We start from the raw sequence: 72,089 nt of genomic DNA, 5'->3' as shown, positions 1-72,089 counted from the left end.
CTGTCACCTGTATGATATTTTCTGCAAGGTAAGATAATCAACACATCATAGGCTTTTGTACCAGCACTGTTCTTTATAGTTTCTTGTAGTTTTATTCTCCATTTTGTCCTGATGTCTTGTTAAGCTATGAGGACTTATTCTAAGCTGGAAGATCTAGGCCAAAATTGGTCTGACATGCTATAAATCATAGTAACCATGGCACAATTAGTTTCTCATATTTTCTCACTGCCCTGAAGCAACCTATATCAGTGGTCAACAATTTCAGTCAAGAATCTAGGATTACTTCATATTGTTTCTTCTTCAGGGAGGTTTACAAATGGGAAGTGAGATTTGCTTGTTTTTTTTTTTTCTTTGTTCTGGTACACACAAGTATTTTTTTTTTCTCAGAAACTCATCTTGTCTCTTCACTTAGGTTCAACATTCATTTGAAACCCCAATGGAGAAGGTGCAAATGCCCACCATTGAAAGAGCAACATTAACAAAATATTTCTATCTTTTCCCGGGAAATTAAAGCTAATATACAGCAATAACAGCAGCTGCTGGCTGTTCAGGTAAATTATACTAATGTGGTAGGGGTTAATATTCCCCATCTCCAGGTAAAATTTGGATAATGGAGAAAAGTGTGGAATGGCAACTGTTTGGGTGAATAATGCAGGACCCATGGCTTGTTTTGAATAGGTAGAAGTATGAATCTTCTCATATATTTTTCAAATCTTTGATGTCCCTGCCATGATTTTATAAATGTAGAAAGTGATGATCAGACTAATCTATTTTTCTTGTTTTTAATAGTGGTTTAGAGGTAGTCTCTTGTTTTGATCTTAGATGTACCCACACTGATGAGATTGAAGAGACAAGGCAACTTTTAGAATTAAACATTGGTTGGCATAGCACTCTCACTAAGTAGTCAATTAGATCTCTTAATAGAGCAAATACCAGTCATATCTCTACTCCTAAATTGGACCCCATAGCACTTCAGTGCAAGGATATTCCTCTGTCAGAGTAACCTGTGGTAGATCTTGGTGTTATTGATAGGTCTCAAATTCAGATTATTCTGGGTCTTTCTTCCCATAACTCTAATTGGTAAATATTGGGACATCATAATTTTGTGGCTGTGTCTTTCATTTCTTGGGTTGGCCTTGGACTAAGAATTAGCTATATCATTACAATTTCTTATGTTATACTTCCCTTTTATTTTTCTTCTAGGAAGTCACATGTAATTCAGTACTTATATAAAACCATCTCCTCTGGAAGGATGTTTTAATTACAGGGATTTTTTTTATGTTTTCTCATTATCAGATTTTTTCAATAAACAGTACAATAAATACAGAATGAAATAATTTGTCATCTTTTGGGGTTTTTTACCAGTTAAGTGAGACATTTAGAAGATTGCCCAGTAGTTATGTGAACAGGACAGAGCAGTACAGAAAATCCTAGTTTTCCTAATATAGTACTAAAGAATTTCATTCAATGTCTATCAAGAAGCTGCTTCCTATTCAGAAGTAAATTAATGTCTGTGGATTATACAAGAAAAGTGGAAAACTCAGTCCCTGCCTTTTAGGAGCTTACACTTTTATTGAAAAGATGAGACATATACACAAGAGCCAAATAGAGAAGATTAAAAAATCCTTCCTCTGCTCTTCACCACTTCTGAGTCTATCTAATTTAAATTCTCTCTCTTTACAGAAAATGAAATAGAGGCTTAGAGAGGATAAATGATTGCTTAAAGTCATGTAATAACAACCTTTCTGTTTCTTTTCCCCTTCATTTATAACCAGAGGGTTGGAAGCAAGTAAGTAGGAGGAGGGAGGGTGGTACAGTTAAATGGAATAGTGGATAGAGGCTAGGATGATTCATTCATCTTCTTGATTTAAAATATGGGAACTTGAACAATTATGTAATCCTGTTTGCCTCAGTTTCCTCATCTGTAAAATGAACCAGAGAAAGAAATAATGAATCACTTCAGTATCTTTTCCAACAAAACCCCAAAATGAATCACAAATAATCAGACATATGCAAAGATAACTGAAAAATGACATAAAAGAATTCAGTTTGTTTATATTAAAATACCTTTCAATTCTGCTTTATGCTCAGAAATACTTATGTGTACAGTATTATAAAGCCTTATTTCAGAACAAGTAGTACTGAGTGGCTGGTGTATGGTAAGTCCTTAAAAATAATTGTTATTACTGAGTGAATAATTCCTTAAAACAATCCTATATAGCAGGTTCTTTTCTCATTTTACAAATGAGAAAATTAAGATTCGTTCTCTTCTACACCTGAAATAACATTCTAAGAGGGACTTTAGTGATTAATTTTTGTAGTTACTATAAGGAAATAGCAATATTTTAAATAATCTAGTAAAAAAAAAAGAAAAATCCCAAGATGCTTTGAAAATAAGCCTTCATTTTTAATGAATAAGTGATGGAGTATAGACTGACTTTTCTTATCACCACTCTTACATCCTGTGGCTTACATTATAATTCTTGTTCCTCAAGTAAGCTTTATTTGATCTCTGGGTTGAAGTCTAGAACAAAATCCCTGACTCATAAATAGGCTGAAAAATATGATTTAGGAAGGTTACTAGAATGTGGCAATTTGGAGATAATGGCAACAGAAGTAGATTAATTGTCCAAGGATGTGGTTTCAAAAATGTGTGGATTCTTTCTTAATACCTGAGAGATTTTTGTCAAAGTATTTTTATCTTTTTGAAATTTTGTTTCCTCATTTGTAAAATTACGTGGCTTCACTAGACCTTTTCTTGATTTTTTTTCCCACCAGCTCTAAAACTTGTGATAGAATTGTTAGGTTTTTATCAAGCCCACTTCTTAGTTTTCTGACCTGGTGATCTGAATACCCCTGAAAAAAAAAAGAAATTTTTTTAAAGCAGCACCTCCAAGTTTTGGTTTTATATGATTATTTACTTCCAAACATGAACAATATGGAGATGTGTTTTGTATGATAATACATGAATAACCCAGATCAAATCACTTGCCAGTTATGGGAGAAGGAAAGGAAGGCAGGGATGGAGATAAGTTCAATCATAAAACTTCTGAAAACTTATGTGGAAATGTGTTCTTATATTGGTAAAAGTAATTGATAAAAAAAATAAAATTTTTAAACTTAAAAAAATTAAAAAAATAAAATCCAAGGCTCCAAACCCTGGATATCAAATTATTTTGAAAATCATGTCTTTGACATCACATTCTTTGCCTTTGCTGGTATTTTCCATGTCTCCAGGCACATGATGATATTTTCCTCTTCTGGCTTCCTGGATATAAATGATATTTCTCTAGAATGACAGACTGGTTGCCATCATGTAAGAAGAGGAAGGCTAAATTTTAAAGGGAGATAAATTTGGTGCCAAATAAGAATACAATAGTGTTTTGTTTTTTTTAAATCTTGTCCTATCTATTTCAGTTACATGTGTGCAGCAGGAAAATGAAAGCTTTTTTAAGACTGAAGATAAAAGTATGTGAAGGCATGAAAATCAATAAACATAAGGCAGAACTATTCAAACCTGCTTTTTGTTTTGTTTTCAATTTTCTCTGTCATGAAGAATGATTTTCTGGATGGAAAAAAATAACACAAACATGGCCAAAATGTATTTAAAATCCAAGATAAGTGAAAAGATAAGACTATTTGCTGCCTTTAATGAATTCATCGAAACAACTTCAGAAGAACTACTGACATATAAGGGCAATAAAATAATAGGTGGGTGTGATTCTTAAGGTGGTATCAAATAGTGATATTTGAAAAATCTCTGAGAACAAGAAAGGTGCTGTAGGACTGGAGAAGGGCAATTATTTGGATTTTTTAAAAAAGAGAAAGTCTTTGAAATAGAGGCTGGTGACTTGGATTTTAATCACTGCTAATATTATTGAATTCATTATAAGGAAGATGTGTGAAAATGTGAAAGACAAACATTCATCAATTTATGAAGCCAATAAAAAACAGATAATGCCGGATTGCTAATTTCCTTTCCATCATTAATAGGGTTACTAGACTAACATGTCTAGTAGATTTGTATATTGAAAGAGTATATCTGTTAGCAAAACTCTTAATAAGTTTTCATTGTAGACAACATGGAGACAAGTGGCATGGTGAATCAAAAAGTTAGATACATTTAAATTGATGGAATGACTCTATCCAAATTGTTACAAAGAAGAAGGAAACAACTACTGAATTTTCATTAGTCAAACTATGAAATTCAAATGGTTGTAGTTCAAAGGAAAGTATCTCAACATTTAAGAAAAAAAAGGACTACAATGAACTCTACCTAACACAAATGTATCTACTTAGGAAAGAAAACTTTTCAAATGTGGAATTCCTGGTCAAATTCAACATACAACAAATAATAAGCAATTACATTTGCACATGAAGACCCCGTTTATCCTTTAATCTTACTTTTTATAGACCAAAAAGTCACACATATTCAAAGTAGAAGATTTGGGACTAAATCTACTTTTTCTGACTTTATACTCAGGGTTCTTTCTATTCTACTACACTTTCATACCTCCACTATCATCCTTAAATAAGGAGGAATTTCCCTCTTGCTCACATGTCACAAAAGTAGGCAGAAAAGATCTATTTCATTTGGGGTGAGAAGGAAGTACAGCAAAATCTCATCAAGGAGCCTTGGTGGAAGGTAATAGCAAGCCTCACTCATCTCCCCCCTCCTACCACTCTGGTCAAGTTTTTGAACCTAGGCTCAAGCCAGCAATAAAATTTAAAGTTCTTACCTAAGCCATCAGCAAAGAGTCCCACACCCACCTCCCAACAAACACACACACAAAAATAATAATAAATAGGCTGGGAAAATTAGAAAACAAAATCCAAACAAGCAAAAGAACAAATCACAGAAAATTATTATGGGACAAGGAAGAACAACACACAAAATCAGAAAGGGATAATGAGATCAAAGCAGTGATATGCAAACCTTCAAAGAAAAATGAGATTTGGTGTCAGGCAAGGGAGAGATTGATGTGTACTGAAAGGTCACACAAACCCTGCCAAGAGGCTGTACTCAATCAAAAGAGCATAGAAATAATAACAAGTTGATTAGAAAGGGGCTTCCTTTCATATGACATATAAAAAATAAAACCTTAAAAAGGAGAATTGGCCAAATGAAAAAAAAAAGAACTTAATAATTATTTGGCCAGTTAGAAAGAGTACATATAGATAGTGAAGGAGAATGATGGCATGATATCCATCCCCCCAAAAAAAATCAAGTAGTGAAAAAATGGACTACACTGAAAGAAGAGGGAAAGGAGAGGTAGAATGGGACAAATTATCTCATCTAAAGCAATTTGAAAAAGTTATTGAAGTGGAGGTGAGGATGAGTATGGTAATGGGCTTAATATGGGTTTATAATACAGAGTAATACTTAAACTTCACTTTCATCAAAATTTGGTCAGAGAGGGAATAACATCCATACTTAGTTGGGTGTAGAAATCAATCTTCCCTTATAGGGAAGTAGTAATGTTATAATTGAAATTAATCTTGAAGACATATTAAATTTATAATTATTTATTTGTAAAAGAGAGAGAGAGAGAAAAATAATGAGCAATCTATCTAGAACCATAGTTGCAAACCTATGGCATGTGTGCCAGAAAGTGCATGCAAAGTCCTCTCTATGGGCATGTACACCATTGCCCTCCAGAGTCTTTACTAGGAAAACAGTGGAACTTGGGCCAAGCTGAAACCTTCCCCTTCTCCACTGGACCTCAGGACATTTCTCACTTCACCTCCCCCTTTGCCCAGCAGCCCATTCGGAAAACTTCCTCTCTCTCCTGAGCAGAGTGTTTGGGCCATTCGGCTCCCTACTCTCCATGAGCCTAAGGATATTCCTCATTTCAAGGACTTCCTTTCTCCCCTGTCTGGGGTAAGGTGTGGAGGGGACTCAGTCTTTTGTGGGGTGGGGCACAGCACATGGTCTCTTGGGCTGCAGGGCACTGTATGAGATCTCTAAAAAGTTCATCATCACTGACTTAAAAGGTCTCCAAGCTTAGCCTTGGACACAAAGTCCCCTCAAGATGAGCATAGGCTGCCACTGCTTCAAGAGGCAGCTTCTCGAAGACTATGTTTCTTAGAGATTTATTCCCTAGATAAGCCATAGCTTGAGCCACTTCAGACTTGTCTTGGCCCAGCTCCCAGTTCAAGTGGCTACAGGGCCAAGTACAAGCCAGGTAACCAGGCAAAATAAGAGAAAGACTGTTCAGCAAAGAGAGAGAGGGATGATGGTACCCCAAGAAAAAAGAAAATGAGAAAAAGGAATCTGCTTTTCCAGTGGCCTTTTAAACCTCATTTTAATCTCACCTCCTCAGATTTTCTAATTGTGCAAGGTTTGACTTTAGAGCCCACCGTAACAAATAACACATCACATACATTGACTTCACTGGTCAGGAATCATGCTGCCAAACTGACTTCTCAAGATCTATTTATCATCTCCAGATATTCTTATAAAGATGGCTTAGTTGATAAGAAGTAAGGACATGAAGATCTTTTAGCTCATGCTTCCAGCTCTGAATCCAGGACCATGGAGTTTATTATATATATTTTAAGACTCATTTCACACAAAAGAACTCCCCTAAAACTTTACAGATGTGCAGAAGTTACAAATTATGTGATATCAAAACACAAAAAATTTCATTTGACTTCAGAAAAGAACAAGGCCAAGGCATGTCTTTTCTCAGAGTTGAATCTTCCCTGCTAAGGTTTTGGACTTGGCTGTACCAGGCAGCTGCATTCCGGGCCAAAGGGGAAAAGTGTTAACCTCTTAAATGTAGGTTTGCTGGGAACTTAAAGCTTTTAAATAAGACCACAATACTTTTCAACAAGAAATCACAAGGATCACAAAAAGGGTCAAAAGAGAAGTCTCAGATTTTTATTTATTCTCTTATTGGCTTCCCACATATTTCTCCCTTTTCTTTAAACTAAAATGATTTATTACACAGGAAGACTTTTAATAATGAAAGGAGTCAACAATTAGTTATAAACATCAGCTATAGATGGATCTGATGGGATTTACAGATTGAACTGTTTATTTACGGCTCTCTACAATGACTCATTAATTAAAGAACTAATTAATTAATATTATTGACCATTGCTACATCAATTATTTATTTATTTTGGGGTATTTCTGTAATAATACAATTAATTAATTATATTATTACACATAATTATGAATATAATTAGTTACCAATACATTAACAATCAATAATATTAATTTGTGTTTATATGTATAGTTTTCTGTTTATATTACTAATATATTAATGATTGATATTATTATGAAATAAATTAATTAAAAACAAACTAGGAATCTTGAAAATCAAAGGAGAAATTAATAAAATTGAAAGAAGGAAATAATTGAACTAATAAATTAGATAAGGAGTTGGTTTTATAAAAAAAAATAAAATAGAGCATTATTAATTTGATTTGAAAAAAGAAAGAAAAAAATCAAATTATTTGTGTCAAAAAATGAAGAAGAATAAATTCACCACCAATGAAGAGGAAAGTAATTTTGCTGAATTATATGCAAAAAATCTGGCAATCTAAGGGAAATCGATTAATATTTACAAAAAATATAAGTCGTCCAGATTAATAGAAGGAGAAATAGAATATTTAACTAACCCTTTTTTGGAAAAAAAATATGAATAAACCATTAATTCCCTAAGAAAAACTCCCCACAACAAGATGCATTCTCAAGTGTATTCTACCAAACATTTGAAGGATAATTAATTCTAATACTATATAAACTATTTTGAAAAAATAGGCAAAGAAAGAATCCTACCAAATTCCTTGTATGACAAAAATTATGGTAATGATACCTAAGCAGGGCAGAACAAAAACAGAAAAAGAAAATTATGTCAATTTCCTTAATGTATATAGATGTCAAACATTTTAATACAAAACTAGCAGGGAGACTTCAGCAATATAATACAAGAATCATTCAGTATGACCAGGTGATACTTATACTAGAAATTCATAGCTGATTCAGTTTTAGGAAAAGTATCAGCATAATTGACCATATGAGTAACAAAACCAACAGAAATCACATGGTTATCTCAAAAGATGCAGAAAAGGCTTTTGACAAAATATAATACTCATTCTTATTAAAAACATTAGAAAGCATTGGAATAAATAGAACTTTCTTTCAAAATAAGTAATATCCATTTATTTATTTATTTTAATTTCACCTGTTAATATGTATCTAGAGAAATGTGTTTGCAATCAGATTTAACCATACTAGATGAGACTAGAATTGTAATTGAACCATCAAAGCACCAACTCAATGTGCAAGTGGAATTCTCTATTCTCTACCATCTCCAGGACTCTGCTTCAGGCCTCCAACATTTCTGTGTCCTTTTCTTTTATTTTTTAGAAAAATTTTCCATGGTTACATGATTCATGTTCTTACTTTCTTCTTCAACCCCCCCAAACGAACCCCCCCGATAGCTGACGCACATTTCCACTGGTTTTAACATGTGTCATCAATCAAGACCTATTTCCATATTATTAATAGTTGCATTGGTGTGGTTGTTTTGAGTCTACATCCCCAATCATATCCACATCAACCCAATGTGTTCAAGCAGTTGTTTTTCTTCTGTGTTTCCACTCCTGTAGTTCTTCCTCTGAATGTGGGTAGCATTCTTTACCATAAATCCCTCAGAATTGTCCTGGGTCATTGTATTGCTTCTAGTACAGAAGTCCATTACATTCGATTTTACCACAGTGTATCAGTTTCTGTGTACAATATTTTTCTGGTTCTGTTCCTTTCGCTCTGCATCAATTCCTGGAGGTCATTCCAGTTCACATGGATTTCCTCCAGTTTATTATTCCTTTGAGCCCAGTAGTATTCCATCACCAGCATATACCACAATTTGTCCAGACATTCCCCAACTAAAGGCATACCCTTTTTTCCCAGTTTTTTTGCCACCATAAAAAGTGCGGCTATAAATATTTTTGTCCATTTAAAAAGGTTAGTAAGCATTATCTATAATGGAGACAAGCAGGACAATGGAACCCAAGAACTTCTCATTAAGTAAAATAAAGTTTCTACTTTCTCTAAAAAAATCATTCTCAATAAGATCAAGGGCGAAGCAAGGATGCTAATAATCACCACTATTATTCAATATTGCACTAGATATTTTAGCTATAAGAATAAGGGAGGAATAAGAGCTTGAAGGAATTAAAGTGGCTAAGGAGGAAACTAAATTATCACTCTTCACAGATGGTATGATGCTAAAATTAGAAAATCCTAGAGAATCAACTAAAAACTAAGTGAAATAATTAATAACTTTAGCAAAGTTACAGGATACAAACAAACCCACATAAATTATCAGCATTTTATATATTACCATCAAAGTCCAGCAGCAAGAGATAGAAAGAGAAATTCCATTAAAAAAATAACTAGATAGTATAAAATATCTTGAAGTCTACATGCCAATATAAATACAGGAATCATATGAACTCAGTTACAAAACTGTTCACACTAATCAAGCCAGATTTAAACAATTGGGAAAATATTAATTACTTAGGACTATATCAAGCCAGTAAAATAAAATTGACTATTCTACTTAAATTAATTTACTTATTCAGGGCACATCAATCAAATAATTTAAAAAAAATAGAGAGCTAGAAAAAAGTAAAAACAAAATTCATTTAGAAGAAGAAAAGGTCTAAAATATAAAGTGAGTTAATTAAAAAATGGATAGGTGACCTAGTCATACCTTACCTAATGCAGTAATATAAAGCAGAAATCATCTAGTCTCTTACTGGCTAAGAAATAGAAGAATGGGTCAAAGTTGAAGTATATAATATATAATTCCAAATCAATCTAGTACTTGATAAAACCAGAGATCCCAGACTTTTGGATGAGAACTCACTGTCTGACAAAAACTGTCAGGGAAAATGGAAAACAGTATGGCAGAAACAAAGTATAGACCAATATCTCACACAGTGTACCAAAATAAGGTCAAAATGGGTATATGATTTAGATATAAAGAGTGATATATTCAAATTCAGGGGGAATGAAATACTTTACCTCTCAGCTCTATGGATAAGAGAACATTCATAACCAAATAAGAGATAGATAACATTGTAAGATGTAAAATTAATGATTTTGATTATATTAAATTAAAAAGGTATATACAAATAAATAAAAAAGAAACTAACATTAGAAGGGAAACAACAAACTAGGGGATCATTGCAGATGTTTCTCTGATAAAGGTCTAAAATCTCAAATACATAGAAAACTGAAAAATTTATAAAAATTAAAGTCATTCCCAAATTGACAAATGGTCAAAGGACATGACCACATGGTTTTCAGATTTAGAAATAAAAGCTATCTATAGTCTTATGAAAAATATTCTAAATCATATTTAATTAGAGAAATGCAAATTAAAACAACCATGAGATACCACCTTATCCCTGTCAGATTTGCTAATATGACAGGAAAGAAAGTGATATATATCAGAGGAGATGTGGGAAAATAAGGGCACTAATGCTTTCTTGGTGTACTTGTATACTGATCTAATTATTCTGTAGGGCAATTTGGAACTATGACCACAGGGCTAAAAAATCTATGCAAACCACCATCTATGTCCCAAAGAAACAAATAAAGGGAAAAAAAGACTCATTTGTACTAAAATATTTATTGTTTGTGTTGGCAAAATATTGGAGGGGATGTACACCAATGGGGGAATGACTAAAGAAATTATAGCACACAATTTTGATGAATTGCTATTGCATTATAAGAAAAGATGAGCATGATGATTTCAAAAAATGTTGAAAAATACCTACATGAACCAATGCAGAGTAAAGTGAATAAAACCAGGAGAATTAAGTATACAATAATAACAATACTATATGATGATCAAATATGAAAAACCAAGCTATTCTTAGCTATACAGTGATCCAAGACAATTCTAAAGGTCTTGTGATGGAAAATGTCATCCACTTCCAGCAAAGAAACTGATAAAGTTTGATTGCAAATTTTAGTATTTTTCACTTTAATTTCGTGTAATTTTTTTTGTTTTATATATGTATTCTCTCACAACATAAGAAACATGGAAATATGTTTTGCATGATCATACATGTACAGCCCTAATCAAATTGCTTACCATCTCAAGGATAGGAGAAAGGAGGGAAGAAGCCAATTAGAATCTCAAAACTTTGAAAAACACATGACAAAATTGTTATTACATGCATATCTAGCAAAAAATAAAATATTAAATAAATAAAATATAATAATGCAAACACTTTCTCATATTTTATGTAGCGTTTTCCTTTCCTCTAATTCATGAGATGTGTAAAAGGAACCCCCTTCCCCCCGCTCATCTAACCATGCTGCATGGCTGGATGTCATGTGAACACTCCAAACAGAAGTCACAGGTGAAGAGTCCTAGGAATATGATGTATTATTAAAGGTAACAGGTCTGGGTCAAAAGAGAGGGAAAAATAAAGGGGGTGCAAGGGGTACCTGTACCTTCTATTCCCTTGGACATGGTGGTGGAGGACCATGGATGAGAGAGATAGCCATGTGGAGAAACATGTGGTCAGAGTTAGGCTAGATTAGGAATATACATACATACATATATATATATAATTTTCTATTTCAAGTGATTATTAATAAACTATGGAAAATAAGAACCTGGAGTTTGCAATTTAAGTTTAACAGAGATAACTGGTTTGATTAAAAAAAATAATGACTGAATTTACACATAGCAATTCTCAGGAAACAAAAGACCCAAGTATCAATTGGAAAATTTTCTTTCTTTTGAATCATATCACCTACTAAAGAAGCTTGAGAAAAAGTACATGATCCTATACAATTTATTGAGCTGCAATCTCCACTTGTAGACATACGTTTCACAATGTCATTGCTTTTTTGTGAGGGGAAGAAAAATCTGGGTAAGCAAAAGTGGGACTCAGACTAATCATTTCTTCAAAATGGGAAATTCTTTTTTTATGATAACTACAGAAAGGAAAGAGCACTGGTAGAACATTTTTAAGTCCAAAGAAATAAATAAAACAAAATTCAGAATGGACTCAAAAATAGATACATTTTGTCATCATTTTCTTAAATCTAATATGATCTTTAAAAAACTCTATAAGAGTAATACGTAATTTACCTACCTGTGCTGGACTATCACTGGAACAGAAGTGAACTCAAGTTGTGACACATCCATTCACCTTCCAGACTTTTAGGCTAATCCAGGCAGCCTGGGTTAGAATAGTATAGATCCTGACCCATTTTCCATTCCCTGAGTTTTGTCCTTAGATACCTAGTTTTAGTGTGACCTTTCCCGACATCTTTTACTCTTAAATTAGTTATTAAACTGTGTTTTTATAATTTCCTCCTCTTTCATTCCACAACCCAAAGGGCTCACTGTCATTTAACAAGAAAACCCTAGCTGAGATGGTCTGAAGTGACAATTGCTTCTCAACTGTCACCATCTATTCCCAAGTCCTGTATTTATGTGTTTGGTGAGATTTCTAGTGTTTAACTGTGTGTCAAGCAATCACTCTTCACTCCTCCTTCATCCTTTACCCCCTAGAAACCCCTGTGCGTTTATTTAACCATAAAAAATATGAAGTAGCTAAGTCTGAAGCTTCCTTTGGATGAAACTCTCATGGGAACAAGGACAAACTTGGGGTCCCCAGCTTTCAAGCTCACTGAACTTGGGGGTCTTCAGATCTCATGTTGCCACAACTTGGGATTCTCAAGATATCAAGATTGGGGTTTCTGGATTCCAAGTTGACAGTACATTTATATGAACATAAATTATTGGAAGTCTTTAGATAATTCTGGAGTCTCTACTGAATTTTTTCAAGTTCAGTGTGACTGATTAAAGCAAGCATTTTGTAAATCACAGCCTGAGATGATGCAATATAACAGATTTTATTTTCAGTCCAGATGAAAGAGATTAATTGAGTAGCAAACTTTTAACTGAGTATGCAAATAATCAGGAAGAGAATAAAATAATAATCCTCTGACTTTCTTGAAAAAAGAGAAGTTCAGATGGGGGAAAGGAAGAGTAGGAGACTGAGATGAAGTTCTATACAAAAAGAAAGAAGCAAAATATTAGAGAGGAAGGGAAGGCAAAAAGGAACAAAGTAAAAAACAGGGAAGGAGAAAAGGAGGGAGAAGGAGGGAAGAAGATGAGAGAGAGAAAAGCTGAAAGGGATGAAGACTGGCAATATTTATATTAAAGAAAATCTTTGACCTGAGGGAATTTCCCAGCATAGTCTTGGACAAACGGATATGACCAGTTTCATAATTTGTGATTTTTGCTTCCTCCTTTTAAAGGAAATGTCCCTTTACTTTCAATATCACTTGTCTCTAAGTTGCTTTCAGACTTGGAGTCAAGTAAAGCGAGAGAAACAGACTTCAGGAGGCATGGCTGGTGAGTAAGGGGACTTTAACTTTAAGTTCAGATACGTTCAGATACTGGAGCAAGGCCCCTCTGAATCTTATATCCCATTTGATTCTTCCTTGATCTCATTTTCTAGGAGGACCGAAACAAGGGTTAGCTTGGAATTCTCTAAAACCGAAAGTATCTGCACTCCCTTTTCATTTCAGTGATCTTAGCAGGCTGCTGTTCTTAGACACAGGAGGTTAGCCAATTACTATTGAAAACTAGAAGGAGGATAATTCCCATCACACAGCTCCTATGAAAGAAAATAGAGGGGAGTGGAGAGAAGGACTGGTTATCACTGCCTTGATGATATTCCTAGCCTGTCCATTCAAATTTTCAAATGCTTCTTTGCTTTCATCATATTAAATCCATATTCAAAGGTCTGGCCAAACTCTCTGTTACTAATCATATAACCTTAATTTATCTTATCTTCGGAAACACTACTCTCTGCTACTAATCTGCTAAACTTAAAAGTTATCTGTCCTTGCTCTCACAGGAGTATAACATACTATTATAGTTTTCTCTTATGACCAAATGCTCACTCCCCAAATAGAGTGCCTCTGTTTTATTCAAACTGCTATCTTGACAGACCAATTCTCAAACTCACTCTCATATGCCTTTATTTCTACTGCAGTCATATTTGTGGTGCCTGATTCTTTCTGATTGGAAAATGTTCAGATTCTTCAAGGCTGAATAAGATCATTTCTCACAAGCTCCATATACTGTTTCCTAACCACACCTACCAAAACACCCCCCCCCACACACACACACGAAACACATTTTTTATTTTGATCTTACTATCCTTAAAAAAGGGATTTCCATTGATAAAGAACACAGAGAATGTATATGAAACTATCTCTCTGTGTCTCTCTTCTCTCCCTGTCTCTGTCTCTGTACTCTATCTCCGTTTCCCTGCTGCTGCTGTTACATCTCCTATCCTTCAACCAACACTAGAATACAAAAAAGAAGTTATAGTTAGAGTGTATTACCTTATAAGAGAATATTAAAATGCTCATAGTGGGTTCTCTGGAGACCACGTTGGTCATCATATAGATCAGAGTATTTAGGTCTTTCCAAGTTTTGGGCTTTATTTATTTATTTATTTAGCATTGTTGTCCTCCTGTTGAATCGTTCTTATTCTGCTCAATTAACATCAGTTCATACTATCCAGGATTTTTAGAACTTATTTCTTTTGACAACTTTCACAGTGGTAAATCAAGAAGTTTGTTTTGTTTGCTATTTCTTCACCAGCATTTTCTTCCTCCTAAACTCACTTCTCGATTTTCTTGTTACATTTGGTGTATTTCAATGAAAGTTTTTATGTTTTCAACCTTCCTATGTCCATTTTAGATAAGAGTATGATTTATTTGATGCTTCCTGTCCCATCAATTTCTCCATGTTGATCTATTCCACTTATGTAGATTAATTACAAGAACGAGAAGCTACACTTCCTTCGTCCTTCTTCCTTCTTTCTATCTCACTGTATTCCTTTTAGTTGAACATCTCTTTCTCCTCTTCAAACCATCACATCAGAACCAATTGACTCCAAGGGAGTGCATCAGATTTCCCTACTTAACTCCCTCGTGACCAACAGCCTTTGAATATATTAGGTTTCTGAATGGCCAAGTTTTTCTTTTCCCCTGCATTATATTGCATTAGCATGTAAGCCCATTTAGTTGTCAAATAACTTTACCATTTTAGGTTTCCCTTGACACTTCTGTTTACATTTCAAAGTTCCCATGAGTCTAAACTTTTTCTTTTTATCAGAAGTCATTAAAAATACTCCATTCCTCTTAGGGTTCATACTATTTGTCTGTAAGATTGTACTTAGTTTTTTTTTTTTAATTTTTTTTTAAACCCTTGTACTTTGGTGTATTGTCTCATAGGTGGAAGAGTGGTAAGGGTGGGCAATGGGGGTCAAGTGACTTGCCCAGGGTCACACAGCTGGGAAGTGGCTGAGGCCGGGTTTGTACTTAGTTTTGAAAGACAATTTATTCTTATGTCGACTTAGAATCTAGAGACCCCAAACTTGTGGCTTAGTGAGATCTGATGAACCCCAAGTTTTAGGAATAGCTTGTAGGTTGGAGACCCCCAAAGCTTGTGCTTGTTCCCTGTTCCCTGTTCCCATGAGAATCCACCCTAAAAGGAATCTCAGGCTAGCAGTTGCAGATTGAATAATGGACCCTATGTTAAAAACCAAGTCATTCTTTAGCCTTAGAAGCTTCTCCCATTGTACCACAACCCCCTTTCTGGGGATCGAACTCAGGACCTTTAGCTTATGAGACTGATGGGCTGCCTACTGTGCTAAAGAGTCTAGTTTGTGGAAAATCTATTTTTAGGATAAATTTTCTCCCCTTCTCTTCTAAGGTGCTTATTTTCCTAACAACCTTTTCCCTCAATTTCTTTTATTTCATTTTCTACCTTTGGCATCATTTCTTTCAGTGATTCACATTATCTCTGAGGAAAATATTTTTTGCTTTGATTTGCTGCTTGATTATGTTGTGGATATGAAGGAGCTCACTCCTTTTTTGGGGGAAACCTTAGATATTCAAAAAATTATGGTTTTTGACATTTTCTTCAATTTATTCTAAATTTGCTTTTCTCTCTGGTTCCTAAATTAATACTCTTTTTTCTTCAGTTAACAAAAATTTATTTCCTCCCTTTTTCCTCCATTGAATAAGAAGAAAAATACCCAAACCCTCAAAACAAATATGCATTGTTAAAAAAGAAATTCTAATATTCACTGATTATCACTGTTTGATTTTCTGTGTCCATAGTCTACCACCTCTGAGTCAAGAGGTAGGTAATATTCTTCACCTCTCTTCTGGAATTATTATTAGTCATTGCATTAATCAAAGCTATTAAGTCTTTCAAAATTTTAAAGCTTTTATTTCCCATGTTTAAAGCTTTGTTCCCATGTTTATCTGAAATAATCCTTTCTATTTTTGTTGTATTACATTCTTATAACATAATTTCTTTAGCTATTCCCCCCACTGATGGATACCTCTTTAATTGCCAGTCCAAAAAGAATTGCTATAACACATATACCCTTTATCTTCTTCTTTGATCTCTTTCATGTAAAGGCCTAGCAGTATTTTTGTGTCAAGATATGCTAAAGTTATAGTTTAAAAGCTTTGGGGGCATAATTTTAAATTACTTTCTTGAAGCATTTCCAGTGTCTAACATTGGTACATTAATGTGGTTCTTTTCCAGTATCCTCTCCAATATTTGTCATTTTTCTTTTTTTTTTAAATGAATTTTGCCTATCTGAAGGGTATGAGGTAGTGTCACAGAATTGTTTTAATTTGTATTTTATTATTAGAGACAAAGCATTTTTATTTGGTTATTCCTTATTCATATTTCTTCCTTTAAAAATGTCCTATTCACCTTATTTGCATACCATTCTTATCATATCTTATTAAAGGGATTATTATTATTATTTTGCCTTCTCATTTTTAATTTTGCTAACTGTACTTCATGACTTTGGATTTTTGGTATTTCCTTAATCTTATTTTTCTACTTTCTTCAGGGTCCTGAGTGTTGTATTTTTCTAGGATCTCAGAGATAGCCCAGCTCTGAGACTTATAGGCTTTTGTGTACCCAGAGTCATCTAAGCCTGGGAACATCTAAATGTGCATTCCTACTATGAGCTGTACAAGATCGTAACCTATATATGGATCTGAGCAATAAAACTGTAGGCTTGCCTTGATAGAATTGCAGTTCAGGCTCCAAGTGAAATATTTTCAGGTTTCTCATTTGTCAGATTTTCTTTATTCCAGACATTCTACTTCAACTTCAGATTGAGATAAGGCCTATATCTGAGACTTACTCCATTCACCAGGGTTAGAGTCACGCAGTTGCTGATACCTTCATATTTTTTCTCCTTGCTCCTTATTTGACTTAGGGGCTTTTATAATTCCTTGCCCTAGTCTAACACTTTTAGCAATAGGCCCCTTTTTTAGTTACTAGAAGAGAAGGCCTTCCTTTAATTGAGTTCAATAGGTAATGCACTATAGGCATATGGGACAGCTAAGCTAAAGGCCCAGAGATGGAAGAATGTGGTGTTATAAGTGAGGAATACAGAGAAGGTCACTTAAAACTTGAAAGATGAATGGAAACCAAGTAATAAAGGACTTTAAAAAACTAAAAAAAGAAGAAAAGTTATTTATATTTATCATAGAGTCAATAGGGAATCTATCTAGTTTTATAGAGTAAGAGAGCAACATGGACACTACACCTCAGGAAAATTACTTTGACAGCTAAGTGCAGAAGTGAGTTATTTAATGCAGGAAGCCTGTTAGAAGGCCATTGCAATAGGCTAGGTCAGAGGACCTAAACTAAGGTGATAACTACATGAGTAAAGAGAAAGGGACTGATTTTGGGATGTATTGTAGCAGTAGAAATAGTAAAATATGACAAATGATAATGTAAGTGACATTAAGGAGAGTAAAGAGTTGAGGATATTAGAGAAGCTATGAATATTGGTGTTCTGAAAATCCTGGAAAGATAGTGGTATCTTTGACAGAAATAAAGGAGTTTGGAAGAGAGGAAGATCAAGAGAAGTAGATTTATAATTAGTTCAACTTCAGACATGGTGGTTTTGAGGTTTCTTCTGTGAATTCCTTAGAGTACTTTTTAATATCATATAGTTTATTAAGGATTTATAAAGAATTATAAAGGATTATAGATTTAGATATGGAAAAGAACATCATAATTCATCTAGTCAAACACTTCCCCATTCCTCATTTTACAGATTAGAACAAAGGGGTCTAAAGAACTTATTCCTTGTCCATGTTCATACAGTTCCTAAATAGCAGTCCTAGGATTTGAATCCTGGTAGGGATTATTTTTTACATTCTTTATAGTCTTGCTAGTCTTTGATTCAGAACCACTATGATATATATAAGAAAAATAAGTTAAAAAGGTGTATGGGTGGTGGGGAAAACCCTGACTATGTTAAGAGTTCAAACATCTGATTTCTATTCCCAAATCTGCCAATAAAATGCTGAACTTAGGTAAATCATTAACATTCTCACTTTGGTTTACTCATCTTTAAATTTGCTGTAGTCATTAGAGTAGTTGACAAAGGTCAGAAAAACTGGATTTTAATTGTATCATTTATCCTTTCTAGATTTGTGATATTTTGGGTAAGCCATTTACTCTTTAAATCTCAATTACTACACCTGTAAATTGAAGATTATATTCTTATTCTACCTATTTCATAGGGTGGTTGTGAGAGTAAACTTTGTAAGTCTTAAAGTGCCTTATAAAAGTTACTGATTATTCTCATAGAGTTGTTTATAAAAATAAAAGAGATGTTTGATATCAAAATATTTGAACAAAAGTAAAATATCTAGAAAATTATCAAGATAATGTTATAGTGTTTCCATAATATTATTGTAGCAGCATGGTAAAATGGAAAGAGTGATGAATTTAAGGTTTGAGGACTTCAGTTCAAATCTTGACTATACTGTCAATAGCTATATGACTTTGAGTAAGTTATTTGGGTATCCATTTCACCATTTGTTAAATGAAGTTCTTAGACCTCTAAGGTATTTTCCAGTTCTATATCTTTGATTCTGTAGTTTTAACTGATGGTCTCATTGAGGTCTTGTTTTTGGCATCAACTAGACAAATCCATGATATTTGATTGTTGTGATTTGTCCTCAGTATTTTCCTTTATTGTCAAATAACAGTTCCTGAAATGTATATATGACTTTCCTTACAGCAAATGTCAAGGTATTTACCTCATAGACCCTGACAGCCTGGTAAGACAATTCATTAGAAGCTCAGAAAGGCTTACTAGATTTACTTGTAATAATTTCCAAACACCTTGGTTGGGGGGGAGAGGCATATAGGTAAGTGTGATAGTAGAGTGGGGTAGGAGAAAGAAAAGTTTTAAAAGAGCATTCCATTAGACAGTGCTTAGCACATAATTGATTAATAAACACTGTAATTAATAGGTGGGTCAGGGGCCTTATGCTGGTATTAGGCTGGACAGGAGGAAAAGCTGCTCGCCTAGGAGGGAATGAGCTGTACTTGGGCTGGGTTTGAAACTTGTTTATAAATGTAACAAAGATCTAATCCAGGTAACTGAGTATCCAGAGAAAATCTCACTGCTTGACACCAGGCCCCTTTAAGCTAATGGATTATCAGCCCCTTCCTATTGAGGAAGCAGTTTCCTATTGGTGAAACCAAGGCTGACAGGAAGTGGATGTTGAACTTCCTGCCCCTCAGCAATGGAGTATGTTCCAGCCCAAACTGCTCAGAACCCTTATTGCTACCTGTTCCTCCTTGGCCTTAGATGGTGGCAAATAATCACAGAATTCTATGGTTAAGGCTAAGGGGTTTGTTGATAACAGAGTATGGAAACAAGGCAGTGGAATGAGGGATAATAAATAAAGTTGTTCTTGGACTAAATTTTGCCAGTGATGATAATAATATTATTGAAATGTTCTAGAAGGTAGGTCTTAAATCTTACTCTATTCTAGGCCTAGCTACCCATGTTCTCACTCCCACCAACCCAGGGCCCAAGGGGGGGAGGGTAAGGTGTAAGTGAATAATCAGGGCAAAGTCAGGTAAGAACAGAACACAGCCCTGGGTCTCCAAGGCTTTATATACTCTTGGCTCAACTGGCAGTTGGTGTTTTGCCCTATGTCTCATGCCACTGTCAACATTCCATCCAGGGCAACTGACAGGTTTCCCCTAACCCAACATGGCAAGGTTAAAAATCCTATATTACAATACCTCTTGATTGATTGAAAGTGTTATCAAGAAGTAAATAAGGTAATCTGAGTGGGTCAATGAGGCAATTTGGGTGTGAGGAAGGATAAAGGGGATATTAGGTGATTATAAGGTGATTGGATGAGGAATGAAGGTAAGGGAAGGTATATAAGAGATAAAGGAAATGGGGTATGTAAGAGAGGGCAGCTCATACAGGTTTATTCCCAGAGGCTTGAGACAGAGAATTCAGGGAAGAAACCTAGGGCTAGTAAGAAATGTTTAGGTTTTGGCTGGAGTGTTTTTCCTTTTAGTTTCTAAAGTCTCTTGAGGAAGGAGTTGAGAGGGCCCCTCCCTGCCAGTTAAACTGATGGCTGGAGGAAGTCTCAGGTAGGTACTTCCTGCCTAGATGGATGCCCCCAGTTCTATCAAGAAATAAAAAGAAAATGATTCCTTCCCTCTTTAGCCCTTGTCACAATTTTTTATACAATGATTCACCAGAGGCTTTGAGTAGGTAACAAGGGGATTTATTAATCTTAGGTTAGTCAGAGGGAAAGAAGTTCAGGATTTTCTAACTGCTGCTAGGAAGAGGGGTGATGGTGGGGGATGGGTCGCGGAGAGGTTTAGACTGAGAGAGCCTGCTCTCCCATTCAGGAGATTTGACTGCCTTTTAAGTAAAGTCCTCATTAAACCACTAAAACTAGGGGTAACTTATTTGAGGATATTCTACTTGTCTATAGAAACCAAAACCCACAATGTTCAATCACCAAGCCCTCCCTTCCACCCAGGGCCCAAAGGAAAGGGGAAGGGAAGTGAATGTAGATGGAGAGATCAGGGAGAGGTCCAGAGAAATGAGATAGGTTTAAATTTCCCCAAGACAAATAAGCACAGGCCAAGGCTGAAGCAATTAGGCCAGAGCCAAGCAGAAAGGCTGCAGCTAACGGGGTAAGCCAAAGCAAAAGCCTCCAGCCACAGCAAAAGCCAGAAGGCACAAGTCCCATCAGTTGGAACTTCACCTCTATTTATAGCTTTAAGTTCTAACTGACTTTCTGAAGATTCTAAGACTTCTAACTGACTTTTTGTGATCGTCATAGAAATTACAGAAGGAAAAAGTTTCTGTTAGCCACCTTGCATTACAAAAGTAAATGAAAAGTGAATAAGGAAAATGGAGAGGAAACCAGAAGGCAAGAAGGAGAAAACCAGTCAAACTTACCTCATGACTGCAATTTTATAAAATAGTCAAATATTGTTTTGACTAGGTAAGCAAAGACTTGGAACTGGGAGAGAAGGTTTCCAAGAGGTTAAACCAATCTGAAAGGTGAAGGGCATTAGGTACAGAGAAGTTAAAGGGAATCTCAGTAATAATACCCTGTTGAGAACTTTCTCTAAAATTAGGGGAGGAAGTATATCCATTTTTATGATTGAAGGGATGTTTTTGCTTTAAACAGATGGAAAGAGAAACAAAAAACCATTAAAGCATATTGAGACAACGCTAAAGGAAGTGTTCAACGTTGGTTTGGATAAATTTCTGGAAAAGAATATAGAGAAGTTGAAGGAAGATGACAAAAAGGAATTTAGTGAAGCTCAAGCTGAAGGAGACATTGAAAAGAAAGCTAAGATGCTGGGAAAATATTTGTTTTGGCAAAACTTAACTGAAAACGTGCTTAAAGTTGATGACCTGGATGTCAAGGATGTGAAGCCACATTCTTCTGGTAAGTTACCTGGCTCAGGGAAAGGAGTGCCTAAATAATTTCTGAAATGGCTCACTTTCCTACCTTTCTAGTTTACAAGACAAAGCTACCTATTCATTTATTAGGTATCATCCCCAAACTTGAACTTTGCGTTCCACTTATCTCTTATCAACCCAATATTCTGTCCCTCTGCCCTTTAGTTTCTTGTTTGAGCATGAATGTTCATCTTTCATAGAGGAAGAGATTGGCTACTGTAAAAATACTCTGTTGTATCTTGTTTAGTCTTCCTCGATATGCAAGATATTCGATTTTAGAAATCAAAGTCCTTATGTCTCCGAACCTGTTCTCTAAGATGAGGAGTAAAGATCTAGGGGAAACAGCAAGAGTGGTTACTATGCCCCATTATATTCCCTACTCCTTCAGACTTTTACTGCAGAGAGATATATAACATTAAGGTCTGCATTCCTGAGACATAACCTTTTCAAAGTTTTAGTATGTGTATTGGTATGTGGACCTAGAATTCACAGCTTAGGGGCTGCTCAGCTGGATCTCATCTTTTAGAGCAACAATTGGCATAAATGAGGCAAAATTTACTATGAGAACAAAAGCTACCTAGGGACACCTTTGTTTGCATCTTCACTCAGGGCTTAGATATGACACTGCTTGCAAAGTTGGTCTTTTGAGGATTGTATAACACCATTTACTCTGTCACTTGGAGCCCTGCTGCTTCAGATCTCAGCAGGAACCATGCTCTTCCACAGTATCCACTCTGGTGTTTGATGATTCTCTGAATCTCCTTTTGATTTTGTAGTAAACCAAGAACATTAATTAAATAGGAGGATGAATAATAGAAATAATGTATATTGAAGGCTATCAATTTTCATTAAGCAATATAATGTAACAACATTGTGCATTTAATAAAGAGTAACTACACAGATATAAGGTGATAGAAAGTGAAATCTGAAGAACTAGAAAGATATATAGATAGATATAGCTATATAAAATGATATTTTCTTTTTAAAACAAAAGAAATAAATTAACTAATCAAGGCCAAAGTTGAAGAAACTTGTAATGACACAAAGAATATGAACATTTTTCTCATTTGCCGAATTTATTTCCCTTTTTTCCTACCAAAAACTAAGTAATGATTCCATAATTTGTGGATTGAAAAAATATATTTGATTTTGTTGTTGTTGTTCATAATTATGGTTTAAAGTAACAACAACAAAAAAAGAACAAAAACTTTTAAGAAATAAAGGAATCAATTCTATTTAGTCTTGTGTTCTATCTATATCAGGAGCCATGAACCTGATACCTTATTTACTGAAGGGGGAAAAATATGTTAGGAATGAAGTTGGCCCTCATAGGGTCATATAAAGATGCCTCTTTATCTATAAGTCATATGCTCATCCCAATAGCTAGAAATACTTTTCTTTCCTTCATATCTCTTATACAACTTCATTTTGCCTCTTCCGTTTCTCATTTTATGACCTATATTATCTATCAATCAATCCAGTAGAAGGTAAGTTCCTCAAGGACAGAATTTGTTTTTGTTGTGAATATTCAGTGTCTAATACAGGGCCTGGTATATAATTGGAGTATAATCCATGCTTACTGAATGAATAAATAAACTAGAATTAACAATAATTTTCTCAGCGCAGTGTTATGGTAGAGAAACAAAGTGAAAATTGTACAGTTTACATTGACAGGAAACCCCATGCAGAGAATTAAATACAAAGTATATTCAAATGAACATAAGGTAAATTAGAAGGCACTGACATCAGAAGGGATTATAGTTATGAATTCACAGATTTTCTATTCTCATTTAATTATATAGTGATTGAGGGCAGGGATCATTAAATTCAGCGATTAGAAGACTTCATCAGGTTTCTAGTCTAACCTACCTGCTTGAGAAAGTCCTTGATAATATCCACACAATAATTATCCAGTTTTGCTTAAATACGTCAAGAATCAGGGAACCCTCTAAATATCTGTTAAATTGAATTACAATCTCTTAGCAGTTCAGTCACTTCAATTCCTGACCATTTTCTATCAGGTTCTCAAACAGGAAAACAAATGGACTAATATTTTAAGGGACTTCAGAGGTCATCTAGGCTAATTCTTAACTATATAATCATTATGTTTATTGTAACCCTGGTCACTTTCCTCCCAACCCACTCCAGATTGTCTTTATTCTTGCTAAAATATGACATTGAGAACTGAACCAAACAGACTAAATGTGTAGAAGGAGGAGAATAGAATATGTGGCTTCTCTTATTTGCATCTTTCTGGTCTCCATGTCTCCCTTAATGCAGCCTACAATGATATTTGCTTTGGGGGAGATGCCATACCACACTATTGATTCATACTGAGCATACTGAATATAATCTCCTAAAAGACCTAAACATTTTCCACATTAACTGTTGCTTAGTGATGACTCCCCCCACCCTCATTCTACATAATCTCAGTTAAGATACCTGTGCAATCATAGAAAAGGCATTTCATCTTTCTTGGCTTCTGTTTTCTCATCTGTAAAATTTGGAGGTTAGATTAGCTGATCTCTAAAGCTCATTCCAGTTCTAAATCTTATGAATCTATTTTACTGAGAGGGAGAGGGGATTGCAACTGGTCCTGTCGTTTCATCTGCTTGAGATGTCCCCAGTGAGGAATACCCTTTGTCAATATAAAGCTTCACTTTTTGTGTCACTTATAGCCTTAGAGGTCCAGGTAGGTGGTACAGTGAATGCAGTGCCAGGCCTGCAGTCAGGAAGACTCTTCTTCCTGAGTTCCAACTAGCCTAAAACACTTTCCAGCTGTGTCACCCTGAGCAGGTCCCTAAACTCTTTTTGTCTCATTTCCTTCGCTGTAAAATGAGCTGGAGAAGGAAATGCCAAACAATTCTAAGATCTTTGCCAAGAAAACCCCAAATGGATTCACAGTCAGAAAAAACTGAAAATACTCTTATAGGGTTACGTAGACCCCTGAGATATTATGTAGGCAGTTCAGTGCAATGTGACTATTGTATTTTCAAGGCAAAACTTCAATCTGAATCTTCCTGGCTCTGATATATTATGTTGAGAGGAAAAAGCATATGAAAAGATTTAAATTCAAGACATTTAAGTGAAAATAGAGTGCTACACTGCCTCTTGACATTTTGCTTCTGTCTATATTTACTTTTTATTAATTTTGTTCCATCTTCTTGGGCATTAGGTATGTTAAGGGGATTTGTTTTTGACATCCCATGATATCACTCTGTTTCATGTAATCTGTTAATTTAATAGGTATACTATATAGGCCTTCATCTTTGCCATTCATAACATTTTTGAATACTATAGTCAGAGACAGATATGTGAGGATATCTTCTTGGGAATTCTTAGCACAAATAAAAATGACTTGCATATAGTGGTAAATTAATAAATACATTATTGGATGACTAATCTTGATAGTCAGCTCCTTGCTACTTTTTCATTTCAGTCATATCCAATTCCTCCTGACCCCGTTTGAAGTTTTCTGGGCAAAGATACTGGAGTTCTTTGCATTTTCTTCTTCAGCTCACTTTGCAGTTGAGGAAACTAAGGCAAACAGAGTTAAATGACTTGCCTCGTGTTACATAGCTAACAAGTTTCTGGTACTGGATTTGAACTCAAGATGAGTTTTCTTGACTTCAGATTCAACACTCTGTTCTCTGTGTCACCTAGCTGCCAGATAGCCTATTTGCATTTATTAACCAAACACTGTGCCAGATGCAGTGCTAAGCACCAGTCCTTGATATGTGTTGATAGACTTAGAAACAGCAGCTAAAAAATGCTAATGATTGAGTCAAATAAAAGCAATAGATATTTGTTAAGCACTATTTTCAGAAGATTATGCTAAATTCTAGGGAAGATGTCACATTCAGATTAGATATATTCCTTCTCTTCATAGACCTTCCAGGAAGTAGGAGAATAAGACAGTATCAGAGACAAGTGCTTTAGGAAGTAATGTAAATTTTAAGAGGGAAAGTCACTACCAACAAGGAGGGTAACAGAAGACTTCATAGAAGTTTCTTTTAAGTTGGATTCTGTAAGGATAGGGGATGGGACAAAAAGAGCCAGAAGAAGGCTGTGGGTGACAGTTGGTGACAGTTGAGACCAGAGAGAATTCTGGGTAATTCTGGAGGAAGGAGGAGGAAAGGACTTCTGGTGGAGGACTGAGAGAGGGAAGAGGAGAACATCTCAGCTCGAATCCAGTCCTGAGAGGTTCCTGAGGATCTTTCTTTGGACATTGATACCCCGATTCCCTGGTCAAAGGCATCCCATCACTTCTCCCCCATCAGGGCTTCAAAAAAACGAGTTAGCTAAGTTTGGGGACTCCATTTTGGAAGCAATCTCTTAGGCTCCTTCTCCCATTACCCAACCTTACTGAGAGACCCTTTCTGGTCTAACTCGCAATTATAGAAAAAGATAGAAATAGGAAATAGAAATAGAAACTGAAGGAGAAGGGGTGAGGGGAGAATCTTAGAAGTGGGAACCTCAAAGGTTCCCACCTGAGTGATGGGCCCCATAGAAATAGAGAAGAGGGCACCCCAAAATCCCTCTGCCCTTCACCCCTTTCCCCAGTCCCTGAATTGTGATTAATTAAAAGCCATTCATAAGTCAGATAGCATTCCAGAGTGCCTGAGAGACAATGAGGGGGAGGGGAATCACAGCTTGGTCTGGATGCCTCCATCTTGTAGCCAGACCACCCACTGTGAAGTTGGCTGACCTTGGGGGAGGCTTGAGTGAACCCCGCCCTCATTCAGAATCAGATTGGGGTACCCAATACCTCATCTTATAGAGAAGCCTCGCCCCCAACTTCTGTGGGATGACACGACCATCCAGTTCAGGGGTGATACCCCCTCAAACTCTCACCAGTATATATTTCACACAAAGGGAGAGCTAGAAGAGAGTCTTACTTCATAGACTCTCTCTCTCCCCTCTATCATAACACTGGTGTCTGGCTCTGTTTATTCTTATAATTTTAAATGATGGATAGAAGTTTAATGTATAAAAGTATTTTGGATTAGAGGACATCATAAGCATTGGGAATAGGTACCTCAAGTATGGAGCAGCTGATATAGTACTGAACCTGGACTTGGAAGACCTGAGCTTAAATCATCTTCAAACTCTTACTATATGACCTTGGGCAAGTAACTCAACCTCTTGACCTCAGTTTCCTTATTTGTAAAATGAGGATAAAAATTGCTTCTTTCTTATAGGGGCATTATGAGTATTAAATGTGTTGATATTTGTAGAGTATCTTACAAATCTTAAAGAACTGTTTAATTTTTTATTATCATTATTATTATTATTATCACCGATATGAATGTATCATAATGTAGAAAAAATTTAGATGCGGTATGTGTAGAAAGAAGTATTAAAAGATAAGTCTAGAGAAGCAAGGTTGGATCAAATTGTAGATGGATATTGTTTTCTTAGTAGAAGAGTTTGAGCTTCATTTTGGAGTCCATAGGGAGCCACTCAGGTTTTTGAGTGCATTAGTGCATTAACCACATCAATCCAAGAAAAGAAACAGTTGATAGGTATGAATACTATCATATTAAGGGAGTAGCTCTTTCCTATTAATTTTATAACTGCTTTTCTGAACCAAGAACAACCACTGAATTCTATATCTCCTCCCTTCACTGGGTATTTATAAAAGAGCACCCAAATCTCTTGTTTAATGGAAAAGGACAAGAAGGCAACTTTGAGTAAGAGAGACAGAGAGAACAATTGAGGAACCCAGACTGTGACACTCCTGCCATGAAATAAGACAAGTGAGAGAATGAGTTGGGATTAATATTATTTTCATAATGCCCAGAATGCAACCTCACAGAATCTCAGTGATTCACTAAAGGGACATATTTTTTCTAGATATTTTCTGAAGAAACATAAGTTCTCTGACCTCAGAGACTTCCTATCTCTGTGTCCGTGGGGAAAATTACTTAATCCCTATTGCCTAGTTATTATCATTCCAATATCTCGTAACAACTATACAATATTGATTCTAGGACTGAAGGTAAGGGTTTTTAAAACAAAGAAATATAAATTTTTATGATTATAGTTTGGACAGTTCTACACATCACACATATCGCCTTATGAATGATTGCTCTTCTATTCATCCAGAGTGATTTCACTATTCTGGTCACGATTTAGACCCAATTTTTATCACTTTAGTTTAAGAAATCTTTGATAGGGTTCCTTCTCTTCTTGATAAATATGTTGATCCTCTTCTGCAAACTTTAACTAAGACAACAATTGGGCCAAAAAAATCAGTTTGATTGGCAAGACAATCAACATGACTATTTTAAAAAATCTTTTGTAGGTGCTTCAAAATATCAGGAATTGCCAGATAAGCCTATCAACACACTCAAGATTTGTCCTCCTGAACATTTCAGAAGACAAAAGGAGAATGAAGAAAAGGTGCTTTGCACAATTTTTAAAAATAAATTCATTTCAAGTACTAACCATTCATTTTTTCTCTCTTTTATTTAGAAATAAAAACAAACAAACTCGTAATAGATGTGCTTTGTCAAGACAGACTCCTACTATGGCCAAAAATGTATGTCTTAATATTCATATGGAGTCCCTCACCTGCCAGGTGGTGGGTCATGCTTCATCATCAGGACTTTAAATTTTGATTTTTATTACATTGATCAGAGTTTTTAAATTTTTTCAGAGCCTTTCAGTTTTATATTCTAGTTTAGAGCTTAAAAAGGTGAGGGAAGAGAAAGAATGATTAGTTAATCATAGGTCTTTGTGACCTTAAAGAGCAAGCATTCCTCAGTCTTTCAAAATGACCCTAGAAAGAGGTGCTTGAGCAACTCCAAAGCTGTATTCCCCTTTCCCTCATGTTCTAGATCTCCTTTCTTTTCAACCTAAAAAGTATATTCTCAAAACAATATTCTGTTTGCAAGCATATAAATGCATATGACTGTATATGTATATGCATTCACCATTTGCCACATATTTGACTTTATGCTTGATATACAGAGCAAAATCTAATTTTAAAGTGTAATCCCCTAAAAGTGTTGGGAGAGAAGATATACACAGAATAAAGAGTTTTAATAATAAATAGTTAATTAATAGCATGTGTTAATAATCTATATTATTCCAAATATCAGTTAATCCTTACACCCCCAATATCACTTGTATAAAACCTTGGTTTGTCTTGTAATCTCATAATTTTTACATATAAACCTATGTATATCTTTTTCCCCTCTCATCAGGTATACCTTACTATGTGTGAGCATTTCATATTTGAAGGCCCATTTTCTTTCTTTTTTTTTAAACCCTTACCACCTTCTTAGAATCAATATTGGTGTTAGTTCCAAGGCAGAAGAGTGATAAGGGCTAGGCAATGGAGGTTAAGTGACTTGCCCAGAGCCACATAACAAGAAAGTGTCTGAGGCAAGATTTGAACCCATGATCTCCCTTCTCTAAGCTGGGTCTTAATTCACTAAGCCACCTAGCTGTCCCCTGAGAGGACCTATTTTCAAATAAAACCTATAAATATGTTTCCCATTGAAGGAGATGAAAATGGTAAAGGCTCAGAAAAGGAGAGAACAGAAGTTGAAGAAGGAACTGTAATGCAGGTGAGATGATCTAGATTTAGAGCAGTGGATTAAATGTGAATTGTTGGAGAGCCAGGGAAAGAATATTTCAATTTCACCAAAGAGCCTTGACAAAAAATTATTATCTCTCTATTTATCTAATTTTAACACATATATGGATAATATATATATACATATATATATATATCTACACACATATATAAGCACATATTTATGTAGGTATGCATAAATTATATATAGGTATAAGTGTATTAGTGTGTGTATACATACATGTGTGTGTTTATATACCCTTAATGAGTAGCCTGGTATAAGGAATACATAGGTAGCTAGCTAGCTAAAACATAAATACCCATAGTTTATCTCTTATCTCATATTCATGCCTATATATGCAATCATGCATATCTATATTTTTATCTACATGTTTATGCTTATATCTACCTCTTCATTATCTAAATCTATATCTATGTGGACATAGCCATATGCTTATGAAGACATAGACTTCAGGCCTAAACCTGTCTCCACATTCATTGACTTTTTTCATAGGCAACATCCATGAGCAAGAAATAAGGAAGTGTTGTCTTCTTGCAAGAGGCAGGAAAAAGGACAATTGGTAGAAGTACCCTGATTACTTAAGGAGGAATACTTTGGTCTGTAAAAGAGAAAAGAGAATGGCTTCATCAACTCATCCTATATTTATTTTTTGCAGATATACCCAGTGAATAAGGAAGGTTGTAAGCGGTTCGCCCTCATCATCTGTAACATCGAATTTAAAAAGTATACTGAGAGGAATGGGGCTGAGGTAGACATTAAAGGGATGGAAGACCTTCTGACAGATCTAGGATACATTGTGGATGTCCGAAGGAACCTCACATCTTTGGTAAGAGTCCAATTTAAGTCTTTTGTCCCTCTTAATAGGTCCTAGACTTTTGATGTGAGTACTACCAGAATAGTTTCATTATCCTACTGGACATTGTTAAAAGGATTTTCTTAATTTCTCCCTCTGTCTCTTTAAGAGGTAGTGAGCAAGATTTCCAAGTCAAGCAGTACTGACAGGGGTCAGTGAACCAGAGCTGAAGCAGTACTGACAGGGGTCAGTGAACCAGAGCTGAAGATTCCATTACCAAAGAGACAGGGGGAGAGATAAGGAAGGAATCAGTTGGCAGTTAGGTCTTTTGCCTTTGTATCTCAAGATAGCCAGAGGTCTGTCTCTTAGTCAAGGGCTGCTGGAAGTTTGACTACTGGCAGTTGGTTGATAGAAACAGATTGAGGGAGTTTGTGGGTGGCAAATGTCTGTTTATTTAGGAAGATAGGTAGATAGTGAATCAATTTTAGATAGTGTAGGTTAGATAGGCCTGGTCTTTCCAGGCAAGAAGAACCTGTCCTCAGAAGACAGTTAGAATTAGGGTTTTAGAAATTTTAGATAGTATTAGGAATTTAGGTATAGTTATAGGGTATTAAAATAATAATCTCCCTTTTCTCCTTCACTATTTTTTATCTGTACTTCTCAAATTCAACTGTTTTATCAACTGCTCTCCTCACTTTTGTTGAACTTCTACCATTTAACTCTTAAAACATGTAATTGATTTCATAATGGAAATACATGGGACCTTAATTCTATACAATTCATATTCGTAGAATTTGGTTCAGCACATCAGTTGGCAATTTATGCCTCTTAAGACAGCTAATACCTTGAATTTGATATCTTTTCACATTCTCCTTGGAGAACCTTTCTCTGAGTCTGGGAGGATCATAGTATTTATAAGGAGCATAAGAGAGGAAATTAATGTCTAGTAATGGTCAATAGGGGCAGCTGGGTGGCTCAGTGGATTGAGAGCCAGGCCTAGAGACTGGAGGTCCTAAGTTCAAGTCCGGCCTCAGACACTTCCAGCTGTGTGACCTTGGGCAAGTCACTTGACCCCTATCGCCCACCCTTACCACTCCTGGGCTAAGGAAGGTCCCTAGCCCGGATGAAAAAGGAGGAGGGTTGGGTGTGGGGCTAGCAACCCCACCCTGTAAAAACTACATCTGCTAAAGAAACTGCAACCTAAAGTAGGGGCAGCTGGGCTAGCTCAGTGGATTGAGAGCCAGGCCTAGAGACGAAAGGTCCTAGGTTCAAATCCGGGCTCAGACACTTCCCAGCTGGGTGACCCTGAGCGACCCATTGCCTACTGGTTGTGGCCCTATGCTCCTAGAATGGAGTCCCAGGATAAAAAAAAAAATGGTCAATCACCTTCTCAAGGACACAGAGATAGTAAGTCTCTTCTGACCTAGGTAAGTTTCTACCTACCATGGAGTACCTGATTATTGTAAAATTCTATTTATAGAGTTATTTGGGGAAAAATAGAGTTATTTGGGTGATATTCTCTTTGATTTCTAATACTGATTACTAAAATGTTAACATATCTCCTGAGTAACTTGGTTACTTAGGGCATTATTTTCCAAATATTTTTCATACTTTTCATGTAAAGTAACATACTCTATATCAATGATGGTGAAACTATGGCATGGGTGTCAAAGGTGGAATGCTGAGCACTCTTTGTGGGCACATTCCCCCTCCCTCCCACTCCCCCAGTTCTTTACTAGAAAGCAGAGGGACTTGGGCTGCCCTCCTCCTTCCACTGTGCCTGATAATATTTTTTCAAATCTCCGCTCTCTGTCTAGCAACCCAAAGATAGAACACAAGGCATAAGGTGAGTGGCTCACAGGCAGCAGAGTTAGAGGGGGGCAGAGCGCTCAAGCCATTCTCTTCCCCCTCCCTACACTTACTAAGAGCATTCTTCACTTTACCCACCCAGTAGCCCAATGAAAACATTTTCTCCCTCCCCTGTGTGGGGTAAGGGAGAGCAGGGTGCACCTGGCACTTGGTTGGGGGGGTACAGCAGGCAGTCTATGAGGCACTTGGCCTGGGGGTGGGAGGGTGGGACCCGGCACTCCATCTCTAAAAGGTTCACCATCACTGCTCTATATCCTCATATCAAGGCCACTAATCCATATCCCATTTCCATCATATATTCTTTCTATGAAATTCCATTTTACTAAAATAACCAAATTTCAGATATATTAAAGTAATATGAAAGAATTAATAAGATATCTTCATGTTTTAGGCCTAGAATAAAGGAATGAAGAAGTCATAGACAGTGGTTTCAATAATTTTGTGGAGAATGCCAGAAATTTGTCACATTGCCATCAATTCATTGTATTCTGATATTTTTTTCATGGCTTTTCATTTTCTACCTCTTTGACTTTAGGTAGGTTACTCAGGTTCTCTGGGCCTCAGTTTCCTCATCTGTAAAATAAGTTGGTTGGATTAGATGATCTCTAATTTCTCTCCCATTTCTAAATCTGTTATTCAATGGGACACAAATGATAAACTTTCACAAAAACACAAGGTAGTAGGTGTAAAGGTTTGTGAATTATTTGGCCTAAGCAATGGTTGTTGTTTTTTATTGTTTGTTTGTTTGTTTTTTAAACCCTTGCCTTCTGTTTTAGAATCAATAGTATGTATTTGGTTCCAAGGCAGAAGAGTGGTAATGGGGGTCAAGTGACTTCCCCGGGGTCACACAGCTGGGAAGTGGCTGAGGCCAGATTTGAGTTTAGGACCGCCCATGTCTAGGCCTAGCTCTCAATTCACTGAGCCACTCAGCTGTCCCTTGTTGTTGTTGTTGTTGTTGTTGTTGTTGTTGTTGTTGTTGTTGTTGTTGTTTTTTGACAATAATTGTTATGTCTGTATTTTGTAATTATAGGTGGAAGACTTGGAAAATTTGACCTTGACTCAATAAATCCAGATTAATCTAGTTTTTTTTTTACTTTCAGTTAATTCACTTTCAGTTATATGCTGGATTTCATGCTAAGTACATGTGTTTCATTCCTTTCTGTGGCATTGCTCTAAGGACATATGCACAAATTATAGCTCTAAAAGATCACACATTGATGGTTGCTAGGACTATTTCAGTTTGTTATTGATGTAGGGAAATGTGGCTTTCAAGAATCATTCAAATCTACTATGGAACATGATTAATTAAAACAAGGTAGAAAGTGTAGTAGAAACTAAAAATGAATAAAAAGAAGTTACAAATTATTGTTGCAGACAGCCTAATTAATTTTTGGAAAACAATCAAGGACTTTTAGAAGGATCTAAAAAATGGACTGTTGTTACTGACTGATTACATTCTTGCCTAGACTTTTTGATGTTGGAAGAACAAACAGCTTAAAAATAAATAGCTAACATTTGATACAAAGGAAAAAAAATATTTTCATTGACAGGACAATACAAAGATTGGAGTACTTATTCAAAATAGGCCATATTTTACTAAAGCAATTGATTTATTCATTAATGGTTCTAAAAAGCCAATGCCAAAAATTTTCAGTTAAACTTTTAAAATCTGGGTAATCTTCATCAGATTAAAAGCTTTCTATTCACTCAAAATTATTTTGAGAAACTTTTATTTTTACATCTAGTGGGACTAAATATTTTATTTCTTCTGAGAGAATGAGGAACTGTAATCAATATGTTGATTTCCTGATAAGTAGAATTTCCTGGACTTAGAAAAATCCTTGATGGTGAGATAATTTTGTAATATGACATATCTTGCTACAAAAAATTAAAGGTTAAGAATATATACATGGATCTGAGATAAATATCTTTTAGTGACCTGGGAACTCACATATTCAACTGTGACTGAAAACCTTTCCTCAGTAACTTCAATGCTTGGTCTATCCACAATTTTTCTCTCCTCAAATCCTGCCCTCATACTAGAGGAGATTACTATATGTAGCAATGCTCTCTAACTTCAAATTTTCTCAATTCATTTCACATGACCTCAACTTCATCTCAGCAACACACAAAAATGTTCATAAACTTACTCTTGCCAACATCTACAAATGTGTCACTTCCGTGATGATGAACTCTGAAATTCCTTTATCTGATCGTGGTCTGCTATAATTCCTCCTCAGTTTCTGCCTTCCACACCTAAAACCTGTCCTTTGGCCACACTTTGACCTTCAGTCTCTTGACCCCTCAGTTCTCTCCCAGGCCATCACCTATTTGCAAACTATATTTTCCTTTACTGCATCATGATTTCTTGGTGAACTCTATTGTCACTTTATCTTTCAGCTAATATTAATTTGTTGTCTCAGTTTTCTAAAACTATCAATATCTCTTCCCTTTGTTCCCATAAACTTCTAAATGTCTTGCTTTAAAAAGCTAGAGAAAAATCAAACCATATATATATATATATATATAGATAATATAGAAATACCAAATTAAATAAGTTTGTTTACTGTTGGAAAAAGAAAGAATGATAAAGAAAAAAATCTTCCTTGGCTAAAAATGACCTTCCTTTTATTGGTTTTCTCCTTTGCCATTATTTTATTCTACCTTTTGGCTAGTCAGAATTATGGAAATAACAGTGGATCTGGAATAATAAAGACCTGAATTTCAAATCAATTTTAGAAACTTACTAGTTTTGTGACTTTGAACAAGTTACTTAATCTCTGTTTACCTCTATTCTCTTTATTATAAAATGGCGAAAAGGAGAGTGCCTTCCACCCAGAGTTGTGAGGATGAAATGAAAGAATCTTTTTGAAGTGCTTTTCAAACCTGAAAATTCTATATAACTGCTATTTATTTTCATTATTATTTGTATCATCACCATTATTGATTATATCTGTATAAATATATTATACCTTTCTATTAGAAGATAAGATCTTAGATTTCCAGTTAGAGAGCAAACTAGTCAGAAATTCACTTTACAGAAGAGGAAACTGAAGTCAAGAACTGCATCATTTTCATCTTTATAGACTAATTCCATGATGTAGTTAGTGCCTTATACAAAATTTTTTGTATTTTTTGGTAATTTTTTTATTTTTATAATTTTATGTATGCCTGTACATATGTGTAAAATGAATGTATGCATGTATTATGCATATGCAAATGGGATGTATTTGTATATATACATATGAGTATATATGTATATGTGTGTATGTGATTAATTAAATCTTTAAAGGAGGTGAAGAAATAAGTGAGACCAAGCAAAAAAGAAAAATCTATTTTATGTAAAAAGGAATGAGTTCTTTCAAGGGTCATGACTATGTTAATGGATGTTAGTAGGGTACTAGACTGCAAGTTCCAAATGAATGACTTTGTTAATTTCTTCTAGGAAATGGAGTCAGAACTGAGGAAATTTGCCCTCCTAGAACACGCATCATCTGATAGCACTTTTGTTGTGTTGATGTCTCATGGTATTCTGGATGCTATTTGTGGGAAAAATCATGAGAAGGAGAAACCCGATGTGCTTCCTTATGACACCATATTCAGCATTCTAAACACCAAGAATTGTCCAAATCTGAAAGATAAACCCAAGGTTATCATAATCCAGGCTTGTCGTGGGGGTGAGCACTATGTTGGATTATCCTGATTGTTATAAAGGCGTTTTTCTGATATTGAAAGATAATGGTGCCATTTTCTTTTTTCTATTCAGGACAACAGTTGACAAGGACCATTCCAAGGTTTAAATTCTTAGTGTAATTGTAACTTACCGTATCAATTAACAGTATTAAATTACTATAGATATGTATATACATATAACTACATATATGTGTAAATGTATGCAAGTATACACACATATCAATCATTAGAAATTTTCCTTAAAGGAATGATCATTATGAGAGCAAAACAGGACTTTTGGTAGGGACATATTTTTTTCTATGGGATACTTGGTAGAAGAAAGTATTTTAAAGCTTTGTGGGGGGGCACAAGAAAACAAGACTTCTCAAAAATAAGAAAACATACATAAATGGAATGGAGGAAAAAGGGAAGGCTTGCTCCTTATGGGAGGCATTAAAGTTGAAAGTGGATTATACTTATGAGTGATTTAGTATGTATTTTGGTCACATATGTATTCGTCTAGATAAGCACTGGGGTCCCTTTGAATTCTGAAATTCTATGTTTGTTAATCTTTAATATATCAAAAATTCACCTTTCTCCTAGATACTCAATAAATTCCAGTTGTGAAAGGCTAATACTAAATTGGTTTGATTTGCCCTTTTGAATAATTCTTTAGATAAGAGCAATATGATGCATTTAAAAAGGAACAGAGGGGGCAGCTGGGTAGCTCAGTGGATTGAGAGTCAGGCCTAGAGACAGGAGGTCCTAGGTTCAAATATGACCTCAGACACTTCCCAGCTGTGTGACCCTGGGCAAGTCACTTGACCCCCATTGCCTACCCTTACCACTCTTCTGCCTTGGAGCCAATACACAGTATTGACTTCAAGACAGAAGGTAAGGGTTTAAAAAAAAAAAAAGGAACTGATTTGTAGATAGAGAAACTGAATCCAAATGTTGATTCTCCTACTTGTTATGACAGAACTCCTTAATTTCTCTGTGATCACAGCCTTTTTATTTGTGAAATAATAGAGTTAAATTAGATGACTTCTAATGACCCTTTCAACTCCAGAGCTATGCATTTATCAGATAGTGGTGGAAGAAAGGTACTTGGTGTAGCAGGTAAAAAAATGATAGAAACAAAGGCTTAATCTTTTGAACATATCAAATTATTAAGTAATGAATGATGATTGCTCAATAAATTGGGACTAGATTTTCCCAGCTAAGCCATGAATCATGAATACAGGTTGAGATAGACTTTTATATATTAAAAAATTAATCAAATAAGACCAGTGGATTAATTAAATGGAAATAACAACAATAGGTAATCTGATTTCTAATCAGAAGACAGATTAGGGTTTTTCCAGGTTGGGAAGTAAACAGATGCAACTCCCTGAAATCAGAAAAAAGATGTCTGAATCCCCTCAAGTATTGGTGAATAATCAAAGAAACATGGAAACAGCAAATGATTGATTAGTGAACAGACAGCATTCAGATAAAAGATTTGAATTGCCTGAGATATACAATTGTGAAAAAAAAATCCTTTCATCAATTTCTGGATCTGATCAAATTTCTTAGGTCTTTAGTTCAGGGTCTCTAATCAGCATTGAGGGATAGTCTAGCTTCTCTCTTATGCTGGGCCAGATTCACACACTGCAACATTTTTATTTCCAAGACCTACAATGGAATCAACATTTCTCAAAAGTCAGACATTGGGCAAGACACATCATAAGTGAATAAAAAGGGATCTGAGCTAGCTCCAAAATTAAGTCACAAGGTAGAGTCATTATACTTCACCCAATTCCCTCAATTAACCACTTGCTGTTTTAATTCCCCTAATTCCCTTGATTTCCTCATGAGTCTTATGTTTTAGGCAATAGCGATTAAAAAAAAGTAAACCAAAAATATTTGTATTTCTGTTAAAAAGGTGGAGATGGTCTTAACAAAAAATTTACTTTTATTCAGCGCAAAGCGGGAAAGTGTTGATGAGTGACTCCCCAGAAATCTCTAAGGAAAGTGAAAATAATCCAGAATTGTTTGAGGAAGATGCGCTCTTTGAGACCCATATAGAAAAAGACTTCATTTCTTTCTTCTCTTCAACTCCAAGTAAGTTGCTAGGCATAAAAGATCCTCATAAACCAGATCCAGCCTATTTGGGGCAGAATGGGAAACCTTAGGATCTTTAAAGAACGCAAAAAACTAAAATCTCCTAATTTCTAAAGTCCTTTTCTGCTGGTCATATGTTTCCCCTGCCATTTCACCCATATCTGAATTATCAGGTGTCAGATGCCATCTTTTCTTGCCCTCTTTTCAAGGATATGCAAGCCATTCAATAAATAACATTAAAGGAAATTATATATATATATATATATATGATTGCAGTTTTGTTATTTGCAAAATAATAGGGTTAAGTTAGATGGTTTCTAATATCCCTTTCAACTTAAGAGTCATGAATTTATCAGACATTAGTGGAAGAAACATACTGGGTGTGGAAGGTGAAAGACAAAGTCTTTCCTTTCATGTGTGTGTACATACATATACATGTATCTGTACATAGACACATGTATCTATATGTGTGCACATATGCCTATATATGTAGGTATCATATCTACAATACATGTGCTTGCACACAAATGTTTACACAAAACATGTATGTGTACTTGTATTGTTACCCATAGAGTTTACAAACTAGTTGTGAATAGGATAATCTTTTTTTGAAATTCTATTCTAACACTCAGCAAGCAAAATTATGGCATTTGCAAAATGAGAGTATTTGCTAACCACATAAGAGCATAGAAAATATAGTCTGAAGGAATGGTCAAGTCCAGTAAAATTAATCAAAAAGGATTTTCTAAATTATGGGTTAGTTTTTTTTACAAGATAATGGATATAAATGAATGAAAAGTAAATAAGAAGCATTTCATAGAGGTGGAGAATGTGCCATTGACAAAGGTAGACTCAATAGATATAAGAATAGTTATACTAGGTGACTGCTGAAAGTAACACTTTTGCTCCCAGTCAACAGAAGGCGAGGGGGACACACTATGAGCTGCTATTCTTTGATGGGATCAGAAAAACTAGAGTGTAATTCAGGTTTCTTGTAATCTCATCCTATATCCTAAATTTCATGATATTCTTAAATTTATGTCCTGTTCTCTCATCTTGACCAGCCTTCCTTAAAAAGGGAATCATTTTCATGGGGTCATTTTCTGTGAGTCATTGGGCTAATTCAAGAATACTGCTTAGTGTCCTTCCACACAAGCAAAATGCAAGGAGGGGAAAGAAAAAGAAGGGGGGGGAAAGCGCTTATATAGTGACTAATATGTTCCAGGTCATTGTGCTGAGTGCTTTCACAAACATCTTATTTAATTCTCATGACAATCTTCTGAGGGAGTTACTGTTATTACACTCTTTTTTATTGTTGAAAAGATAAAGATTGATGACAGAGAGGAATAGACTTACCCACTGAACTACAAACTCTACTGAAAGTCTGAGGCTGGATTTGAACTCAAGTTTACCTGACTTCAGGCTCAGCTCTGTCCACCATCACAAACTATTCTAAGAAGTCTGCAAGTTGTAGCTTTTCCTAGGTGAGATTCATGGCCCCAAAAGTCAAAATCTCTTCTTTTTTTTAGATACTGTTTCTTGGAGAGATCGTGAACAAGGTTCCCTCTTCATTGTAAAACTCATCGATCATATGCGAAAGCATTCTAGGTGTTGCCACATAGTAGAAATCTTCCAAAAGGTAAGACTTCTTTTATTGGCTTTTTTTCATCAATTCCTTATTCCTTCAAAAGTGTTTACTTACCACCTATTTGTATACTTTATTTGGTCATGTTAGGCAAAGAAAAGAATATAAAACTTAGCCTCATGGAGTTTCATTTCACAAATAAGAATGTTAGGTGACTGAACATATATTTACAAACCTGGAAGAAAACAATATGGAACAGAATATAAAGTAGTGCAAGATCGTTTGGTACAGTTTATGAGGTGTGTATTACAGGAAAGATAAATATCACTTTGTGATATGGCTAGTGAGGGAAAACTTCAATGAGGAGCAGACTTTACTTGAACCAGGAAAGGATAGTGGGTTTTAGATCAGTTGAGTGAAAGGAATAGGATATCCAATGAAAAGGAATAGCAACTCAAAGGGATATATTTAACATTTATGGTAGTTGGAATATTTCCTTTCCTTCAACTAGCTCAAGAATCATCTTGTCCATGAATGCTTTCCCTTTCCCTGGAGTTGAAAATTATATCTTCCTCATTAATTTTTTTCTGACTCTTTATTTTCACTCATCACATTATAAATTGTATCATACTGTATTGTACAATTATATTGCATATACAATTGCTTCCTATTCAGTTGTAATTTCCTTGAGGGAAGGAATTATCTGCTTATCAAGAGCTTTATATACACAGAGAGAATGACGTAGCATCTTTCAAGTAGTAATTGTCTGATAAATATTTCTTGGAAAAAGTAGGAATAAGTATCCTATTTGTGAAAGGTAAGAAGACTAGGTAATTGTCAGGAGTTATATAAATTGGGGAGTAGAAAGAGAATAATGTAGCAGTAATGGGGAAGGATAGAGACATAAGAAAATTTATTTCAAGGAAATGACAACATGATATGGTGTACATACTGAATTGCATGCCCAATTAGAAACCTTGGTAGCAATTAATGGATATGCTTGATACACTTCTTTTGGTCTTTTGAGCTGCTTTCCCTATATGGGCTGAGCTATTTCTAAACTTATCAGCCAGGGCTTGTCTGGGCTTTATCACATAAGTCATCCAATAATCATTTACCCAGCTCACTCTATTCTACATGCCAAGATTCTAAATATGACTATTGCCAAAGCAAAATATACTTTGTCTCTTCCTTCCATTTCTAATCTAATCCTTTACTTTTTTCAAAAAAGAATCCAAATCTCTAAGAGTTTACTTGCTTAAATTAAGTTACACAGCTGATTAGTGAGAGCTTAAAATAAGTGACCCCAAAGTTACTGACATGTAGACTCAATGATCACTTACTGGTACTAGCTGGGTAGACAAAGGCTTAAAAAAGTGCTTGGAGCTTTCATTCTGCTTAAGTGATAAGCTTTGTACACAGAGAAGTAAGGTGAAGTATATATTAAGTAAGATAAAGTAATTTCAAGACTGAGAAGGAACTAACTATAGTATCAATGAAAGGTGTCCTTGAGGAAGTGACACAAAAGCTGTGTTTTGAAAAAGCAAACAAATCAGTAGAGAAGGAAAAAGGTAATATAATCTAGGATAGTGATGAAGAATCTTTTAGAGACTGCATGCTATATTCTCCCCATCCTTCATCCAGAGATTAAGTATGGCCCTCCACCCCCTATTCCGGGCTTCCTTATCCCAGACAGGGGAGGGAAGTAACACTCTCATTGGGCTGCTGGGAAGAGAGGTGGGTGAAATGAAGAATGTCCTCAGAAACACATGGAAAGGGGCAGGAGTGTGGCACAAGTGCTCTGTTTCCCTCCTTATCTGCCACTTGTGAGCCACCTTACCTCAGAGGGAGAAAGTGCTCTCATTGGGCTTCTGGGAAGAGGAGCTGGTGAAGTAAAAAAATGTGCTCAGGTATGGTGGAGAAGGGAAAGGGAGCAGCTTGGCTGAGTACCTCTGCCTTTCTAGTAATAACTTCAGTGGGCAATGGCACATGCACCCACAGAGAGGGCTCTGCTTTCTTTCTTTGGTGTGTATGTGTGCCATAGATTTGCTACCACAGACCTAGGAAATAAGAACAAAGGCATGGAAGTGGAAGAAAAAAATGGCACCTGTGTGAAACACCTTGTAGGCCATACATATACTAGAAACACAGAAATCTTCAAGGTCAGAGTTTTCTGTAGGGCAGTGATTGCCAAACCTTTTTGGCCTACTGTCCCCTTTCCAGAAAAAATATTACTTAGCGCCCTGGAAATTAATTTTTTTTAAATTTTAATAGCAATTAATAGGAAAGATAAATGTACCTGTGGCCATCACTGCTCCTCTGGATCGCTGCAGTACCCACCAGGGGGTGGTGATGCCCACTTTGGGAATCACTGCTGTAGGGCTTCATTATCCTCATGATAGATTCTATATTTGTTGTTTATGGTCAACTTCAGCTATATTGGGAGGATCTTTTTACTGGATTGGCTTCAAGGTGTGAAATTTCATTTCACTATATAATCATCTTTATCTTAACTGTTAAAAACAAACTGATTTCATAGATATATAGATTTTAAAGGACTTTTGTATGAGAAGGAAATAGAAAATTGGTGAGTCAGTCCCCCATTCCTGAGATGGACTTTCAGTGAATCCATAAATTACTTCAAAGCACAGATGAAGAATTATCTCTTTTATAAGTTCTTGTCTGTTTCCTTCATTTTATACAACTCCATTTCTTTGGATATTTATTTGTATTCAGGTTCCAAACTCAACAAGAAGTCTTTTTCATTTGCTACCACAACTGCTAATGAGTTGAATGTGAACTCCTCAAAGACAGGGACTTCTTCATTTTAGCCTCTATATTATAAGAGCCTATGAAAATATCACCCATATAGTAGATTCTGAACAAGTTTTTGTTGAATGAAATTGTGTAAGAAAGGAAAACAGGTATCTTAAGGAGTAGGGACTAAGACTAAATGTATTTGATAACTAATGAAGTGGAATTTTGGAGGTATATACTGTTTCAGGAGGGAAAGTAAAAAAGATCAAGGATTCAAGTTAAGGGGTATGTGGGTTAAATTCTAGAAATGAGGAAAATAAGGTTCTTATTACTGAGAAGGATTATGGTTTCAACAAATTCTGGTAAATAAGTTTTTGAGGTTAGAATTTGTAGGGACAGACTCTAGTGCAGATTGTCTATCATCTACTGAGAATATCAGGATTTTAATGGTTAGGGCCTCAGAAGGAGGATAGGAAGAAAAAGAAAGCTTGTGAAATGTTCTCTTTGGGGCAAAGTTCAAAGGAAGTCAGGACCATAGGAATGTATTAGAATATCTAGGAAACAGTTTCGCTGGGGTTAGACTTTTGTAAGGAGTAAGAGTCATGTGTTTGAATGATTCATGTGATTACGTTTAAGGATTGGAATATCAGGCAAGGACTTGAGGAACTGTAGGCAAATATGAAGTATATTCCATAATAAAGTAAATGCTTTGACCTAGGAAAATGATGCTTAGAAGGGAGGAAGGATATCATGTGCTCTAAGGACCTATATGCTTATTTAAATATCCATAAGTTCAGCTTTCCATCTTCTTTTATGTTATAGTTTTTTTTTTCTGTTTCTTCTTGCAAGATGACTACCTTGAGACCTTGTTTTTCCTTTTAGGTTCAGAGAGCATTTGATAGCGCACATGTTAAGCACCAGATGCCCACCATTGAAAGGATGACCCTGACAAAAAATTTCTACCTCTTTCCAAGTAATTAAACCTAGTAAGTACTTACTAATTACTTAGGATGAAATCTTACATAGGATGAAACAGAAAAGAGGGTGAAGTGTTTCTGTATATATGTTGGCAGTGTGGGGGTGGTAAGACTACTCTACTTAAGCATCTGAGATGAGAAAAGCTCAGAAAAAAATATGACTTTAGCATTGCAATTATTATCATTTGTCTGCACCTGAGGTGGTCTGTGACATACTGAATTTTTGTGAGGTGGCGGAAGGGTATGGTGTTGCAGTCAGGGGAAAAAAGGGATGCCAGGAGGAATCACCGGGGTTCTTCTTGAAGAATGGGGATGGATATATGGTGAATGGGAAATGAAAGCACTCAGTTTTCTGATGTTCAAAGCAGTCCATCTTTAATCTCTATACAAAATAACCAACTAACTCATTAACTGATTCCACCTTCTACATTCTGCCTATTATTACTAACAATAGCTAACACAGTAGAGATATATTTTTGCCCATGGGAAAGTCAAGCCCCTCCTAGCTTACTCAGTCATCCAAAATAGATACCAGGAATTCTTATTCTTTTAGAATTCTAGGAACCCAGGGCTTTCCACCAGCAATGATCCGATAATACACCTGGAGTACTGGCCTTGGTGATCTCATAATGTCTCAAGGCTTCTCTCTATTCTGGGTCTGAATTCCTTGTCTGACCTTGTTCAAGAATGCTTAGCAGGGAGGGGAATGAGGCAAGGAGGACTTACCCCTTGTGTCCTTTACAGCATGACATAACAAATAATCAAGAAAATTGCATAGTTAATAATTAATGTGATAATAACAAATGTATGTCCACCAGTGTGGATAATCCTTCTGCTAGAAGACAAGTAGGTTCCATGTTGGACCTGACACACATTTGCTGAAGTTCAATTATAATTACTCCCTATTTTCTTGGTACCATCAGACTTGGAGAAGACTAGAGAATCATAGTTTGAGTGGGGTGTCTGCTACTTCAGAATCTGATCTTGGGTCACTTATCATGTCTATTACCATTTGAACTCACATTTCTTCTTCTTCTTCTTCTCTCTCTCTCTCTCTCTCTCTCTCTCTCTCTCTCTCTCTCTCTCTCTCTTTTTTTAGGAAAATCCAAGTAACTGGGACCTTGCAAATCCATTTATTTCTGAAGAACATTTTCTTATGCAACTGAGAAAAGGGAAGAAAAGGATTTATTGGAAATATGTATATATGTTTGCATATATATATATGTGTGTGGTTATAAATATAGTATCTGATAAATGTCTCATATCCAAGGTATATATAAATAAAAGAAAAATATATGAGACCAAGAAATCATTCCCCTATGGATAATGGTTAAGTAATATGAGCAAGCTGTTCCTCGAAAAGAAACTTAAACTATCCAAAGACACAAGAAAAATTATTCAAATCACCAATATAATAAATACAAAACAAAAAACCTTGTGATTTTTCATCACACCTACAAAATTAATAAAATTTACAAAAGATATGAAGATACTGGTTGTAGAAAAATGGAAATACTAATGCATTTTTGGTTGAGATGTGAATTAGACCAACATTGCTAAATAATAGTTTTGGATTATTCAAATTAAGTGACTAAAATGGCTCTACTCTTTTATCCAGATCCTCCAGTGCAAGGCATACATACCAAGGAAGTTAATGGGAAATAAAAGGGTCCATATATGTCAATATATTTATAGCAGCATTTTTTGGGGGAGCAAAAAATGACAAGATGGCTGCCCAATAGCTGGGGAATAGCTAAACAAATTATAGTCCCTTAATGGAATGGAATATGACTGATGTTAGTAAATATAATTATTATCAATACAGAGAAGTATGAAAAGGCTTATATGAACTGATGCAAACTGAAGCCCAATGAGGAAAACATAATATGTAACGACTAAAATACTGTTATTAAAAAAAAAACACAATAGTAGCAACACCAATGGAATACCATGGATTTATAATGACCAAGCCTTTTCACAAAAAGAAATAGAAGACATTTCTTCCAATTTTGCAGAGTTCAATGACTTTGTGTTTCTATGAGACATATCAGATATCAGACTTTTTTCAACATATTATTTAGTTTTGTTCAACTACTTTTTCCTTGTTTAAAAAAATCTCAAAGAATTTATTTTTCTGGGAGGCACTGGAATGGATGGTTAAAAGAAATTTAGATGATGCAAAAAAAATTTTTTTAAACAGTTTTTTAAGTTCTATTTTCACCCTCTCCACTTCTAAAACTCTCATAAATATGCAAAAAAACCCTAATTTATATTTTGGGTTTTTCAAGCAGTAATTAAATTTCATATGGTGAAACAAGAGAAAAGTCATTTAAATTTCTTAGATTGGGCAATGGTGCTACCTACGGACAAGACATCCAAGTGATACAGTTGGTAGAAAACCTAAATAGGAGTTAGACATGTCTCTTTCTGAATTTAAATTGGGCCACAGAAACTTGCTAGCTTTGTAACCCCTGGGCAAGTCACTTAACACTATTTACCTTAGTATCTTCACCTGCAAAATGAGCAGGAGAAAGAAATGACATATCGCTTCAATATCTTTGCCAAGAAAACCCCAAACAGAGTCTGACAGGACCGAGTAACAACTAAACATTTCCTTTCTATACCATGTTAACTAGGAAGCCAGGAAATGCACAGAATAATATGAAACTCTTTTTGATTTACTATCTGACTCCATTTGATTTATTATTCAAGACTACAGATAATCCATTTATTTAATTTTTAAAATTAGATCTATGGAGTCCTGTTGAGGGATTCCCTCTACAATCAGAGCTCAGCACCTTCTCTGCCACTTATCCACTGAGAATCTTAGAAAATTGCTTGGGAGATTAAGTTCCTTAGTGAGCTTTACCTATCTAGGATATCTTGAGAGACTAAACTTCACCTCAGAAATTCCTGGCTCTGAGGATTCTAGTACCAGAGATGTGAGTTCCCTCACTATATATGTTTCCCACATATGTACCTCACAGTATCATACCCTGATTTGGACACACTCTTTCCACATAACTTGTTTTTGTTCGTGTACGTGTGCATATGTTTTTATGTGTTTGGAGGGGGCAGGACAAGGGAAAGAAGAAAGGCAATGAGACAGAGTCAGAGACTAAGAAAGAGAAACAAACAAACAAACAAAAAGAGATATCCAGAAAAACAAAAAGTAGAGAGAGACAAACACATAGAGAAATACATTTTTTTTGTTTTTCTATTTTTGAGTAGCATAGGGGATGTTTTGTAAGTATTATTCTTTGCTATTGTTGTTGTTTAATTGGTCCAGTCATGTCTGATAAAGATAACCTCTTTTGGAATTTCTTTGGAAGAGATAGATAATGGAGTGGCTTGCCATTTCATTTGCCAGCTCATTTTCTTTTCTTTTCTTTTTTCTCTTTGATATTTTATTTTTCCCCAATTAAATGTAAAAACAATCTTAAACATTAAAAAAGTTGTCTCACATTCTTTCCCTACATCTCCTATCTTGCTATCTCTCCCCTAAACCCCCAAAATGAGATGGTAAGCAATCTTATATAGATTCAACATGTATAATAATGTAAAATATTTCTTCCCATATGAATCCTTTTGTGAAAGGAAACAAAAACGTAGTGAAGAAAGTTTGTTTGGGTCTGGATTCAGGCACCATCAGTTTTCTATCTGGAAGCAGATGATACATTTTTACCATAAGACCTTTGGGATTGTTTTGGATCATTATATTGCTGAGAATAGCTAAGTCATTCAGTTTTTCACCATTCAACACTGCTGTCACTGTCTACAGTTCTCTGGTTCTACCTATTTTGTTCTGAATCAGTTTGTTTAAATCATTCCATTTTTTTTCTGAGCACTACCTGCTCTTCATTTCTTATAGCACAATAGTATTACTTTACAATCATGTACTATAACTTGCTTAGCCATTCCTCAATTGATGCACTTCCCCTAACTTTCTAATTCTTTGTCCACAAAAAGAATGCTGCTTTAAATATTTTTTGTATATAGAGGTCCTTTTCCTTTTCCTGTTTTATTTTTTACTCTTTGGGATACAAAAAAACCTCCTTCTATGTCAAAGGGTAAGTAATGTTTTATAGCCCTTCGAGCATAGATCAAAATTGCTCTCCAGAATGGCTGAGAGTTCACAGCTACTCCAACTGTGCATTTAGTTGTCAATTTTCCCATTTCCCCTCCAAGTTCTTTCATTTTACTTTTCTGTCATGATAGCCAATTTGACGAGTCTGAAGGATAGTACCTCAGAATGCTTTTGATTTGCATTTCTCCAATAAATAATTATTTAGAATTTTTTCCCGTTTAGCTTTTATTACTTTGTCTGAGAACTGTCTATTCATATCATGTTACCATTTATCAATTGGGGAGTGCCTTGTATTCTTATATATTGGGCTTATTTCTCTATGTATTTGAGAAATGATACTTTATTAGAGGGACTTGTAAAGAAAAATTTCATCATTATGGTTAATGTGTTACTTTCCATCCTATTTCCCCTCCTGTCATTTATCCTTTTTCTCTCTCTGTTCTTTCTGTCCATCCTCAAAAATGTTTAGCTTCTGATCACTAAATTCCACAATTTACTCTCTTTTCCTTCATACTCTCTTCTACTTCTCTTATCCTTTTTCCATACTAGTTTCCTGAAGGGTAAAATAGATTTCTATACCCAATTAATTGTTTGTTCTTTGCTTATTGAGTCAATTCTAATGAGAGTAAGGTTTAAGTATTCTCCTCCCCACATCCACCATCTCTCCCACTACTGCACAAACTCTTTCATGCCTCTTTTATTTGAGATAATTTGACCCATTCTATTTCTCTTTTTTCTATTCTCCCAAAGCATTTCTCTTAGTCCTTAATTTTAATATTTTAGATATTATCTCATCATATTCAACTCATACTCTCCCTATGTATATTCTTTATAAATACCCTAATAATAGATCAAGTTCTTTGGAATTACTAGAATCATTTTCCCATATAAGGACATAAATAGTTCAACTTTATTGAATGTCTTTATATTCCTCTTTTAAGTTTATCTTTTTATCCTTCTTTTGTATCTTGAATTTGAGAATTACCTTTTCCATTCAGTTCCATTCTTTTCATCATGAAAGTTTAAAAGTCCTCTATTTCATTGGTCCAGCCATTCTGGAGGGCAATTTGGAGTAATGCCCAAAGGGCTTAAAAAGATTGCCTGCCCTTTGATCCAGCCATACCACTGCTGGGTTTGTACCCCCAAAGAGATAATAAGGGGAAACACTTGTACAAAAATGTTTTTAGCCATGCTTTTTGTGGTGGCAAAAATTGGAAAATGAGGGGGTGTCCCTCGATTAGGGAATGGCTGAAAGAATTCTGATATCTGATGGGGTTGGAATACTATTGTGCTGAAAGGAATAATGAACTAGAGGAATTCCATGTGAACGGGAATGACCTCCAAGAATTGATGTCAAGTGAAAAGAGCAGAACCAGACATTGTACACAGAGACTTTGTACACTGTGGCACAATTGAATGTAATAGACTTTTCTACTAGCATCAATGCAATGATCCAGGACAATCCAGAAGAATTTATGAAAAGAATGCTGTACATATCCAGAGAAAGAACTGTGGGAAAAGAAACACAGAAGAAAAACATATGATTAATTATGTGGTTCAATTGGGATATGATTTGGGTTTTGATATTAAAAGATCACTCTACTGAAATTATGAATAATCTGGAAATAGGTTTTGAACAATGATACATATATAACCCAGCGGAATTGCTTGTCGGCTCTGGGAGAGGGAAGAAAAGAGGTGGGAAAAATCATGAATCATGTAACAATGGAAAATATTTTAAGTAAATTTTTAAAAATCCTAATTCCATTCATTTAATTTGTACAGAAAATTTTTAATTTAATGTAGTTGAAGTTAAGGATTTCACATTTTTTTCCTGCATCTTATTTTGGTCTAATGTTTTCCCTTATCCATAGGTTTGACAGGTAAACTATTTTGTGTTTCTAAACCATGTATACATTTTGATTTTACCTTTGGATGCAACAAGAGGACTATGCCTAATTTCTGCCATTCTATTTTCTAATTTTTCCCAAAGAATTTTGGCAAATAATGAGTTTTTCTTTCAAAAGGTTGGATCTTTGAATTTATCAAACACTAGGTTACTGTGCCAAATAACTATTGTGTGTTGAGTGCCTAATCTACTTCATTTATCCTATACCCTATTTCTTAACTAGTAGCTTTTGGCTCTTTTTTTTTTCATGATTTTTCTACATCACTCTAATTTCTTTTCCCTAATTTTGCTCCTACCTCAATGATTTGGTTTTTAAATTCTTTTTAGGCTCCTTTACTAATTCTTTTTGGGTTTGAGACCATCATATTTTTCTTGAATAATTTGGATGTAGCAGTATTGACTTATTTTTTCTGAGTTTGCATTTTAATCTTTTCTGTCACCAAAATTTCTTTCTATGTTGATTTTCATTTTTTTTGTTTGCTCATTTTCCAGCCTTTCTCTTGTCTTTTTACTTAAAAAACTGTTATAGGTGAACTCTATCCCTGTGGTAAAAGGAGTACTATTCTAAGATTTAGGTTCTTTGTATAGCTGGCTTCACAGCTGGCTGAGAGAATCTATGTTTTTGCTTCTTCTGAAGTTGTATGGTCTAAGAAGAAATGTATTTATCACTCCTCCATCCTGTGGTCTGTTCTATGAGCAACCACAAGCATTCTTTTCTGCTTTGGAACTGTGGCCAGGGTCCCATATTCACTAAGTCCATAAAGGCAGGGAAATGTTAGTCCTTTTCCTGGGACCAGGACCCAGCACTGTGAATTAGATCTATATTTGGGCAATGCAACAGAATCTTGGCAACCAGGGCCAGTAAGGGATCCCTATAATTTCCTTCTGACCAGTTGTCTGACCTCCTTACTTTGTGCCTGAGAGCTTTGTAAGCCTTTGCTGCTGCTTCACTTGCCCCAAAGTCTTGTACTAGCTTACTGAGTTGGCCTTAGCCTATTGATCTGCATTCCACTTTTATCCCTGTACATTAGATCTTTTGTGTCAGGCATTTAAGTTGTTTTTGGATTAAAAAAATTATTCCACCATACCCTTTGTGGACTCTTCCACTACAGAATTCTTTTAGAGTCATTTTATCAAAATTATTTAAAGGGTAATTTGATAGAGATCAGGTAGTTCTTTGTTCCTTTTCCACTATCTTTTCTCTAACTGCCAGCCGCCAGTTCATTTTATAGATGGATAAACTGAGGCAAACTGTGTTAAGTGACCCACCATGGTCACAAATCTAATGTGTCTAAGGTTCGATGTGAACTTGGACATTTCTGACTCTAGGTCTAGCATTCTATCTACTATGCCACCTAGCTGCCCCCTATTATTCTTCCTATGTCATTTTACAAAATTTATTGTTTAGGACTTCTTGTGTGTACTGAGGAAGCACAGTAATCTGCTCCAAGAAATACAGTTGCGGTAAGTCAGACCCAAACAGTATCTTAGGAATCTGTGGAAATAGCAACCATCCCTTAGGTCCGTGATGGTGAACCTATGGCACACCTGCCAAAGCTGGCATGCAGAGACCTCTCTGTGGACATGTGCACCCATCTCTGGTTGAGCTTCTCCCCTCCCCATCTCCACCTCTCCTTCCCACCCCTCTGCATTTACTCTTTCCCCTGAACAGAGCACTCTGGCCGCTCCTCTCCCTTTCTCCCTTCCCTGTCTGGGACTAGCAGGTACAAGAGGACAGGGGGTGGTCTCCTCTCCCAACCCTAGGCCTGACCATACCCCCTATAAGATCTCAACTTCCTTCCTTCCTGGACAGCCACCAGTCTGAGATCCCTCCACCCCCTACTCCCACCCCCATGTGGGTCTCAATCTAAAAGGCAGCCCCATTCCCAACCTGGCAGTCATCTCTCAGGTATATCATTGGATGCAAATATAAGCAGTCTAAAAGGCACTGAGGTTATATCTTTGCAAAAGAGCCCAGCAGAGTCTGGGTGAAGCTGCCTTTGAATCATACTAGACAAGGACATGCACCCCACATTGTAATATGAAACTACCTCTTACCTAACCTTCCCCCACTTTTCTAACCCTTCTAGTCTTCTTCAATGCAGTGAAGCCTGGCAATAGCCACCTCACTCAGCCCAGGAACAACTGGATGCAGCAGGGGGTCCCTGTGGAGGCAGGAGGTGGTTTCCCTCACCTTCCCCATGACCCAGCATGAGCCAGATTGGAGTCTGGCTTTGGTCCCTGAACAAAGGGGCAAGGGCACTTGGTTTGGGATAGGGGTACAGCAAGGCATTGAAGGTAGTCTGGTGTGGCATGGTGTGGTATGTGGTCTCTAAACTGTTCTAAAAGATTCACAATCATTGCCTTGGTCTTGTTCTAATTCCCACTATTCCTTCTGAGTAGCATATCCTTTAAAACAATCCAAAAAAGTTAAAGTGTTTAGTTTTTAGTGAGGAAGACAAAAAGGAATATTTATTGTGAACTTTGGTATAAGTTAGCTAGAATGATAAGAAACCAAATTCAGAGAATGTTTTTACCAATTGGTATATGTGAACTAACTGGTATCTTTCAAGGTGTCCTTGAAAAAATATTTTATAATCAGTCCTCTGAAAGTAATAATAATATAAGCAAATAAAAAAGTAAATGAAAAATTAAACCACAAAACCAAAAAGTTAATGCTAATTTTAACCTGCATTATTAACATTTCCCCCATAACTTTCTGGTTTAATCAATAAAACAATAACTCAAGCCCTGGTTTTTTACCTTTTTCAATTTCTGAGGTGTAAGTGCTCCCATTAAAAAATTAAGAATTCTAATGGCTGATAGGATCACTGTCTGTCTATCGCATTTCATTGTTAGAAAGTTCCTCCTCAAGTCTAATCTTTCCCTCATGTTGTAGAAAAGGCACCCCAACCCCATTTTTTCCTGTAATTACTTTTTTAGGGTACATGAACATGGATTTTAAGCTTTTCCTTCATAATTATGCAAAATAAATTGGCTAAAAATTCCCCAAAATTGACACCTAAGAAAACTTTTAAAAGAATGATAAAAAGAAAGACGTAATTAATTTTATTAGTTCTCAGTCTATTTCATAACTTAAAATACCTACTGCAAAGTTGAACTGGGTGTATGCAGAAAAGGAACATGGAAAAAGAGGACTTTGTAGCTCTATAGAGACCCAGTATGACTCAACTTAATCTAAATCAACAGTAATCTTCCTGGAAATACTGATTAATTAATTGGATTTCCTGACAGATTAGGAGCAAAAGAAGGCAGCCTATGTGTCTACAGTATAACAGCTGCAACAATAATAATTGTAATGACAAATATTTCTATAAAATTATAAGATTTTCAACTCATCTTGCTCAAAGTACCTCATTTATATATTAACATATAATATATACATATACATATATATGGCAAACTCCATTCTGTTTAGGGAAAATGTTTCATTCCAGAGGCCTACAAGCCACATACTCTTTTTTTCCCCCCCCTGGCAAGTAACCATAGAATTTCAAAGGCAGTTGTTTATAAATTCTTTACAGCTCCCTCTTCCTCTATCCAGAAAGACTTAGACAAGGAGGATAACTTGCATTTTCATGGTCTGACTCAGTAAGTTTAAAAAAAAAAAACAAACATGACTTGTGAATATAAATCCTTTTTTTTTTCTTTTTGTTTTGTGGAGGTGGGATTGTGAAGCTCAATCCCAATTCTAAACCTTCTTTTTTTCTTCTGAAGTCCCAGGAGTCCCAGGAATAGGAATATTTCTAGTTGTGGCTTTCCAATGTTGGCAGAAGTTTGAAAGCAAATGTAAGGATATATTATACATGAAGAAAACCTTCCTTATTTTATTATTGTCTTGAATTGGGAATGATGCCAAGGCCTTAGGAGTTAGCTTCAATCTCAAAGTTCCCTGAAGCAGGAGAAGAAAAGGAAAAACTATTTAATTCCTTAATGTTTTCCTGTGGTTGCTATCTCAGCAACTTTTTTTTCCCTTCTTTCCCCATCCCAAAATGAGACTTGCCTACTTCCAGGACCTAGCTCCTAAAGTTCAGAGTTATTTAAATAATGGCTTATTTTTAGAAATTCTTATTTAAAGGAATGTTTACATTTATATGGAGTTATTCAGCAAACTTCATTTCAAGTACTTTCTAAATTTCACTTTTTAGCAAAGTACACACAAACTGGAGTGGCCCAGACTTTGTATCATTCAGTGAAAATACAATATTAAGATGACATGTATTTTATTTTAGAGTAACAATAATTATTTTTCATTGAAAGGTATTATGTTGTAGTAGGAGAGAGAAGCCTGGCTTTAGCATTAGAAAGATCTGGATTTAAGGCCTACCTTTTCCACATGTAAATTGGGGAATGCCCTTAAACTTTCCATAACCTAAAAAGCTAAGATTATAAATTACTGAGTTGTTGATCTACACTCATAGATGAAGTTTACATGCAGTTCCTACCACGAAGAAATCAGAGGTTAGTGATACAAACTAATGAAGAAAAACCTTGTTTTGGTATTTAAAACTAAAGTGTTTCATAATAGTTTAAAATAACTGTACCCCATGGAAGTCAGGGGGCATAAATTGAAAAATAATAAACAGTATAAATAGTACACAGTTAAAAGGATAAATTTTAGACATGGCTTTCTGACTTGATCAATATTATTGTAAATAAGTCAGTTAACCTCACTATGTATTGATTCCATAAAATCAAAGAACTTCAGGTCTCCATAACTTCAGGGACTCCTAGCATCCCTGTAGTTAAGACTTTTGTAAAGATGAGAAAACTCAGGTCTTTTGGAAGAAAAATGACTTATCTGCTTCAAATACTAGTGAAAAATATAGGTCCCTTGACTAATAATATCTTCTGTTCTTTCCTTTGTGAAGTATTGCTTTTTTTTCCTATTAAATAGTGACTTTGAGGTAGAGGATCCTCAAAATTCCTTCTTGATCTAAAATATACCAAATAGTGTAATATATTATCAAATCATGGCTGAATTTTCCTGTCTCTTCAAAATAACAAAATAGAAAGGACCTGTTAAAAACTGGACTAGACATTTTCACAGGCCTGCTTGATGAAGTTTTTAATGACCTAACAGATAAAAATATCATGCATTTAAATGAGTAGGAAAATATAGGAAAAGACTTTAATTTAAAGGAAAAAAAAGGCACTGGGCATATACTGAAAGCTTTGATTCAGAAAATTTGCCCAAAATATGAAATCTTGATAAAAGGAATAGAAAATAAAATTTGATTAAGGTAAGGTTAAAAAATTGAGGTAAAGAAGCTGACATTTTCTCCGAATAAACAGTATTTTAACATGAAACCTAATATCTATTTTGTTAAATGTAAATCAGCGTAGGTGGAATGGTGTAATTCCATTCTGAAGTCAAATATAATGTTCCAAGGACCTACTTATTATAGTCTCATTTTGAGCTCTCATTAAGCCTTGTGTGATTTCCCTCAATTCTTTATACTTCAAGATGGGATCACCTGCCATGTCCCTGTAGACTTTTCCTTCTTCAGGGAAGAGTGCAACCAGCTTCCTTAATACCCAGAAACTTGTTTTTCTTAGTTGTAGCAATCCAAACATCTATTCTTTCTCCAGAGTAGATAGTATTCTTCAAGTCAAAGTCAGGAAAACCCGGGTTCAAATCCTGATTCTGGGAAATACTAGATGCATAACCATACACGAGCCTTTCTGATTATTGTGGGGAAGGGAACTAGCATTGAAATGCTGCCTGTGTTTTAGGTATGGTACTAAGCCCTGTGCAAATAGTCTTTCTTTTTATTTTCACAATAACCCTATGAGTTAGATGCTACTATAATCCCCATTTTAGAAATGAGGAAACTGGGAAAGATATTGGTTAAAAGTCTTCTACAAGGTCACACAAATAGTGCCTTTTTTTTTAATTTAAAATTTTTTATTTTTTTAAACCTTTACCTTCCATCATAGAATCAATGCTGTGTAATAGTTTTAAGGCAGAAGAGTGGTAAGGGCTAGGAAATGGAGACTAAGTAACCTGCCCAGGGACACACAGCTAGGCAGTATCTTAGGTCAGATTTGAACCTGAGACCTCTCATGTCTAGGCCTGGCTCTCAGTCTACTGAGCTACCCAGCTTCCCCTTGTCTTAAATAAAATTTGAACTCAGTTTTTCCTGATCTCAACCTCAATACTCTACTTACTGTGATACCTAACTATCTCAGTCTTTGATGATATATTTTTAAAGGCTATATCTCATAAAACTCCTTACCTCTGAGTACCATAATTGTCCTATACTCCTTGAGATGACTGGTAGAATAGCTGGAACTTTTAAAAAGTTATTTAACTCATTTCTAAGATGGGGATAAGCTTCTAAAAAAAAGCCAGCCCTTAAATCAGGGTGTAAGTAAGAGGAACATCTAATAAGTTTGGTACTGCCTAACTATAACCATATATGGCAGAGTTACAGATCTCTTGTTGAAGAGGGCACAGTAGAACAGAGTAATGAGAAGGGACCAGATTCTTTGAACTCCTCTCTAAAACTTGGGCCACTTTTTAGGTTACCATTTTGCTAAGTAAACTCCTTCCAACCTGGAAATTATAGGCCAATTTCTCTGTTAATCATAATTCATGGGCTATCCATCCATTTTATAGGTCAATTTTATGATAATTTCCTAACCTTTCTCTGCATTTATCAGCAGTAAAGAAAAAAAAGGGCCATTTCCTTTCACTCTCGTTTTACATGGAAGCTCCTGAAAGTCAAAAGAATATTCCTCTTCTTCTCCCTCCATTATAAAAGTTAGAAAATATGAAGGTGAAGAATTTTTTTCATTGTCACATGTGGTTCACATGTTGATTAGTTTTGAATGATATTTTTTCTCTTTTTATTTTTGTATGTATTTATTTGTATTTTGTAGATGTTTATTGGTGTAATTAGGTGACACAGTGCATAGAAGGCCCATCCAGATAAGTATAGCCAATTTATGTAGTAGATGCAGTAAAGTTCCAGAACTAGACGCTAGAAGATTCATCTTCCTTAGTTCAAATCTGTGCTTAGGCACTTTCTAGCTATGTGAACCTGGAAAAGTCACCTAACCTTTTGCTTCAGTTTCCTCAAACAACTCTAATATCCTTGCGAAAATAAAACCCAAATGGTAGTGAGACAAGACTGATAAATGACTTAAATATATTTATAGAAAGTATTTTTATTTTATATATATGTATACATAAATAAAATATAAAGCAAAAGGATAAAAAATAATGATTAAATGTTTAATGAATTATAACTCAAAAAATATTTAGTTCCTAGTATAGTATCTTGAAAAGCATTGTAGCTCCTAACTCATTAATTCGAGATTAATGAGTGTTTTTTAATTTAATTTTCAAATAGAAACTTATTCCTTTATTTCCTTATTACTTTTTATATAATTTTGTGTAAATAAATGGCAAGCCCTGCAAAGCCTAGAATTTTCTACTGAAGAAAAATGATATTTTAAAGTTATAGATGCCCTTTTTAACTCATTCTAATGTTAGAAAATATGAACTTGTATTTAGGTTTTTTACCCTTCTCTCTTTTTTGTTGTTGGTATAGACTACATCTGTTTTAATTAGTTCTTTCTCTAAGAATATGAATATGGATAATTAATGGCTAATTTTACAAGAAGCTAGAAAGAGACAATTCAGATATCAAGGAGCACCAATCAGGATGACACAGGACCTGGCAGCCTCCACACTAAAAGACCACAAGGCTTGGAATATGATATTCAGAAAGGCAAGAGAACTGGGTCTACAACCAAGGATCACTTATCCATCGAAAGTGAACATATACTTCCAGGGGAAAGTTTGGGCATTCAACAAGATAGAAGATTTCCAAGTATTTGCACAGAAAAGACCAGGACTAAATGGAAAGTTTGATATCCAACCACAAAAATCAAGAGAAACATGAAAAGGTAAATAAGAAACAGAAGGGAAAGAAAAAAAAAATCTCATTTTTTTTTAAAATTTGCCTCTTTAAGGGCTTCAATAAGAACTAATTATCTGTATTCCTATGTGGAGAAATGCTATGTATAATTCTCTGTAGAGAACTTTATTCACTATTATAGTATTCACTATTATAGTAATTAGAAGAACTATTCATAGGGAGAGGTGGGAATACTAAATGGTCTAAGATGATATGGGGGTGGGTGGGAAAGAGGGGGGTGAATAATAGAAGGCACCAAGAGAAACTTGAATGAATAAGAAAAATAGGATATTCTATTACACACAAAGAAGGTATGCGAAGGGGAGGGGACGAATACTATTATAAGAAGGAGGGGAAGAGAGCATTAAGAGGTAATATTTAAACTTTACTCTCAGTGTAATTAACCCTGAGAGGAAAGAGTAGCTATATCCATTGGGATATAAACCTCTATCTAATGCTACTGAAAGTCAGAAGGGATAAACCAAGGGGAGCAGGGCAGTGGGGAGGTCAAAAAAGGGAGGGGAGAAGAAGAGGGAGGGAATTAATTAAGACTTAAAAATAAAAAGAGGGGAATAATAAGGGAGGGGGTAGAAAGAGAAGTAAATCAAGGGAGGGGACAAGGGTTACTGGCTTAAAACAAACCACTGGTTTAAAAGGAAATAATGTAAGAAGAAGGAGTAGAACTAGGAGAGGATACCAAAATGTTGGGGAATACACAACTGATAATTATAACTCTGGATGTGAATGGGATGAACTCGCCCATAAAACAGAAGCAAATAGCAGAGTGGATTAGAAACCCAAATCCTACCATATGTTGTCTACAAGAAACACATATGAGGTGGGTAGATATACACAAGTTTAAGGTCAAGGGCTTGAGCAAAATCTTTTGGGCTTCAAATGAGAAAAAGAAGGCAGGAGTGGCTATTATGATCTCTGACAAAGCCAAAGTAAAAAATAGATAGGATTAAAAAGACAGGGAAGGTAATTACATCCTGATAAAAGGCAGTATAGACAATGAGGAAATAACACTGCTCAATATGTATGCACCAAATGGCATAGCATCCAAATTCATAAAGGAGAAACTGGCAGAGCTCAAGAAACAGATAGAAATAGATAGCTCAAGATAGAAATAGAAAGTGTTCTAAATCTCTAATAATTAGAGAAATGCAAATGAAAACAACTGATGTACCACCTCACCCCTAGCAGATTGACTAAAATGAGAGAAGGGGAGAGTAATGAATGTTGGAGGGGATGTGGCAAAATTGGGACATTAAAGCACTGCTGGTGGAGTTGTGAACTAATCCAACCATTCTGGATGGCAATTTGGAATTATGCCCAAAGAGCGATAAAAGAATGCCTGCCCTTTGATCCAGCCATACCATTGCTGGGATTGTACCCCAAAGAGATCATAGATAAACAGACTTGCACAAAAATATTTATAGCCTACTTTTTGTGATGACAAAAATACTGGAAAGCGAGGGTATGCTCTTCAATTGGGGAATGGCTGAACAAATTGTGGTATATGTTGGTGATGGAATACTATTGTGCTCAAAGGAATAATAAACTGGAGGAATTCCATGTGAACTGCAAAGGCCTCCAGGAATTGATGCAGAGTGAAAGGAGTAGAACCAGGAGAACATTGTACACAGAGACCAATATAATGTGCTAATATCGAATGTAATGGACTTCTGTACTAGACCCAGGACAATTCTGAGGGACTTATGGAAAAGACCGCTACCCACTTTCAGAGAAAGAACTACAGGAGTGGAAATACAGAAGAAAAACAAATGCTTGTACACATGGGTTGATGCGGACATGATTGGGGATTTAGACTCGAAATGACCATATCAGTGCAACTATCAATTATATGGAAATAGGTCTTGATAGATGACACATGTTAAAATCAGTGGTAATGTGCATCAGCTATTGGGGGGAGGTGGAGTTTGAGGAGGTGAAGGGGAAAGTAAACATGAATCATGTAACCATGGAAAATTTTTCTAAAGATATCCATGTCATGTGAAAAGACTAAAGTCAGGACAACTGAAGATGACCTGGGATTCAGTGCAAGACCTTGGGCTCTTTGATGTCTGACCAAGCTCTAAGAACTTCATAGCACCTGCTTCAACTGCCTTTATGGCCTTTGGAACAACTTGTTTTCATCTGCCCATTCTGCCAAGGGAAGTCTTCACATGCTTGGAGTATTCATCCCTCTAATTAATGGGTTTGAAGCCTGTCAGTTATCCTCATCCTAGTTTAGCTCATCTGCCCAGATGGTTTTACCTGAGTGTGGCTGCTATCATGCTACAGCTTCTTAGAGTCACAGGTGAGAGTTGAATGAAAGGTAGACATCAAAGGTGGATAGGCAGCCCTGAAAAGGGCTTGAGAAGCCCTCACAGGAGAGCTACTAGTCCTCCCTGAAAACCCCACATACACAGCAACATAAAAATATTCCAGAGTAAACATGAATGAGTTATAACATAACATAAATTAGTCCCACCTCATTGTGAATTAGTTCTATCATATTTCATTTTTCCTAACACTCATCTGAAATTATCACACAGAATTTGGAGTTTCAAGGGAGGGATGGTATATTTATTTCACTTTGGAACTTGGTCTTAGGAGGGGTAAGCCTAGGAAAGGCTCCATATACAGGGGTGTGTGGAGAGAATGGGTCTGAACAGATACAAAATATCCTGAATGATAATTGCACATCTGAAACATGAGATGGAAGAGTGTGAGAGATAAAATTAACTACTTTGTTGTTGTTATTTTACCTGGGTTTGGATCTGGTCACCAAGTTTTGTAATTTAATATCATTGTGAAAGTACGATCAAAGTAAAAGCCCTACACTAAATAGAGCATTAGGTACAGAGTCCGGAAGACCGTGATAAAAATTCCCTCTGATACTAGCTCTGTGACTGGAAAAATTACTTAATCTTTTTGAGCCACAAGTGACTCCCTAGGGCTTATCTACTAAAATTCAGTCAGTCAATCAATAAGCATTTATTAAACCCTTGCTATATTTTAGGAACTGTGCTAATCACTGGGGATGCAAAAAAAGCCAAAACAATCCCTGCCCCCAAGGAACTTACAAATAAATAAACCTTCAGATATGTTTGCATATTTGGGAAAATCTTGCATAGTGGAAAGAACTTTGTTTCTGAAGTCAGATTGCCCAGGTTTAAAATTCTACCTCTGATGCTTACTACCTGTGTGAACTTGGGGAGTCACTCCCAAATGTTTCCTTCTCTGTAAAATGAGATGGTTGGACTAAATGATCTCTGAGATGCCTTCCCATTCTGTATCTAGGATCCTATGTAAAGACGCCTCCTCCCAGCTCATTGAAGAACTTCCTCCCCACTCTCTTCCATTTCACTGACTGTCCTCCATACCTGGAATGCTACCCCTTTTCAGTTCTGCTCTCCTGACTTCCCTAGCCTCCTTGCCACAAATCTCTTCCTGCTCCACTCAGCTGCCAAAGCAATCTTACTAAAGTCTAACCATGTCACTCCTTTCCTAGAATTCTCTCCCTTATCTCCAATTCTTGGTGCTCCTTCAAGTCCAAGCTAAAATCTCTCCTACAGGAGACCTTTCCAGATCTTTTTTTTTTTAATTCAAAGATATTTTATTTTCCCAATCACACATAATAATAATTTTCAACATATATTTTCCAAAATTATAAGATCCAAACCATCTCTCTCCCCCCACCCCATATAAACAATTTGATCTGTGCCATACATATATTATCATGTAAAACATACTTCCATATTGGTCATTGTTGGAAGAACATGTTCATACAAAACCAAAACCCACAAATAAAACTGTAAATAGACTGGTGTGAAAGATACTCTGCTTTGATCTGCATCCATCTGACTCCAACAATTCTTTCTCTGGAGATGCATAGCACTCCATGTCAGAAGTGTCCCAGATCATTGCACTGCTGAGAGGAGCCAAGGTTTCACAGTTGATTATTATACAGTATTGCTGTTACTGTGTGCAGTGTTCTCCTGGTTCAACTTATTTTTTTAACATTTAATAATATTTATTTTTTTAGAAAAGTTAACATGGTTACAAAATTCATGTTTTTACTTTCCCCTTCACCCCCTCAAACTCCACCCCCACAATAGCTGATGCACATTACCACTGGTTTTAACATGTGTCATTGATCAAGACCTATTTCCAAATTGATGATAGTTGCATTGGTGTGGTAGTTTTGAGTCTACATCCCCAAACATGTCCGCATCAATCCATGTGTTCAAGCAGTTGTTTTTCTTCTGTGTTTCCACTCCTGCAGTTCTTCCTCTGAATGTGGGTAGCGTTCTTTTCCGTAAGACCCTAAGAATTGTCCTGGGTCATTGCATTACTGCTAGTACAGAAGTCCATTACATTCGATTTTACCACAGTGTATTGGTCTCTGTGTACAATGTTCTTTTCGCTCTGCATCAATTCCTGGAGGTTTTTCCAGTTCACATGGAAATCCTCCAGTTTATTATTCCTTTGAGCACAATAGTATTCCATCACCAACATATACCACAATTTGCTCAGCCATTCCCCAATTGAAGGGCATATCCTTGCTTTCCAGTTTTTAAACACCATAAAAAGCATGGCTATAAATATTTTTGTGCAACTCTGTTTATCTATGATCTCTTTGGGGTACAAACCCAACAGTGGTATGGCTGGATCAAAGGGCAGGCATTCTTTTATAGCCCTTTGAGCATAGTTCCAAATTGCCAGCCAGAATGGTTGGATCAGTTCACAACTCCACCAGCAATGCATTAATGTCCCAATTTTGCCACATCCCATCCAGCATTCATTACTCTCCCCTTCTATCATTTTAGCCAATCTGCTAGGTGTGAGGTGATACCTCAGAGTTGTTTTGATTTGCATTTCTCTAATTATTAGACATTTAGAACACTTTCTCATGTGCTTATTGATACTTTTGATTTCTTTATCTGAAAATTGCCTATTCATGTCCCTTGCCCATTTATCAATTGGGGAATGGCTTGATTTTTTATACAATTGATTTAACTCCTTGTATATTTGAGTAGTTAGATCCCTGTCAAAGTTTTTGGTTATAAAATTTTTTCCCAATTTGTTGTTTCCCTTCTGCTTTTGGCTGCATTGTTTTTGTTTGTACAAAAGCTTTTAAGTTTGATATAATCAAAATCATTTATTTTACATTTTGTAATTTTCTCTAACTCTTGCTTGGTTTTAAAATCTTTCCTTTCCCAGAGATCTGACAAGTATACTATTCTGTGTTCACTTAACTTATTTATAGTTTCCCTCTTTATATTCAAGTCATTCACCAATTCTGAATTTATCTTGGTGTAGGGTGTGAGATGTTGATCTAAAACTAATCTCTCCCATATTGTTTTCCAATTTTCCCAGCAGTTTTTGTCAAATAGTGGATTTTTGTCCCAAAAGTTGGGCTCTTTGGGTTTATCATACACTGTCTTGCTGATGTCACTTACCCCAAGTCTCTTCCACTGATCCTCCCTTCTGTCTCTTAGCCAGTACCATATCTTTTTGATGGCCGCTGCTTTATAGTATAGTTTAATATCTGGTACTGCTAGGTCCCCTTCCTTCACATTTTTTTCATTATTTCTCTTGATATTCTTGATCTTTTGTTATTCCAAATGAAATTTGTTATAGATTTTTCTAATTCAATAAAAAAGTTTTTTGTTAGTTTGATAGGTTTGGTGCTAAATAGGTAAATTAATTTGGGTAGAATGGTCATTTTTGTTATGTTAGCTCATCCTACCCATGAGCAATGAACATTTTTCCAATTGCTTAGATCTAGGTTTTTTTTTTTTCATTTTTTTAAACCCTTAACTTCTGTGTATTGTCTCATATGTGGAAGAGTGGTAAGGGTGGGCAATGGGGGTCAAGTGACTTGCCCAGGGTCACACAGCTGGGAAGTGGCTGAGGCTGGATTTGAACCTAGGACCTCCTGAATCTAGGCCTGACTCTCAATCCACTGAGCTATCCAGCTGCCCCTAGATCTAGTTTTAATTGTGTGGAAAGTGTTTTGTAGTTGTTTTCATATAATTCCTGTGTTTGTTTTGATATAACTTTGTTATAGTTGTTTCTAATTCAGTAAAAAAGGTTTTTGGTAGTTTGATAGGTATGGCACTAAATAAGAAAATTAATTTGGGTAGAATGGTCATTTTTATTATGTCAGCTCGTCCTGCCCCTGAGTAATCAATGTTTTTCCAATTGTTTAGATCTAGTTTTAATTGTTTGGAAAGTATTTTGTAGTTGTATTGGTATAATTCCTGTGTTTGCTTTGGTAGATAGATTCCTAAGTATTTGATATTGTCTAGGGTGATTTTAAATGGTATTTATCTTTCTAACTCTTGCTGTTTAGATGTTTTGGATATATATAGAAATGCTGATGATTTATGTGCAACTTTGCTAAAGTTGTTGATTATTTCTACTAGCTTTTTAGTTGATTCTCCAGGATTTTTTAAGTAGACCATATTATCTGCAAAGAGTGATAGCTTAGTCTCCTCATTGCCTATTTTAATACCTTCAATTTCTTTTTCTTCTTTAATTGATACTGCAAGTGTTCCTAGTACAATGTTAAATAATAGAGGTGATAATGGGCATCCTTGTTTTACACCTGATCTTACTGGAAAGGCTTCTAATTTATCCCCATTGTATATGATGGTTGTTGATGGTTTTAGCTATATACTGTTTATTATTTTTATGAAAGGTTTTTCTATTCCTATACTTTCCAGTGTTTTCAAAAGGAATGGGTACTGTATTTTGTCAAAAGCATTTTCAGCATTTATTGAGATAATCATGTGATTTTTGTTTGTTAGGTTGTTGAAATGGTCAATTATGTGGATGGTTTTCCTAATGTTCAACCATCCTTGCATTCATTGCATAAATCCCACCTGATCATGAGGGATAACACTCTTGATCACTTGCTAGAGTCTTTTTGCTAGTATTCTATCCATTTATGTTCATTAAGTAGATTGATCTGTAATTTTCTTTCTCTGTTTTTCATCTACCTGGCTTTGGAATCAGTACCATATTTGTGTCATAAAAGGAATTTGGTAGGACTCCTTCTTTGCTTATTATATCAAATAATTTGTATAGTATTGGGATCAATTCTTCCTTGAATGTTTCATAGAATTCACTTGTGAATCTATCAGGCCCTGGCAATTTTTTCTTAGGGAGTTCTTTGATGGCTTGTTCAATTTCTTTTTCTAATGTTGGATTATTTAAGTATTCTATTTCTTCTGCTATTAATTTAGGCAGTTTATATTTTTGTACATATTCATCCATATCACCTAGATTTTTATATTTATTGACATATAATTGGGCAAAATAGCTTTTAAAGATTGCCTTAATTTCCTCTTCATTAGAGGTGAGGTCTCCCTTTTCATCTTTGATACTGTTAATTTAGTTTTCTTCTTTCCTTTTTTTATTAGATTTATTAGTACTTTGTCTATTTTACCTGTTTTTTCATAATACCAGCTTCTTGTCTTATTTATTAATTCAATAGTTCTTTTACTTTCAATTTTATTAATTTCCCCTTTGATTTTTAGTATTTCTAATTTAATTTTCATCTGAGGATTTTTCATTTGTTCGTTTTCTAGTTGTTTTAATTTGCATGCCCCATTCATTAATCTCTGCCTTCCCTGATTTGTTAATATATGCACTCAGTGATATAAATTTTACCTTTAGAACTGCTTTGGCTGCATCCCATAGATTTGGGTGAGACATCTAATCATTGTCATTGTCTTCAATGAAATTATTAATTGTCTTTTACTAAATTATTTTGGAGAATCGTATTATTTAATTTCCAATTAGTTTTTGGTTTGCCTTTCCATGTATTCTTACTAATAACTATTTTTATTGCATTATGATCTGATAAGGTTGCATTTATTATTTCTGCTATTTTTGCATTTATTTGCCATGTTTCTATGCCCTATTACATGGTATATCTTTGTGAATTTTCCATGTTCTGCTAGAAGGTGTATTCCTTTTTGTCCCTATTTATTTTTATCCATATATCTATTAACTCTAATTTTTCTAGGGTTTCATTCACCTGTCTTATCTCTTTCTTTTTTTATTTTTTGGTTTGATTTATCTAAATCTGATAGGGGAAGGTATGGTGTTGCTATCTATTTCATCCTTGAGCTCCACTAGCTTCTCCTTTAGAAGTTTGGAAGCTATACTGTTCGGTGCATACATGTTGAGTAAGTAATACAACAAACATTTTTTAAAGCACCTACTGTGGATCTGATAGTCTTGTAAGTGGTGTGAGAGCAACATTATAACTGAAGGATATTAAAGGAGAGGGAAGAGAGCATAGAAGCAAACAATTCTAATAGAGAGGAAGAAAATGAGTGTTCTAAATCAATCAATATTGATGGACATGGAACTTGTTAATTAATTTTGGTTTCCAAGAGTCATATATAAAAATGGTATTATGGACAGTTAAATGAATATGAAAATAGAATCTGGCACAATCGTATTATAATACTTTCCGAAGACCTAAAGCTACTAATACAACCCTCAAATATCATCCTTCACATGGCATTCCTTCTAAGGATCTATCTCTTTTTATATGGGTTTTTCCAATAGTCTCTTAGCATCCTTGCTATTTCTCCAGTTTCTCTTTTACATTGATGGCAATTTGATATCACAAAAGTAGAGGCTGCTTTTTGTCTCTTGCAAGCTCAAAAAACTTCTGGAGTCCTTATTGTCTTTATGATGAGACAGAAATTAATTATTTAAAAATCACTCATGATCTATCTTCGATCTATCTTTCTATGCAGGTTGTACCTCCCTCATTTCATGAGCTTATCATTCTAACCAAAGGGGCTTATTTAAATGTTTTCATTTCATATCATTCCAATTCCTGCCTCTGAGCCTTTTGAAAATATACTACTTGAGACTACAATGCTTTCTCTGGTCATTTTTATGTTTTGCAAACCCTAGGTGCCCTTTTTGACTACTTCAAATGAGAATGTGATTCACATGTACCCATTACTCCCCAACCTCATTTCCTCCTCTATTTTAAAAAACTTATATGAGCCTCATTCATATGAGATTATTTCCCTCATTTTTCCCTTTCCTTTCCCTCTTCTTGGTGTACCCCTATTTCTCAACCTTCTGTTTTTAAAAAGATTATAATAGACTTTTAATCAGGCCCTCTGTGCATGTAGCTCCTTCTAATTATCCTACGAATGGCAAAGTTTTAGCAGTTACATGTATTATCTTTCCACATGGAAAATAAACAGTATAACCTTATTGAGTCTCCTAAAATTTCTCTTTCTTTTTATTTATTGTATTTTTCTCCCCAGATTTCTAATTCATTTTAATTTTGATTGCATTGGCTTTCTTTTGGTTGGTTTCTCTAGTGTCTTGTATTTGAAAGTTAAATTTTGCTATTCTGTTATGTTCTTTGTTTCAAATCAGTAAAGCTTTAAAGTCCTCAATTTCCTTCAAAATCCATTTTCAGTGAAAAAAAACATTCTCAGTGTTTTCTTTGAAGGATATTTTTGGTTTTAATTCAAGCTCTTTTACATTCTGTAATATCATATTTCAAATTATACTCTGAAACTTCATTGGAAATAGCTGCTAACTCTTGTATGATCCTGGCTGTGGGTCAAGATATTCTTTTTTAGTGCTTAAAGTATTTTCTCCTTGACCAGGGAGCTTTTGAATTTGTTAAACTATTCTAGAATTTTCTTTTGAGGATTACTTTATTTTTTCTACTTAATTTAATTTAATTTATTTTTACCAATTATATATTATAATAAATTTCCATATAAGTTTTCCTCAGTTAAACAATCATACTTACCTCCCTCCCTTCCTTCTCTCTTCCAGTGCTGGAAGTTGATTCAATCTGGGTTATACACGTATTATTACATATTGTCAAGAAATATAAGTAAATATAGTAACCTGAATAGGGTCAAATGAACCCGATTTGGGTGTGAGGAAGGGTAAAAGGGGATATTGGTGATTATAAGGTGATTGGAGGATGAATGAAGGTAAGGGAAGGTATATAGGAGATAAAGGAAATGGGATATGTAGGAGAGGGCAGCTCAAACAGGTTTATTCTCAGAGGCTTGAGACAGAGGATACAGGGAGGAAACTAGGGCCAGTAAGAAACGTTTAGGCTTGACTGGAGGGTTTCTCTTTTTAGTTTCTCCAGTCTCTTGAGAGAGGAGTCAAGAGGGCCCCTCCCTGCCAGTCAAACTGATTGCCGGAGGAAGTCTCGGGGAGGTACTTCCTGCCAAGATGGATGCCCCAGTTTTCTCAAGAAATAAAAGAAAATGATTCCTTCCTCTTGAACCCTTGTCTTAATTTTTGACACAATGACTCACCACAGGGTTTGAATAGGTAACAAGGGGATTTATTAATACTAGGGTCAGTCAGAAGGGGAGAAGGGTTCAAGATTTTCTAACTGCTGCTAGGGAGAGGGTGATGGTGGGGGATGGGTCACAGAGAGGTTTAGACAGAGAGAGTCTGGCTCTCCCAGTCAGGAAGATTTGACTTCCTTTTAAGAAAAGTCTTTATCAAATCTAGAGCTTTTGCTGCAATCCTGCATTACACACCACAAAAAAAAGGTATGAATATTTTTGTATAAGCAGGCCCTTTGGGGACCATTTTTAGATAGTGATTCATAGATTTTTTTTCAATTTCTATTTTATTCTCTAATTTATAATTTCTATTTGTAGTTTAAAATATTATAATTCATAATTTCCAGTTTATTTTTTAATCATGATTTTCAGGCAGTCCAATAATTATAATTTATCTTTCTGTGATTATTTTTCAACTAATATTTTTTTCTTTCTGATGAGGTAGATAACATTTTAAAAATTCTTTTGACTTTTCTTGCTTTTTGATGTTTGATGAATCAATTGGCTTCTACTTGTCCAATTCTAATTTTTAAGATAATTATTTTCTTAATTAAGTTTTTGTACCTTATTTTTCATTTGTCCAAAGCTACTTTTTAAGCAGTTGTTTTCTTCAATCAATTTTTGTATATCTTTTCTTTTCCAATTTTCTGTCATTCCTTTACCAAGTTGTTAAATCTTTTTTCATGATTCTCTTGTATCATTCTTATTTCTCTCCTTGATTTTTATTCTAATCTTTTATTTGATTTTTAAAAATCTTTTGAACTCCTCCAGGAGTTCCTTTTGGGCATGACACCATTTCACATTTTCTCTGATGCTTCACTTGTAGCTATTTTGACAATGTAGTTCTCTTCTGAGTTTTTTATTTTCTCTTTTACTATAGTATCTTTCTATGGTCAGATTTTTATTTGTTTTTTGCTTATTTTTTCCAGTCTTGACTTTTTAAGCTTATGCTTAAGTTTGGCTCTGCTCTTGGGGGGAAAAGAGGAGACTGTCTCATACTTCTTGTGCTGGAAGCACTAGGACCTGGCTGCCTTGTACTAAAGCCTGCTGCTCTCCTTCTTACATTCTCCCTGTCCTGGATTTTGCTTCTTTCTTACCCATATGAAACAGATTTTCCTGCTTACCCACTAAGTTATCTTGACTTAAAAAAATGCATTCCCATCTCTTTGTTCTGCTACTCCAGAATTTGTTTTTGAGGTATTTATTTTTTAAATAGTTTTTTGGAGGTAATTTTTTTTTTATTTTAAACCCTTAACTTCTGTGTATTGACTTTTAGGTGGAAGAGTGGTAAGGGTAGGCAATGGGGGTCAAGTGACTTACCCAGGGTCACACAGCTGGGAAGTGTCTGAGGCCAGATTTGAACCTAGGACCTCCCATCTCTAGGCCTGGCTCTCAATCCACTGAGCTACCCAGCTGCCCCCTTTTGGAGGTAAATTTGAGAGAGCTCAGGGAATCCCTGCCTTAAAGTTCTAGGCTTCAGCCCCCCGCCCCCAAATTCATACTTTTCTCTGAAAAGAGAGATCATTCATCACAACCTTTTTTCCTCCTATTTTCTCCATACTTCATATCCTTGTTATCACTTTAAATTCTCTTCTACTTTATGCCAGCCTCTGATGAGGAGGTAGCTCATCTCTTCACCAATCTTATTACATGTGTCTTCCCCAAACCTCTTCTCTAAGTAGATTACTTTAATAATCATCTTTTCTTTCTCTTTAGTCTCTAATTACTTTCTATTTACTGGTTCCTTTTCAGCTAATACAACCCCACCTCCCCATGCCTCCTCAATGCATACGTACAGATTCAAGTCTCCTCCTCTCAAAAAAAAAAAAAGGCAACTTTTATAGACCTTACTTTCTTTTAGCCATTAATGAATATGTCTTCTTCCTTTCTTAGACAAACTCTAAGGAAAAAACTAGTGTACAAAGAAATATTTTTTTTTTCTACAATCACTCTTTCTACTCATTCTTTTCTTTCTCCCACACTACTCACCTATAAGCAACCTGGTTCATAACCTCATCAATTAATGAAAATTCTGTTTCCAATGTTTCTAGTCATCTTTTAATGACCAATTTTCTCTAGCTTTCCTTTATTATTTTGCTTTTAGATGCTTTTTTCTCTACTTTCTTTTCAGTTTTCTCTTTCATTTTCCTTCCATAACTCCTAATTATGATGTATACCAAAAAGCTCTGTCTTAGGTCCCTGATGCTTCTCTCTTCATAGTCTCTTATCTGCATACACACATATACATATATGCTTATATTTGTATAATATCGTATAGTATCATCCCTATGCAGATGATTCTAAGATATCGTAACCATGGTGCTTGATATCATGGTACAGTTAGAGGAAAACTCTCTTAATAATATGCTACCTATGCATATATATTATATATGTATCTATATATGTATATCCATATCCACATCCATTCACATATATAATTTCATATTTTTACAATTATAAGCATATATTCTATATATGTAAATGTATGTCTATATGCACAAGGTTTTGTGTATTTATTCACTCCATTAGCATAGCCTCTAGTCTCAATAAGGCCCTTAATTCTTTTTACTTTGAACAATAGAAAAACTTTCCTACTTGACTTTTTACCCTAGTTTTTTTCCTTCTCCCAGAAAAACTGATATTTATAAAATACATATCTGACTATACATCATCACCCTTCTCAAAAACTTTTAATGATTCAGTTTCCCCTACCACAAATTGTAAAACTCCTAACCAATATTTCATGCCCTCCATAATCTGCCTCCAACCAACATTTCCAGGCATATTTCATATTTCCTTTCTTTAATTTTTGCATTCTAAGCAAACTGACATGTGTAATGTGTAAAATGGGTTTTTTTTTTATCAATCCCCTAATAAAGAGTAACATCAAGTTAAAATGACTTTTATGGAAATTTATTTACAAATGAGAAGAGGAAGAAGAAATAAGGAAACAAGAATCTAACACAGTAGGTAATTTGCTCCTATTCCCTAGTTTAAACCAGGTAGAGCTAATTAACTCTCAGCTGAGGAAAGTCAGAGGGCCAGAGGCCTGGAGGGCTGAAGACCCTGGAGGCGATTGAAGCAAAAGCTTTAGTCACAGAGTCTATATTAATAGAGAAGTTCCTAAAGAGAAATTCAGGAAGATTCAGTCTTTACACTCACCATGTGGAATGCCCCAGTCATGAACCAGCAGAGTTCCTTCAGGTCCTGTTCACAAACCAGAAGACTCAGCTCAGCTGAGTGAGGTCTCTTTTTAAAGGGGCCTCTTTTGCATCACTTCCTGTGGCCTCCTCTTAGTTTACGTGTCTAATTACAATAATGCTTTTCTTAGGACTGCCCACTAGACAGTCAGTAATTCTGATTTGTTACTCTACCACACGTGTGTTATAGACCACCCCAAAATGGAGATGTTTTCACCTTTGGTGATTAAATCTAAAGGTGGGCAGTGTAGATTTAATCTAATTATCACATCTGATAGTTATTTCCCTCATTCATCACTGAGTATTTCCCCTCTGTACATTTGCACAAGTTTATTCCTATATTTGGAATGTAATTCCTCCTAACTGAATGTAGTTATTTCATGTTAAGTCCTCAGTTTCTTTCAGGGTATATATAGCTCAGTTGTCATGGCCTAAATGAGTCCTTCCCTTTTTTCCCTAGATGTTTTTTTCTTCATATTACATGTCCATACCATTTTTTAATAATCATTTTCTGACATTTTGTGATTAATATTCTCTCCATCCCTCTTCTCTTTTTTCTTTCTCCCAGAAAAACTGATATTTACCCTGACAGATAATGTGATCTAGGTTATACCTATGGTCATACCAATAAGTATTTCCATGTTCATCAAGTTGTGAGAGAAGACACATATTGCTTATTCATAAAAAACCAAGATAAAATGAAAATTGTTAAGCTTCAATCTATAAATCAGACTCTATCAGTCCCTTCTATGGTTATGAATAGGTTTTTCATGAGTCTTGGAGTTGTCTTAGATCCTTACATTTCTTATAATAGTAAAGTCATTCATAGTCAATCATTGCGCGTTACTGTGTATAACATTGTCCTGATTTTGCTCACTTCACTTTGCATCACCTCATTTAACATTTCTAGTTTTTTTATGATCATTTTTCTGGCTATTAACACATTTTTTTCTTTTCAAATGGCTTTGTTTTATTTTTCATTTATTTTTAACTTATAACTTAGTTATTTGAATGTGTTGTATTCCCTAGAACAGTGATAGTGAACCTTTTAGAAACAATGATGGGACCTGCCCCCACTCCACTCCCTAGGCCAAGTGCTGTTCCTGCCCACCCCTCAGAATCTGCCTGCTATTCCATTCCCTCCCATAGAGTGCTAGGAGCACCCTGACCCCAATCCCCTTACTCCACAAAGGGGAGGGAGAAAGCACACCTATTGGGCTGCTGAAAGGGTGAAGTGAGGAACATCTTCAGCAAGTATAAAAAGGGGGAGGGAAGTGACTGAGCACTCTGCTCCCTTCTATCTCTGCCTCTTGTGAACCACCCACCTTAACCCCT

The 72,089-nt window shown here is 35.3% G+C and overlaps 2 protein-coding genes across 2 annotated transcripts in view; both read left to right on the top strand.

The window, feature by feature from the left end:
- Positions 1–1,334, top strand: part of LOC123239007 (caspase-1-like) — a 25,685-nt gene extending 24,351 nt beyond the window's left edge. Inside the window, exons 8-10 of the mRNA XM_044666276.1 lie at positions 1–28; positions 413–551; positions 1,204–1,334. The exon at positions 1–28 is cut by the window's left edge and continues 82 nt beyond it. Coding sequence (XP_044522211.1) covers positions 1–28; positions 413–511 — 127 coding nt within the window. The 3' untranslated portion in view covers positions 512–551; positions 1,204–1,334. The remainder of the gene's footprint in view (positions 29–412; positions 552–1,203) is intronic.
- A 12,008-nt stretch (positions 1,335–13,342) lies between these two features.
- LOC123239006 (caspase-13-like) lies at positions 13,343–44,668 on the top strand. Its single transcript, XM_044666275.1, has 9 exons — positions 13,343–13,406; positions 21,587–21,850; positions 28,172–28,269; positions 30,127–30,297; positions 35,579–35,810; positions 37,768–37,908; positions 39,438–39,547; positions 43,133–43,236; positions 44,327–44,668. The coding sequence occupies exons 1-8, from the start codon at positions 13,400–13,402 to the stop codon at positions 43,229–43,231; spliced, it is 1,122 nt and encodes a 373-aa protein (XP_044522210.1). The 5' UTR covers positions 13,343–13,399; the 3' UTR covers positions 43,232–43,236; positions 44,327–44,668.
- Positions 44,669–72,089: the final 27,421 nt, after the last annotated feature.

The sequence above is a fragment of the Gracilinanus agilis genome, chromosome 3 (genome assembly GCF_016433145.1).
Source record: "Gracilinanus agilis isolate LMUSP501 chromosome 3, AgileGrace, whole genome shotgun sequence".
NCBI classification, from domain to species: domain Eukaryota; kingdom Metazoa; phylum Chordata; class Mammalia; order Didelphimorphia; family Didelphidae; genus Gracilinanus; species Gracilinanus agilis.
The sequence above is the reverse complement of the archived record's forward strand: the minus strand, read 5'-3'. Positions and strand labels throughout refer to the sequence as shown.

Excerpts from the sequence above, each read along its gene's own strand:
- LOC123239006 (XM_044666275.1), top strand. Across the intron at positions 21,851-28,171 it reads TGTGAAGCCACATTCTTCTG|GTGCTTCAAAATATCAGGAA; the intron begins GTAAGTTACCTG and ends AATCTTTTGTAG. Across the intron at positions 37,909-39,437 it reads TTTCTTCTCTTCAACTCCAA|ATACTGTTTCTTGGAGAGAT; the intron begins GTAAGTTGCTAG and ends TCTTTTTTTTAG.